Here is a 72,089-nt window from a genome sequence, read left to right as displayed (position 1 = left end):
TAACCGATAGTTCAGCCAATCAACTATCGGTGCCGATTAATCGGCAAAACCGATACATCGGTCGACCTCTAATTTTAAGATCCATCTTTTCACAGTGAGGACAACCGAGAGACTATTACAGAAGGTTCAAACGTTCACTGATGCTCCAGAAGGAAAAACAATGCATTACGAGCCAGGGGTGTAAACTTTTGAACCGAATGACGATGTGTACATCTTTCTTATTTTGCCGAATTATCTTTTTTTTCTTTTATTACTGTCCTTTAGAAGCTACAGAAGATACTTGCATGTTTCCTTGAAGACAAAATAAGTGAAATTTACCCTGATCTTCAAACCCCCACAAATACTGATAGTTTTGAGCAGCAGTGGCACAAACCCTACGTAATTTGTTAAACACCTTACATAAATTTGTTTCATTAATTTGGTTAAGCACTGTATAAAGAGAACAAAGTTTAAATCATCATTAAAAATTGATAGAATAAAAACAAACTCAGCGTTAACCAACATGTGAGAGGAATGTTCTGAAGAACACACGTTTACTTTGATCAAAGTCACGTTTACTGTCATTTCTTTATATAAAAGGCAGCTATGAAGCGTCTGATATTTATATATAAGATAATTACACGCTGTTATCCCTTTAGAGTCCCTACTCTCCATAAATATGTGCACTCTATGTTGTCTTTTAAACCTAAATTTAACATTCAACGACATATTTCAGCACAATTTAAGTTTTTGCGCTGAGTATTAATTGCCCATTCATGCAAACGAATCTGTTGAAGCGCCTCACATGTTGCTTTTTATGCTATTAGCTAAAAGTTTAAAATAAAGAATTCTCATGTTTTTTTCAGCTTGGATCAAGTAACTCTCCTGCAGCATCCCATTCTGTTTCCTCCACTATTTTTAGATGCATTTTGTCCATAGAAATGCGTCATTCAGTGCTGAAATTGGACACAACCCTCTCAAGTTGCATGTGCACTGTGGGCGGACCCGATTAATCCATAATGAGAATAGTTGTAGATGATTTTCATTATCGATAATAAGCAATTTTATCGATTAGTTGTTGCAGCCCTAGTTTGAACCTTCTGTAATAGCTGCACATATGAGTCTCTCAGTTGTCCTCAGTGTGAAAAGATGGATCTCAAAATCACAGTCATTGTTGGAAAGGGTTCAAATGCACAAAAAAGCTGAAAAACCACATATTTTGTGGGACCTGAAGGACTTTTCTAAAGATCAGCAAGCAGTTTAACTCTTCAGGACAAACAAGGGACTTATTCACAAAACAAAAAACACAGCTGTGGATCATTCAGGTAACAACACAGTATTAAAACCAAGTGTATGTAAACTTTTAAAAAGGGACATTTGATATCAATTCAACTATTATTTTCTCTTGTGGACTATAAACGTCTTTCATGTGAAATATCTTACTCAGCTCAGTACTAAATAAAAAATAACATGCATTTTGTACAATCCCTCTTATTTTGGTCAAATAATTAAAATTTTGCACATTTTGCAAGCTGTATGTAAACTGTTGACTTTAACCGTGTTTGTATAGAAAAGGACTTAACCACACAAGGTTTAATACAGAAATGTATGGAAATATCTTATTACATCTCTACACATTTGTTGATGTTCTTCTGGATTGTCCTTGTACCTTATTTAGACAAGGTGAATTTTGTAAGAGTTTCAGTAAATGCATAACATTGATTGTTGCATCAACAAGCATCTCTATATATCCAGCTGGAAGTGTAAAGGCAAACTATAACGTTTTATGTGATTCTGATGCACAGAATGAAAATTGTATATACTGCACTTCGCACTTACCAGAAACAAAAGGCTATTTGTTCAAATGTATGCCTCAAGCAAATGGCATCTAGCACTATTTACACTACACTCGGCATACATTTACTCCACCTTTTTATAATAGACTTAATGCCTAAACTCCACAAAACATGCCAACAACAGCACATTGTTCTTGAGGGAACCTTTCCCTCATGACACACATTCAACAATGGAAACCACGGCAAATTTCGCTGTTAGCTTGATAAACAACTACAAAAACATTCATCAAATGCTTCGCAAACATCCAAACAGCAGCGTTGTTGCACACATTGGTTGTGCTATTGTTAACAGCGCTGTTTATCAACCCCATTCAATAACAACAACATGCTAACAATGCTAGCTGCAGAAGCACAGCTCACCTTACAATAGAACTAGGTTCCAATAGAAAACGTACAGTTTCCTAATGTTTTATAAATGTAGGACAGTTTCGCAGTGAGTCCAGCTGCAAAGTTGTTTTGTGTTTGCATGTATGTTGTTTTGATGCAGAGCTGCTACTTACCAGCTTCTTGCATGATCTTCTGCTCGGAGGAGAGTCGTTGAAGTCAGTGTCGAACGCTCTGATTGGATGAGTGAGTACACGCGCGGCTCTAAACAGCCAATCACGTGTCAGATCTCAGTTTTTTAATGTTCTGTTTTTCAAATTGTTCGAGAGATTCATCAGTCTGAAAAAAAAACAACGATTTTATTAATGAAGTGAAATAAAATAAAACAAAAGTAAATAAAAAATAAAATAGAAATAAAATAAAATAATATAAATATAAATATAATAATATAAATATAAAATAAAATACATTTTTAAATTAAGTAACAAAGTCAAAAATAGCAAAAAGTAACATTAGCTTTAAATATAGTCTTCCTATATATAAAGTTACTTTATTCACCGACATCTCAAATAAAATAAGATTAAATTAAAAAGTAAAAATGAAACAAAATAAAAAATAAAATAAAAAAATATAAAATAAAATTTTTTAAATAAAGTAAAAAAGTAAACATTTTTAAAGTATTAGCTTTAAATATATAAGAAAATATCAGTTACTTTTTTTTACCATTTATTCACTGACATCTCAAGAAAATAAAATAAAATTAAATAAAAATAAATGTAATAAGATTAAATAAAAAATAAAAAAATCAATTAAATAAAAATTAAATGAAATTAAATAGAAATAAAATAAAAAACTAAAATAAAAAGAAAATAAAAAATTATAAAATAAAATTTAAATATATAAAGTAACAAAGTAAAAGAAAAATTAGTAAAGTATTAGCTTTAAATATACAAGAAAATATCAGTTACTCGTTTCAAATAAGTAACGCAAGTTACTTTTCCCATTTATTCACTGACATCTAAAATAAAACTTAATAAAAATAAAATAAAAATATAATTTTAATTCATTTAAATAAAAATTAAATAAAGTAAAACAAAAAAGTAAAAAATAGAAATAAACAAAAACAATTAAATTAAAATATAATACAAAAAAACAAAATAAGAGTACAAAGTAAAACAAAGTAAAAAATATAAAATAATGCATTAGTAATGCATTCTATTTAATTATACAAGAAAAATCTGTTACTTTTTCAAATAAAAAAAGTTGTTTTTGAATTGAATTTATTAAACAAAAAAAATTAATAAAATTTAAAATTAAATTAAAAAATAGAAATAGTAATGAATAAAATAAACAATGAAATAAAATAAAAATTGCATTAAAATTAAAAATACTAATTAAAAAAACTAATTAGTAAATTAAGGCATTACGTGTATTCCCTTTTATTCACTGACATTCCTCTCGCCGTGTTGAAAGAAATTGGGAATGGCTTGAAAAGGCACTTAAGATTTCACTTTTGGTGTGAAAGGCCCTTTATATTTGCCAAAAATATAACTTTTGCTTGTTCTTTTTTGTTATTAACAATTATTAAGCAAGCACAAATAACAAAACGTTAGTTAAAGTTTAAAATCATGTCTATCAATGCTTTAAAATGTATAATTTTTTTAAATTGTCAAATATCATAAAGTGCATGGTGTTTTTCAAAAGCCATTCAAAAAAATAATACAAATGTGAATAATATTTCTGAATCCAATAGCACCAAAAACTCAAAGATATTTAGCAGTTTAGCAGTTAACAAGTATTGAACTACACAGGTCATATAGTATATGCAACAACAACAAAAAATGGTTCATTTCCAAATAAAAAATGATTTATAGAAAAATCAGGACAACAAATAGCAGGTTTCACTGGTTTTTAATCAATCAGGAGTATCTATAAATTCAGCAATCACACAAAAATCTACTAAAAGTCTTATATAATAAGTTTAGTGTCATTGAACTGCAAACATACTATAAATAAACCTTAATCGTCTATAAAACTAAACCGCATTAATATCCATTTACACTCTCAATATACACTGGACAGATGAAGTTGACAGCAGCAACAGATATTCAATCCGTTCCAGAAACCTCAAGAGATCTCTCCAGCTGATTTAGCTCTAAATCCCAACCAATCCTGCAGCGCTTCTCTGGCTTCCTGAAGCACTCTGCCTTCCTGAACCCAGCTGAGACAGACTGGATGCTCTCGAGTTAAGAGCAGAGTACACAGATCCTTTCGCTCTGGAGGACTTTGAGGCTTTGGACTGAAGACTGACGCTACTGACTGAACTGTCTGAGCCAGAGCGAGAGCCTCTGTCGGCCCTCTGGTGGTTTGACGGGGCTGAGGACACTCCGCTCCTCTCAGAGGAGTCAAACTCAAGCGGCTCTTGTAAGAACGGGGACGCACGACACAAGCTGACTGGACTTAGGGGCACTTCCTGTTGGGAAGGAGGCCGGGGAGTTTCTTCAATGTAGGCATTAGGTTCTGAATGAGTCCTTAATTCAGGTTGAAGGATATCTGCCAACTGTGTGGTGATTAGAGAAATAATAATAATGGAATTATTAGGGGACAACGGGGGTTAAAGGCACACCCTAAGAAAAGAAGTATTTGCTTTTCAGTGTGCCCAAAGTGTATGATTGCAGAAAAATATATATGTTTGTATTGAACATTTATGGAGCAGATTTTGTGAAAATAAATCATATAAGCTGTTCATTTTATTTGAAAATCTTATAAATGTATGGGTAAAAGGCACACAGTATTGATACAAATACTTTACCTAAAATAATATATTTTTTAAATATTTGTTAATATTTGTTTAAAACAATCACTTCAGCAAAGTTTGTAATATTTTCTGCTTATTTTCTGATTAATAATTTTTTGTTCAATAAATATACTGTCATTAAAATATGCTAAATAAAACATTTTTTAAATACAGAAACAAAACCTTTAAAAAAATAAACAATAAAATAAAAAGCAAAAAATAAAATACAATTAAATAAAAAATAAAAAATTAACAGAAATACAAAATTTAAAAAAATATATTTTTCTGAGTAAAGATTCTGAAAGCATTGAAGACCCCATAATAATTTATTATAGATTTACAGTAGAAACAACAAATTATATTGAAATATCTGATATGATTAATATTTTTTTATTTTAAACTTGATTGGTTTCATTATAAACATGGTGATAATGTTTTATAATATATGATATTTACCATCTGAATCTAATAATATCATGTCAACAAATAGAAAAGTCATCCTTCTATTAATTATCACGTTAATTATTGTGCCTTTTAGCCCTAACAGCAGGGGTGCTTTTTACCCCAAATATCATACTTTTACTTAATCTTTCATTATTTAAAAGCTGTTACTTTAATTATCTTAAACAAAACTGAAAATCATTAAGAAGACCTTTGTCTCAAGATATATTCAAGAATTTTAGCGATTCTCATTTCCTACTTAAATCTACAGCATTTTTAAAAACATCAATATTAGATCAACTAAGCACTGAATTGGCTTTGCGCTGCTGCCCGCGATCGCATCAAGGATCAGCCAAAATTGCACGTGTATCTTGAAAAGCTGATGTTTTGGAAAGTGCTACGGTATGTTTTTTTGCCCTCTAGTGGTTTAGAGGACAATAATATCAAAGACACCTTTAGCCCTGTCGTACCCTTCTAACAACGTAGTTACGTACTTATAAATGTAAATATTACAAATGTATAAAAACAAATAAATAAATAAGTATGCTACCATTCAAAAGTGTTTTCTATTTTAGTATATTTTTAAATGTCATTTATTCTTGTGATGCAAAGCTTAAGTTTCAGCATCATTACTCAGAAATCATTCTAACATACTTATTTGCTGTTCAAGAAACACTTATTATTATTATTCTTTAAAACAGTTGAGTAAACTTTTCAGGATTTTTTTGATGAATAGAAAGATCCAAATATCAGCATTAATCTGAACTAAAAAGCTTTTGTAACATTTTACACTATACCATTCAAAAGCTTGAAGCTTGTTTTTCCAGATAAATTGTTTTTCTTTTAAAGTTTCTATTCATCAAAGAAACCAAAAAATAAGTCTACTGTTTTCAACATAATAATAAAAAATGTTGTTTGATCATCAAAAATTTGTATGATTTCTGAAGGATCATGTGACTGGAGTAATAATGCAAAAAATTCAGCTTTAAACCACAGGAATAACTTTCATTTTAAAATATATTCAAATAGAAAGCAGTTTTAAATAGTAAACACATTAGCCACATGTTAATAATAAGCAGAAGAGACTTTTATAAAAACATTAAAAATCTTACAGTTCAAAAACTTTTGACTGGTAGTGTATATGTGTGTGTGTGTGTGTGTGTGTGTGTGTGTGTGTGTGTGTGTGTGTGTGTATGTATGTATGTATGTATGTATATGTATATATATATATATATATATATATATATATGTGTGTGTGTGTGTGTGTGTGTGTGTGTGTGTGTGTGTGTGTGTGTGTGTACTGTATGCATAAATGTATATGTATATATAAAAGATTTTTAATGGCTTTAATAGACGTTTCTTATGATCATCTGCATTTATTTGATCAAAAATACAGGAAAAAAAACTGTAATATTGTAAAATATTATTTTAATTTAAATTAACTGTTTTCTATTTTAGTATATTTTAAAATGTCATTTACTTCTGTGATACAAAGCTGAATTTTCTGCATTATTAGTCCAGGCTTCAGTGTCACATGATCATTCAGAAATCATTCTAATATGCTGATTTATTATCAATGTTGGAAACAGTTCTACTGCTTAATATTTTTTTGGAACCTGTGATTTTTTTTCCCCCAGGATTCTCTAAAAAAATAAAAAGTTTAAAAAGAATAGCGTTTATTTAAAATAGAAATCTTTTGTAGTGATACAAACTACCATCTAAAAGTTTGGGGTCAGTAATTTTTTTTTAAGAAATTAATACTTTTATTCAGCAAAGATGTGTTAAATTGATAAAAAAGTGACAGCAAAGACTATTATTGTTAGAAAAGATTTATCTTTTGTACAAATGCTGTATTCATCAAGAATCCTGAAAAAAGTATCACAGATTCCAAAAAAATATTAAGCAGGACAACTGCTTTTCCAACACTGATAATAACAGTAATTAATCAGCATATTAGAATAATTTTTGAAGAATCATGTGACACTGAAGACTGAAAGTAATGGCTGATAAAAATTCAGCTTTGCATCACAGAAATAAATTATATTTTAAAATATATTAATATAGAACACCATTATTTTAAACTGTAATAATACTTCACAATATTAAATTAATAATTTATTATTTAATTAATTATTACTAATTAATAAACATATTAATTTCTTTTTTTTTTTTAATCGAATGGACCCAAAATGTTTAAATGGTAATTAATAAATCATAAAATAAGAACAAAAATAAGAAAACAAAAGTTTTCTTTCTTTTTATATAATATTTGTTGAACGTGTCTTGCTTGTCTTATTTGTACTCACTGCTAAACTCTCCCTCCTCTCCTCATTTCTCTGGTTTTCTTGGCTGGCGTGTGTTCCTGTCCTTTCTGTTGAGGAGAGCTGAGGATGCCCAAGAAGCCCAAAGTCTGACTGGTCTATTCCAGCCATAGATGCAAACTGGCCAAGCCTAACATGCAGCAAGAAATTCATAATAATTCTCAATTACATCTTAAAAGAATAAACTTTTGACAAATACTACTTTCGTATCAAGAAGAAAAAAAGGCACAAAACGTAATGCATAAATCATTCAGTAATTGTAAAACATGAGATCAGACAGACCCAGCATCTTTCAGCAGGTCTAGGAATGCATGGAATTTCTGGAAGGAGGATTCAATGCTTTCCAGCACATGTTCATCCTCCAGAACAGAGGCACTGAGATGGGCTTCAGACAGGGATTGATTCAGACTGCGCAAACGCTCATTCTCCAATTCCAGCTACAGGAAGAGACATACAGCCAGATATCTTACTTTCTGAAATGTTATTATTAATTTAACAAACAGAATAACTGGGGATGCTTGTACCTCCACCAGACGAGAGTTGCTTTTCAGCCTGTTGTTCCTCTCCTCTGCCAGCCTCAGACGACACTCCTCCAGCTCCACCTGTGGGTGAAGAGAGGAATTGCATTACCAGGAGATAAATGATATAGAAGCACCAAAACATTTAAAATCTTGTACATTTAAGCCACACAGGGGAAAAAAGTATGAATGTCATTACATTAGATTACAAAATATCAAAATCTTGTGCCACTGTATGTATAGTAATTAAAATTTGCACATTTTTTTTAATAATCACAATAAAAACTGGAACTTTTTATCATGGCATAATTTATTTTTGCTACTCTTTATGAATTATATTTGTTATTTTACTGCTGTCATAGATTTTTATTAGACATGAGAATTACTATATGTGACCCTGGACCACAAAACCAGTCTTAAGTAAGTTTTTAATAGAAAAAATAATAAGTTTGACCCATACAATGTATTTTTGGCTATTGCTACAAATATACCATATATATTGTTTCTTTTATGCCAAAAATCATTTAAGTAAATGTTCCATGAAGATATTTTGTAAATTTCCTATTGTAATATACAGTCGTGGCCAAAAGTTTTGAGAATTACATAAATATTGGAAATTGGAAAAGTTGCTGCTTAAGTTTTTATAATAGCAATTTGCATATACTCCAGAATGTTATGAAGAGTGATCAGATGAATTGCATAGTCCTTCTTTGCCATGAAAATTAACTTAATCCCGAAAAAAACGTTCCACTGCATTGTTAAGAAGGCTTCAGGGCATCCAAGAAAGTCCAGCAAGCGCCAGGATCGTCTCCTAAAGAGGATTCAGCTGCGGGATCGGAGTGCCACCAGTGCAGAGCTTGCTCAGGAATGGCAGCAGGCAGGTGTGAGCGCATCTGAACGCACAGTGAGGCCAAGACTTTTGGAAGATGGCCTGGTGTCAAGAAGGGCAGCAAAGAAGCCACTTCTCTCCAAAAAAAAACATCAGGGACAGATTGATCTTCTGCAAAAAGTATGGCGAATGGACTGCTGAGGACTGGGGCAAAGTCACATTCTCCGATGGAGCCTCTTTCCGATTGTTTGGGGCATCTGGAAAAAGGCTTGTCCGGAGAAGAAAAGGTGAGCGCTACCATCAGTCCTGTGTCATGCCAACAGTAAAGCATCCTGAGACCATTCATGTGTGGGGTTGCTTCTCATCCAAGGGAGTGGGCTCACTCACAATTTTGCCCAAAAACACAGCCATGAATAAAGAATGGTACCAAAACACCCTCCAACAGCAACTTCTTCCAACAATCCAACAACAGTTTGGTGAAGAACAATGCATTTTCCAGCACGATGGAGCACTGTGCCATAAGGCAAAAGTGATAACTAAGTGGCTCGGGGACCAAAACGTTGATATTTTGGGTCCATGGCCTGGAAACTCCCCAGATCTTAAAACTTGTGGTCAATCCTCAAGAGGCGGGTGGACAAACAAAACCCCACTAATTCTGACAATTCTGATAAAGCGTTTGTCAACAAACACACTTGCAAAACTCTGTTTCTTCCCCCGGAAAAAAAAACTGCATCATCCACTGTTCACATAATTCTGGGTTCTTTGGGAAGCTGAGCAAGGTTATCTTTGCCTTACAACCAAAACGACACTTCTTTAGAGACATTCTTCCCGAGTGATTTCCGTGCAGCCGAATTAAGCGCATTGATGGGTGCACTCTTGCTCTCACTCTGGTCGGCGTGTGCGCGCTCTATCAGACAAAATGCCCATACAAGGAGCCATGATCGAAAAAACTTTCCAAAACAAAAAAACAAAAAACAGATGTGTGTATTCGGCACTAAAAATACTCTATTATACGTCCAAATGGTTTTTTTTTTTAACTTTGGCCATGTTTAGCATGAAAATCCAACTCTTTAACAGTGTAAATAACTTAAAGGAGTAGTTCACTTTCAGAACAAAAATGTACAGATAATGTACTCACCCCCTTGTTATTCAAGATGTTCATGTCTTTCTGTCTTCAGTCGTAAGGAAATTATGTTTTTTGAGAAAACATTTCAGGATTTCTCTCCATATAATGGACTTCTATGGTGCCCCCGAGTTTGAACTTCCAAAATACTGCTTCAAAGGGCTCTAAACGATCCCAGCCGAGGAAAGAAGGGTCTTATCTAGCAAAACGATCGGTTATTTTCTAAAAACATTTACAATTTATATACTTTTTAACCTCAAATGCTCGTCTTGTCTAGCTCTGTGTGCACTCTGTGTAGAGATTAAAAAGTATAGAAATTGTAAATGTTTTTAGAAAATAACCTATCGTTTTGCTAGATAAGACCCTTCTTTCCTCGGTTGGGATCATTTAGAGCACTTTGAAGCTGCATTTAAACTCCATTTTGGAAGTTCAAACTCGGGGGCACCACACCATAGAAGTCCATTATATGGAGAGAAATCCTGAAATGTTTTCCTCAAAAAACATAATTTCTTTACAACTGAAGAAAGAAAGACATGAACATCTTGGATGACAATGGGTGAGTAAATTATCTGTACATTTTTATTCTGAAGTGAACTACTCCTTTAACATGCATGAAACAGCATTGGACCCCCCCCCCCCCCCCCTTACGCTAATATGGTTTAAACACATGATTTCAGCGTGATAGACATGATAATCAAATTCAAACAGATGATTTTTAGCAGAGTATAAATAAACAAACTAAACTGATAACTGACGAGCTGTTGATAATATTGTAAATAATCTTTAGTTTCTTGCACAGACCGATCATTTCGCTTAATAAAACCTCAATATATCATCAAAAACCACACATATTAATTTTGTGTTGCCTGATATGCTTTTTTGACTTGCACCTTATGAATCACCAAGTGCTATAGTTTCAAGCTTAAAATCTTCAGTTCTACTGAATACATTACCTGAATAGTCACTTTTAACTAAAGTCGAAATTTGTTTTATTTTTTCTAGCCCTCTTAACAAGCTTCCTCATTTAACACACACATGACAGAACAAATGGACAGGCTGTTACTGTTGTACCTGTAATCGATTGTTCTCTCTCTGTAGTCGTCTGAACTGGTAGCTTGTGATTTTCTCCTGAGGACTCGGTACACATGCACCATCCACCTCCTCTGATTCTGACTCCGTCTCCACAGTTACCCGCACAGAGGTGGCGTTCTGATGAAGATAGCCATCATCACATCCCCAACACTCCACATTATCACTAAAACTACAGAGCTCAAAATATGCAACTACTTTTTAAGACACTCTGTGACTTAAAAGCACTAAATGAACAAACAGCAATAAAACAGTCCTTACTTGAAAACTCTGGTCTGTCATCCCATCTGCCTGTGATGCACCTCTTTATACACAGACAAAGAGAAACACATTCATGCATCTTATTGTCTTGAACGGAAAAGCAGAAGGATTGAAGTTCTTCTCATACAACTGAATGTATTCTGGAAGAGTTCCTGTCCTACCTTTCTGAAATATATCTTAAGACTTATTTTACCTTTGTAGGCCAGCCCGTGCAGCAGTGCGCCATGGGACGTACCCCACCGAACCAGGCCGAGGATGCCTCCACACAGAGTTTACAGATGAGGACCGGCGAGATCCTGCAGAGAACAACATTACATAGTCCAAAAGAACATAAATAAGAGAAGAGAATAGCCAAAATACTTCACATACCAATTCGATATGTGGCCTTTCCTGCATTCTTCCTTCTTGACTGTCGTGACTGATCAAGAGCGCTTTTGGGAGAAGGAGGTTTAAGCCAAAGATACTGAAACACAACACATCGACAATAAGTTCATGCAGCCAAGAAACAACAGATTCTTTTAATATCTAATAACCTAAAAGATTTAATCATGCAAATGTTTTCATACCTGCGAGTCAAGGCTTTTAGTGTTCATGAGAACTTTTTTGAGCACAGTCTTCACCACATTATTATCTAAGAGACAAATGACAAAACAATGTGAGTGCAAGCGTTGACCTGGTGCCATTAGCATTTTGCCCATTAAAGGATTAGTTCACAATTCATCCCAAAGTCATCCAAGATGTTCATGTCTTCAGTCCAAAAGAAAATAAGGTTTTTGAGGAAAACATTCCAGGATTTTTCTCCATTTAGTGGACTTCAATGGTGATGATCAACGGGTTAAAGATCCAAATTGCAGTTTCAATGCAGCTTCAAAGGGCTCTACAAGATCCCAGCTGAGGAATAAGGGTCTTATCTAGCGAAACGATTGGTAATTTTCTAAAAAATAAATAAATAATAATAATAATAATAATAATAATAATAATAATATTAGGGCTGCCCTCGACTAAAGATGTTTCTGGTCAACTAGTAGTCGTTAATTTTAAGAACTAGAACTAGTCAACTATTATTCGCACATCTAATAAACCATCTACATAGCCAAATAAGCACTTATTTGCATGCAAAATATATAATGATTATGAGTGTTTCAGGGAAAAACAGCAAGGAGACTGCAATAACATTTTAATAACTTACTGATAAACTTCTTTCTTTGTTTTTGGTTTAAGAGATGAAGTCGGTGACACTGACTTGTCATTTCCGCATTACTGTTTCGCTGTATGCATGTTTCATACAGATTATATAATCTGAGAATATTTGTTTTCTATTTAAATTGGTTCAATTAAAAGTAGACATTTCACTCTTAACAGATGCCTATCACAGAGACCAAAACAGCAGAAAGCTTGTCCTGGTAGCTTTTATTATTTTACAAAAGCGCAACGTTTTGTTGTTATTCTGAGTGCACACAAATAAACAGAGTCTTTACAGGATCGAAAAATGTATTACTTTTATCTGTATGACCAAAATGAAAGTATTTTAGGAGCAAGTGACCGCGCCGGCGCCTCCATCTGTCAAGGAGTAAGCACGCTACTGTTCAGCTTCCACACTCCGCACAGACACTTCAATAACGCACATTTTTCTAGGCTAACATTAGTTTGGAGCGGCTATGTAAACTTGCTGCTACATTTTAGATGAAAAGTAGGGATGCACCGAAATGAAAATTCTTGGCCTGAAGCCAAAGCCAAATAAAATTAAACACTGAACACGTTTTTTTGTGATTTTCCCCAATGTATTTTGACAATTTTTTTACAGTTTTGTCTTCCTTTTACGAAAAAAAAAATTTACAATTTAAAAATACTGACTTAACACTGAACATTTTTAACATTCTAGTAGACATTATAGCCAACCAACAAATCACAATTTAACTTAAAATTCACAATACTAACATTTATGAATGTTGACTTTTATTTTGGCGGAAACCCACAGGAAGACCTCAGTACTACTTTTTGCTGACAGCTGCAGATTTCCTTTGCGCTTTGGACTTTGAACCCTGGCTAAGGAGCTCATGCAGAGCTGTCAGAATACATACAATTTGTGCATGTGTTAGACAACATACCATTCTGTAGTTTATTTGCTAATGGTTTAAGGCCATTTCGCGATTTCAGTCAACATACTGTAACCAGCAACAACCAGCCCTTTCTCTTCTCATGGAAGACATGCGATGTGATACTAAACAGTGTCTCGCTGTTGGTGCTACTAATGATTTCTATGTCTTTCTCAGACTCATCTTGGACTAGATCTGTGATGCACGTCCACAACTTTGCAAATTATGTAATCACGTTGGAAAAATCATGCACATTAGTTCTTTGTCTGTGTACTCCAGTTCAAAAAGGCAGGGTAGGGCGAAAAATCTCATTTTCTCTTCCAACTTCAAAATTTCCCAACATCGTTGATTTAACTTTTTTGTGTAAAAGGCGTTTGACTTTCTTTGAGTTGGTACTTCCGCTTACATCATATGTGACCTTTCTAATGTGATTACGTAATGCATCGAGCTATAGCAAAAAAACAGCATTTATGGTTAAAGTATTCTTTTCTTTTTCTTTTTTTTTTTTTTTTTAGAAAATGACAGATCATTTCGCTAGATAAGTCCCTTATTCCTCGGCTGGGATCGTGTAGAGCCCCTTGAAGCTGCACTGAAACTGCAACTTGGTGCTTTAACCTGTTGATCCCCACTGAAGTCCACTATATGGAGAAAAATCCTTTAATGTTTTCCTCAAAACCTAACCCTAACCTTCATTTCTTTCAACTGAAGAAAGAAAGACATGAACATCTTGGATGACATAGGGGTGAGTAAATTATCAGGATATTTTTATTCTGGAAGTGAACTTCTCTAAATATTTTATGTCAACATAAAACGCCATTTTGAACCCATTTTATGTCTGTAATGTACTGTATTTCTATATATTTTTACGGTTCTTCTTTTGAATGATAGTGTAGCGCTGAGTTGGACTAGTTGTTTATCAGTGCTTTTGTAGGGCTGCACGATATTGGGAAAAAATTACATTGCGATATATTTTTTTTTCTTGCGATATATATTGCGATGTGTACAAATTCATTTATGTTCATCAGGTTGTTTTGAACTGCTTAAAAATCAAATAATAATTCAAGAATAATTGGGGTAATTTTGTAAGCATTTTCAAAGAATAAAAAAAATTTAAAAGTACAGTATAATCAAAACCCTGAAATAAAATACTTTTTAAAGCTTATTTTGGGTAGTTTCATAAACAGTTTGACTCACCTTATTCACTGTCAATTCAGGCAAATCAAGGCTCTAATATGAAATTAATAATGAATGTTGCTTTTACCCTGATGAAAGGGAAATCAGCTTCTTCCTTTCACAAAAAACATTAAAAGCATTTTTTAGCAGCAGAGCTACTGCAAGCAATTTTTAGTTTTGGAAATCCATTTATCTTTGTTTATTTATCTTTGCTGAAACTTCCGCGTTGCTTAGCAACGGCAGACGCCACTGGAGCTCAAGTTACAGAGCACTTTGGAAAGAAGGAGAAAGCGGCGTGCCTAGCGTTTTCCACACGTTTTTAGGCGCGACATGTGAACGGTCCCTTAAATTCGTAGTGTTTCCCGCGAGTTGTGGCAACAACTGCCAGGCACTCTCAGACAAAGCACCTGTTTTTGGTCAGCAGCATCCTTTTTGTATCCAAAATACTTCCATATGACCGACGTTGCATTTCTTTTTGCGACCAAATCTTCCATTTCGGCGCTTTTCTCCCGTCCCGCGCTCATTTCGCCATGCTCACGCACAGTGTTGGGGTTAGTTACTCAAAAAAGTAATATATTACATATTACATATTACTCTCAAAAAAAGTAATCCCTTACTTTACTTTATTACTCCCTGGAGAAAGTAACTAGTTATATTACTAGTTACTTTTTTTCTTACACAAACCACTGTTATTCTTAACAAAAAAGCAAACATGACCTACTGCGTGCATCCACGGCAGAATGCAAACAAACAAAGCTCCTTTAAAGCTGACATCTCAGTGCATACGCTATCTCATAAAGCTCTTATAATACAATCATCTTTCATAAATGTCTACACTTTGTGTGTTGTGATTCGTAAGCACGCAGTATTCAGCACTGTTCAAAACTTTTGAGCAGTGAGTGAATTCTATCTTAAACACCATTGGCGATGCGTTCCATAAATCAACAGATGACTACATTTTAAAACATTCGATTTTAAATCGAAACTGCCTATTCTTGGGCTTACTAATCATATATGTTGTTTTTGCTGCTTTTGTGCAATAGATGAATAACATTTTTTTGTTTTTTAGATATTTTATGTTTAGATATTTCTATATTGCGGAAGTCCCGCGAATCATTTTAATTTCCCGCATCCCGCACACACACACACGAGTCTCTACCCGCCAGCACCAGCACACGCACTTGCCCATCAAGTTTTGTCCCGCGCCGCACTCTGTTGCGTTGGGTCCCGCGGGTTTGCAGGTCTCTATTTGCAAGTGCCGCTCTGCTGCTGGCTGCCGGGTGTCGACCAATCGGTGATGGTAATTTAATGATACCTCGTGCCAAACCCAGACCAATCACTGTTCCATTCACGCCCCCCTCCCCTTCCCTTCTGTTCTCTGTGTTGTCGTGTGCCTTGTGTGTGATGAAGGTGCTACTGGCAAATGTAACGCAAGTAACTACCTCGGGAAAACTGTAATAATATTACTTTTTTCAGACGAGTAATGCCTTACACTACTAGTTACTGAAAAAAGTAATATTATTACAGTAACGCGTTACACCCAACACTGCTCACACAGAGACTGCATGCATGAAGTAGGTGAAGCAACATGTGCATTGTAGTTTTTAAAGAACCCTTATACATGAGTTAATTATTTTATTTTAGACAAATATAGATCGTGAATAGAAAGTTTAGAAATATAGAATTATAAATATAGAAAGTAGAATATTTAAAGCAGACACAAATAATTTTTTTTTTGCCCTGCATCGTGACTGCCACGATGTGACTATCGCGCATGCGTACATCGCGATGACGATGCTGAAACGATCTATCGTGCAGCCCTAATGCTTTGGACTGTCAATTACCAACAAGCGGGTTTCTCCTGATGTCAAGCACACACAGAGTGGAATTGGACTGAAGCATCTGCTCTAGAACTTGAGCTCCTTCGTTAGAGATCCCACACCGCTGCAGGTCCACAGCTAGAGGAATATAACATAGAAATTTGAGTGTGTAGGTGCTTCTGAAATATACAATATATGTGTGTGCATTGTGTTAAAGAGTGACTTCTCAAACCTTTGACCCACAGGTCCTCTGTCAGTTCGCGGGATAGTGCCATCACTCCTCTGTCTCCGATCAGGATGTTGTCATTGAGAGTAATTCTGCGCAGTCCGCTCATGGCTTCAAACTCTGCCTTCCTGTAGCGCAAAGTCTCTACCCATGCTGTGCTATGCCGTCTCATTGCCTGGTGCTAAACAACAGATGAGTTTTATGAATTTGAGGAGGTTTTAAGTTTTTATCATGACATTTAAAGCAGATCGTTTTTCAGAGAGAATTTATGTACATTTCCAGGAATTAATAATTCTAACAAATGTTCACTTGTACCTTTATGATGTTGGCCATATGCTCCGCTCCCTGCCAGGTAATATTACAGGAAGTGAAATCCACTGTCTTAATCGTTGAGGAATATTTCACACTCTGACAGATGACTGAATGACGAAACCACATAACAAAAAATGTGTTTGCATTAATAACACACACATAAAATAATGAAATACATTCAAAAATATATGTACATATGCACATGTACAAAAACTCAGTTAAGCTTCTCACATATAATGAATGACTTAAACATCATTGTTTGTATGATGACTTTAACTCACCTTCCAAACCTTGATCTGCGATTGGACAGTGTGCTAAAGACAGATGCTCCAATGACACACTCTTAGCTAAACCCTAAAGGAAAATTATAACGTTTATTCAACAAGTTCCCAAGCAATATACAAAAATATTTTGATAAATACAAATTGTACAATAAAAAAAAATTAAATAATGAAAAAATTAAGAAATGGAAAATAAAACAAAAATAAACAAAAAAATATTTAAACTAAAATAAATTTCACATTAATATAAATTGAAATAAAACAAAAAATAAAATGCATAAAATAAACAACATTAAAAATAATAAAATTAAAAAATTAAAACAATCATAAATAAAACTAGTAAAATAAACAAATAAATAATAAAAACTAAATTTAAATAAAACAAATACATAGAATAAAAAATATGTAAAGCAAAAAAAATTATTATTTAATTTATTCAATTCAAATTTTGAATAAACAATGTTCTTTTTGTATTTATCAAAGAATCCCACAAAAATTTTGAAAATTAACACATGGAAAATAATACAAAAATAAAAATAAACAAATAAATATTAAAACTAAGATAAATTTCACATTAATATAAATTGAAATATAAAAAAATAAAATACATCAAAAATAATAAAATAAAAAAACATTTAAAAAATCGTAAATAAAACTAGTAAAATAAACAAATAAATAAAAAAACTAAATTTGAATGAAACGAACACAGAATAAAAAATATGTAAAGCAATAAAAATTATTATTTAATTTATTTAATTCAAATTTTGAATAAACAATGTTCTTTTTGCATTTATCAAAGAATCCTACAAAAATTTTGAAAATTAACACATGGAAAATAATACAAAAATAAAAATAAACAAATAAATATTAAAACTAAAATAAATTTCACATTAATATAAATTGAAATATAAAATAAAAAAATAAAATACATTTAAAATAATAAAATAAAAAAACATTAAAACAAGCATAAATAAAACTAGTAAATAAACAAATAAATAATACAAACTAAATTTGAATGAAACAAATACATAGAATAAAAAATATGTAAAGCAAAAAAATTCTTAATAATTTATTTAATTCAAAAATAAAAAAAAAATACATACATTCCTTTTCAAAAGTTTGGGATCAGTAAGGTTTTTAATATTTTTTAATGTCACTTATGCTCATCAAAATACATTAAATAACCATCATGAATAAAACCACTAAAATAAATACTTTAAACAAAATGTAAATAAAACAAATAAAATAAAAATTAAGTAAAGCAAAAGTTAAGTCAAATTACTTAATTATTTAATTTAAAAAAAAAATACATACATACACTGTCATTCAAAAGTTTGTGATCGGTAAGATTTTTTAGTCTCTTATGATCGTCAAGGCTTTATTTATTTGATCAAAAATACAGAAAAACAGTAATATAGTGAAATATTATTACAATTTCTGATATTGGTTTCCTATTTTAATACACTTCAAAATATAATTTAATTTATTATTCTATGTATTTGTATTCTGAATTTTCAGTCTTCAGTGTTAAATGATCCTTCAGAAATCATTCTAATATGATGATTTATTTTAAATTTTGAAAGCAGTTGTGCCGCTTAATATTTTTTGGGAACCTGTGATACGTTTGATTCTTTGATTAATAAAGTTAAAAAGAACCGCATTTATTCAAAATAGAAATATTTTCTAACAATATAAGTGTTACTATCACTTTTTAAATAAAAATGAATAAAATTAATGGATAATAGATAGTAAAAATCAAGCAAAAAAAATAAAAGTGTTAAAATAAAGAAAAAAATTACTGACCCTAAACTTTTGAAAAGTAATGTATATTGTAACACAAAATCTTGAATAAACACTGTTCTTTTTACACTTTGTATTTATCAAAGAGTCCTGCAAAACGTGTCACAGGTCCCAAAAAATATTAAGCAGCACAACTGTTTCCAACATTGATAATAAATCAGCATATTAGTATGATTTCTGAAGGACCATGTGACACTGAAGACTAGAGTAATGATGCTAAAAATTCAGCTTTGGTCACAGAAATAAAGTAGATTTTAAAGTATATTAAAAATAAAAAATATATATATATATTTTAAATTGCAATAACATCTCACAAAAAAAAAATCTGTATTTTTGATCAAATAGATACAGCATTGATGGGCATAAGAAACTTCCTTAGAAACATTAAAAATCGTACTGATCCCAAACTTTTGAACAACAGTCTATACCAGGGGTTTTCAAACCTGTCCTGGAGCCTCCCCTGCCCTGCACATTTTGCTTGTCTCTCTCATCTAATACACCTGATTCAAATCATCAGCTCATTAGTAGAGACTGCAAGACCTGAATTGGGTGTGCCTAATAAGGGAGACATACAAAATGTGCAGGGCAGGGGAGGCTCCAGGACAGGTTTGAAAACCCCTGGTCTATACACACAAAGTACTTAATATCTAAAACAGAAGCTAAATATTTCACTTCACCTTTGTGAGAGCTGTGAGGTCTCTTTCTCTCAATGGCAAACCGTGCAACTGAAGGGTCTTTAGGCTGCTTGACTCACACAGGCACTTCTGCACAGCCTTGCACAACTGAAAAGTCATATTCTTGGAGTGAATCACAGGGATCTTCTTCTTACTATGAGACCTGTAAGAACCTAAGAAGATAAAGACACTCCATCATAATAAGATTCACCAAGAACCAGGACAGCTTCCTCAGCTAAAGCATTTAATTGAATTACTTTAATTCAATTATAACTACTTCTGGGCTGTACAGATGTTGTAGATGCCATGCTGTACATTACATAAAACATGTACAGTATAATGCATTTCCAATGGATGCTTTTTGTGCATTAAAATATATTTAAAGCAGATACTGTGTGATTGTCTGTTAACTAACTTTGAGCTCCAGTGCTGGTGAGGTAGCAGCTCTTGATAGCAACATGCTGGAGGTGTTTGTTGATGGCCAAGGCTGACAGGATGGGCGTCCAGTCCGCTGGACTGATGTGATCAGGGTTAAACTCTAACATCCCCCGACTCAGGCTGGCTTTCACCGCACGGACAGGAGCTGATCCCTGAGACGCACACACATGATCATAGTAGCCTTCAAAATCCTGAGCGCCTCTCCGACGGATCTGCGCTGGTTCCAGCATCATGCAACCTAAATCGAGACAAAGCAATAGAAAAATGTAACATTTGGAGTCGTATTTAAAAGCTGTAGGTTCCCACAAGGAATGATCCATGAACTATAACCCTTTTGTGCACTTTGTAATAATGTCAAATGAAACGTTTTAGGTTTAAGTAGACTACAAGTCAGAAGTTTTTGAACAATAAAGTTTTTTATGTTTTTTTTTAAAGTCTCTTCTGTGCACCAAGCCTGCATTTATTTGATCCAAAATACAGCAAAAACTGTAAAATTCTGAAATATTTTTACTATTTAAAATAAATGTTTTTTATTTAAATATATTTTAAAATGTAATTTATTCCTGTGATCAAAGCATCATTACTCGAGTCTTCAGTGTCACATGATCCTTTAGAAATTATTCTAATATGCTGATTTGCTGCTCAAGAAAGTTTTTTATTATTAATATTATTATCAATATTTAAAACAGTTGAGTAAATTTTTTTCAGGATTCTTTCATGAATAGAAAGATCCAAAGATCAGCATTTACCTGAAATAAAAAGCTTTTGTAACATTATACTATACCGTTCAAAAGCTTGGAGTCAGTATAATTTTTTTCTTTTTTGGGAAAAAAATGAAAGAAATTAATACTTTAATTTAGCAAGGATGCTTTAAATTGATCAAAAGTGATGATAAAGACATTTATAATGTTACATGTTGATTTCTATTTCAGATAAATGCTGTTTTTATGAATTTTCTATTTATCAAAGAAACCTAAACAAATTCTACTCAGCTGTTTTTTTTTTACATTATAATAATAATAATAATAATAATAAATCAGCAAATCAGAATATTAGAATGATTTCTGAAGGATCATGTGACTGAATTAATGATGCTAAAATTTCAGCTTTGAAATCGCAGGAATAAATTACACTTTAAAATATATTAAAATAGTAAACAGTTGTTTTCAATTGTAAAACTATTTCAGAATGTTACTGTTTTTGCTGTACTTTAGATCAAATAAATGCAGGCTTGAGCAGAAGAGATTTCTTTTAAAAAAAACATTAAGAAATCTTAATGTTCAAAAACTTTTGACTGCTAGTGTACATTTAAAATTATTATGTTTTAATAATCTTTTGTTATGCTTTAAAGACATACACTTATACTGATGTGTTTGCATATGTAAAGTATAACTGCAATGTGTTATTCAATATTACATTTAAAATTAATATATTTCATTGTAATAAATGGCATCAACATAATTATTACAAATGTGTAATTACACATAATATAGTTAAGCACATGACAAAATTTTCAATAGAAATGACATTACTATATATTTTAGTTTAGCATTAACACTTGTCAGTGCATTCAGCAGTTACACTTTAACCATATTTCAAATGCAACCGAATTAATAAATTACATTTACAGATATACAGTGGTTCATGAAAAGCACTGCTAAGCAACTAACTGTATTTAATATAAATGTGAAGTATACATTTACAGTTACAGTAACACAAACAGAATGACAGTCAACAATTATTATGTAAAATTAAAACAGAATTAAATAAACTACGTGCAGAAAACGTCCAGACTAACCTCAGATTAAACCAGGTGGACTTCTATTGTAATAAATCTACTGTAAATCACTTCAAGTATGAAACCATCAGCTAAACGAAACATTAGTTATACAGAAGAACTGTCTCTGTTGACAAAAAAACAATTCTCACTTACTCTTTAGATCCTATTAGCTGAAGGCTTAAAATCTATATACAAATACACGCCAAAATAAGACGTATATTGCTAATTTGCTCAGAATATTGGTCAAATCTCTACTTGTGACTGGTTTATATACATGTGTGTCTGTAAAAAACAGTCCTGAAATCTGTGTTGTCTAAGCTACAGCAAGCGGTTTAAAGCTGGTTTGGTCTTTTTCTTCTACGTGTTAAACGCTTGTTACCTGTTTGTTAGCGCTGTTGTCGTGGTTTCCACTCTAGAGACTGATAACCCACTCAGCGTGTCAAAACAAACCGCGGCGGTTTGAAAGAGAAACAGCGTCTCATTCTGCGTGTCAAACTCCATCTGCACTACTGCACTCAGCGCCTCCTGCTGGCGGGAGTTACAACAGCGCTTCTTAAAGGGGCCACATCATGGAAAAAAGATTCCCCTTGCTTTTTACCATGGTTTTAACATCACACAAACAGTGCTATATAATAATTAAATAAGTCACGGCTGAAGGATGTTGTTAATGAACGCAAATAAATTGACTGTTTGTGGCACAAAAAGCCTTGACTATCATTTTAATTGAATACAATTAGAAATAATAACATTCAACTCAATTTGTATTTTTAAGTTGGCTTATCTTTTCTTACTGATTCGGTTTATGGTTTTCGTCAACCAGACTATCAAAAGCACTATAATTCCTATAGAGATCCATTGAGGGGGTGAAAACTTTTGTACAATGGGTCTTATGGTGTATTAAAATTATTGCTGTAAAAAAAAAAAAAAAACAGCCGAAGCTGGTTGGCTGGTCTCCCAGGCTGGTTTTAAAGTGGTTTTGACCACTTTTTAGCTGGTCAGGCTGGTCTTAGCTGGTCAAGCCGGGAGACCTGCTAAAAGACCAACCAAGCTAAAACCAGTTGGGATGACGATTAATCGCATCCGAAACAAAAGTTTGTTTACATGCTTTATGAGTGTGTGTGTTTATATTATATTATATTAAATTATATTATCCTAAAATAAAAGTCTCTGTTTTTTAGGTCCCTTATTCTCACCAAGGCTGTATTTATTTATTTTTAAATTTGTTTAAAGTAAAAATGTATAATAACTATCTTCTATTTTAATATATTTTAAAATGGAATTGTATTCCAGTGATGCAAAGCTAAAATTTTTAGTATCACTACTCCAGTCTATATTAGTATATTAGATTATATAATATTTAGGGATGTCAAACAATTATTTGCAATAATTAATTGCATCCAAAATCAAAGTTTATGTTTTATTTTGGATGCAAGTAACCACGATTAATCATTTGACAGCCCTAATTATACTGTATTATCTACTATTATATTATATACTATTATATTATATTATATTATTAGAGGCTCTATTTATTTGTTTAAAAATACAGTAAAAACTGTAATATTTCGAAAAATGATTACAATTTAAAAATACTATATACTATACTATAAATACTATATTTTAATATACTATAAAATGTAATTTATTCCTGTGATGCAAAGCTGAATTTTTTGTATCATAACTCCATTCTATATTATTATATTATATTATATTATATTATATTGTTATGTTATGTTATGTTATGTTACATTGCGTTACATTATATTTAGTGCTGTCAAACGATTATTCCACGATTAATCGCATGCAAAATAAAAGTTTATGTTTATATTTTATTTTGGATGCAATTAATCATGATTAATCGTTTCACAGCCCGAATTATATTTTATTATGAAAAATGCTGTATGGATAAATATATATTTGTGACAACTTGTCCCAGTACAGACAACTCAGGTTAGCCCTGACCTGACATTTATGAAAACACCTGAACTGTGGTTCGACTATGAATATATGCCAGTAACCTATACTGTGTTCAATAAATCAATAAGTAAAATACAATAGATAAATCGGTATAACATCATAAATGAACACAGTAAATTGCTGGAGTGTGTAAAAAACTCACATCATTTTGGTAGATAACATATTTATATTATACATTACGTACAACAGGAAAACAAAACATGGATGAAGAAATACAGCTGGTCATGTAAAATTAGTTTTATGTGTGAGAGGACAGTTTTGGATATAGTCGTAATCATTATCAATCATTTCAGACTAGTGTTCATCCTCAATCCTGAATTTAGTTCTTTGCGTTGGAGTCTAATGTCTTTTTTCAATATTATTTTATACATTTTTCATTGATTTATGACGGTAAGCTCAGTTCAGTTTGCATTACTGCGAGACCTAATCCAGTTATAGCTTTAATGATGGAACCCTAATTTCTATTCTACCATAGATTATATTTAAATGTAAACTGACCCAACTCACATCTCCACATATTGTAATATGAGTGGAAATGACATGGGTTCTCCATGAGCAGAGAGGGAAGATTTGTTACTGATTCTGAGATTATTAGAATATCCCAAATGAAAAAACTCCCATTTACTTGGAAGTGCTAAAAGGGCAAACCATGCTGGACACAATTAAGAGAGGTTTTTGCGTTGAAAGATCTGGATTTAGGCAAAACTTTGTCCTTTTTGTTGCCTGTATTCAAAGTAAGCAAGGAAAACATTTGCAACTACTTTCCAAGTAAAAAAAGAAATGACTCAGAATACATGGAGAGAGTCAGGAATATGGCATCTTATTTCCATGCTTTTAAATCAGCACATTCTCCACAAGAAAACAATGAAGAACTTTTTTTTTTTTTGATCAGAAATCAAATGTTCGAAGTTGCTGTTCCCTTAAGAAAGCCTTTCAGTAGAAGACAGAGAGCAATAAAAACTAGATAGTAAAGATCGTATACAAATTTTAAATTGGCTTGAAAAAGCCTAGCCAGAAAGTTTTAAAAGTTTGATGGTTTTCAGTTTGAAATAATTTGAAAGATTAAAGTCTAAATGTTCTGAAGGCAAGATAGCATATTAGAGAAACAGACAGATAGATTCTAGGGTTGCAAGGTGTTGCCATGTGGTTGCTAGGGTGTTACTAGCATGTTGTTGGCATGATTAACAAGTTACTTGCATGATTAGCAAGTGACTAGCATGTAGTTAGTATGATTATCAAGTTACTAGCATGTTGTTAATATGGTTAGTAAGTTACTAGAATGTTGCTAGCATGATTAGCGAGTTATTAGCATGTTGCTAGCATGATTGGCAAATTACTAGCATGCTGTTAGCATTGTTAGGAAGTTACTAGCATGTTTCCAGCATTAATAACAAGTTTCTAGCATGATTAGCAAGTTATTAGCATGTTGATAGCATGGATAGCAAGTTACTAGCATGTTTCTAACATGTTGCTAGCATGATTAGCAAGTTATAAGCATTATTTTAACATGTTGTTAGCATTATTAGCTAGTTGCTAACATTTTGCTAGGATGGTTAGCAAGTTACTCGCATGTTTATAACATGATTAGCACGTTATTAGCCTGTTTCTAGCATGATTAGTAAGTTACTAGCATGTTTCTAGCATTATTGGCAAGTTACTAGCATGTTGATAGCATGGATAGCAAGTTACTAGCATGTTTCTAACAAGTTGCTAGCATAATTAGCAAGTTATAAGCATTATTTTAGCATGTTGTTAGCATTGTTAGCTAGTTACTAGCATTTTGCTAGGATGGTTAGCAAAGTTACTAGCATGTTTCTAGCATGATTAGCAAGTTACTAGCATGTTGATAGCATGGATAGCAAGTTACTAGCATGTTTCTAACATGTTGCTAGCGTGATTAGCAAGTTATAAGCATTATTTTAACATGTTGTTAGCATTATTAGCTAGTTACTAGCATTTTGCTAGGATGGTTAGCAAGTTACTAGCATGTTTATAACATGATTAGCACGTTATTAGCCTGTTTCTAGCATGATTAGTAAGTTACTAGCATGTTTCTAGCATTATTGGCAAGTTACTAGCATGTTGACAGCATGGATAGCAAGTTACTAGCACTTTTCTAACATGTTGCTAGCATGATTAGCAAGTTATAAGCATTATTTTAGCATGTTGTTACCATTGTTAGCTAGTTACTAGCATTTTGCTAGGATGTAGTTAGTATGATTATCAAGTTACTAGCATGTTGTTAATATGGTTAGTAAGTTACTAGAATGTTGCTAGCATGATTAGCAAGTTATTAGCATGTTGCTAGCATGATTGGCAAATTACTAGCATGCTGTTAGCATTGTTAGGAAGTTACTAGCATGATTAGCAAGTTACTAGCATGTTGATAGCATGGATAGCATGGATAGCAAGTTACTAGCACTTTTCTAACATGTTGCTAGCATGATTAGCAAGTTATAAGCATTATTTTAGGATGTTGTTACTATTGTTAGCTAGTTACTAGCATTTTGCTAGGATGTAGTTAGTATGATTATCAAGTTACTAGCATGTTGTTAATATGGTTAGTAAGTTACTAGAATGTAGCTAGCATGATTAGCAAGTTATTAGCATGTTGATAGCATGGATAGCAAGTTACTAGCATGTTTCTAACATGTTGCTAGTATGATTAGCAAGTTATAAGCATTATTTTAACATGTTGTTAGCATTATTAGCTAGTTGCTAACATTTTGCTAGGATGGTTAGTAAGTTACTCGCATGTTTATAACATGATTAACACGTTATTAGCCTGTTTCTAGCATGATTAGTAAGTTACTAGCATGTTTCTAGCATTATTGTCAAGTTACTAGCATGTTGATAGCATGGATAGCAAGTTACTAGCATGTTTCTAACAAGTTGCTAGCATAATTAGCAAGTTATAAGCATTATTTTAGCATGTTGTTAGCATTGTTAGCTAGTTACTAGCATTTTGCTAGGATGGTTAGCAAAGTTACTAGAATGTTTCTAGCATGATTAGCAAGTTACTAGCATGTTGATAGCATGGATAGCAAGTTACTAGCATGTTTCTAACATGTTGCTAGCGTGATTAGCAAGTTATAAGCATTATTTTAACATGTTGTTAGCATTATTAGCTAGTTACTAGCATTTTGCTAGGATGGTTAACAAGTTACTAGCATGTTTATAACATGATTAGCACGTTATTAGCCTGTTTCTAGCATGATTAGTAAGTTACTAGCATGTTTCTAGCATTATTGGCAAGTTACTAGCATGTTGACAGCATGGATAGCAAGTTACTAGCACTTTTCTAACATGTTGCTAGCATAATTAGCAAGGTATAAGCATTATTTTAACATGTTGTTACCATTGTTAGCTAGTTACTAGCATTTTGCTAGGATGGTTAGTAAGTTACTCACATGTTTATAACATGATTAACACGTTATTAGCCTGTTTCTAGCATGATTAGTAAGTTACTAGCATGTTTCTAGCATTATTGTCAAGTTACTAGCATGTTGATAGCATGGATAGCAAGTTACTAGCACTTTTCTAACATGTTGCTAGCATGATTAGCAAGTTATAAGCATTATTTTAGCATGTTGTTAGCATTGTTAGCTAGTTACTAGCATTTTGCTAGGATGGTTAGCAAAGTTACTAGCATGTTTCCAGCATGATTAGCAAGTTACTAGCATGTTGATAGCATGGATAGCAAGTTACTAGCATGTTTCTAACATGTTGCTAGCATTATTAGCAAGTTATAAGCATTATTTTAACATGCTGTTAGCATTGTTAAATAGTTACTAGCATTTTGCTAGGATGGTTAGTAAGTTACTCGCATGTTTATAACATGATTACCACGTTATTAGCCTGTTTCTAGCATGATTAGTAAGTTACTAGCATGTTTCTAGCATTATTGTCAAGTTACTAGCATGTTGATAGCATGGATAGCAAGTTACTAGCATGTTTCTAACAAGTTGCTAGCATAATTAGCAAGTTATAAGCATTATTTTAGCATGTTGTTAGCATTGTTAGCTAGTTACTAGCATTTTGCTAGGATGGTTAGCAAAGTTACTAGCATGTTTCTAGCATGATTAGCAAGTTACTAGCATGTTGATAGCATGGATAGCAAGTTACTAGCATGTTTCTAACATGTTGCTAGCGTGATTAGCAAGTTATAAGCATTATTTTAACATGTTGTTAGCATTATTAGCTAGTTACTAGCATTTTGCTAGGATGGTTAACAAGTTACTAGCATGTTTATAACATGATTAGCACGTTATAAGCATTATTTTAGCATGTTGTTAGCATTATTAGCTAGTTACTAGCATTTTGCTAGGATGGTTATCAAGTTACTAGCATGTTTATAACATGATTAGCACTTTATAAGCATTATTTTAGCATGTTGTTAGCATTGTTAGCTAGTTACTAGCATTTTGCTAGGATGGTTAGCATGTTACTAGCATGTTTATAACATGATTAGCACGTTATTAGCCTGTTTCTAGCATGATTAGTAAGTTACTAGCATGTTGATAGCATGGATAGCAAGTTACTAGCATGTTTCTAATATGTTGCTAGCATGATTAGCAAGTTATAAGCATTATTTTAGCATGTTGTTAGCATTGTAAGCTAGTTATTAGCATTTTGCTAGGATGGTTAGCAAGTTACTAGCATGTTTCTAGCATGATTAGCAAGTTACTAGCATGTTGATAGCATGGATAGCAAGTTACTAACATGTTTCTAACATGTTGCTAGCGTGATTAGCAAGTTATAAGCATTATTTTAGCATGTTGTTAGCATTGTTAGCTAGTCACTAGCATTTTGCTAGGATGGTTAGCAAGTTACTAGCATGTTTATAACATGATTAGCATGAATATTTTAAAACATAATCATCACCTGATGACATGAGCGTATGTCTGGCTGTTTAAACTCAAACACAGCAGCCAAACAAGACATAATATTGAAGATTTAAGGGTCAAGAGCCCAACTAATGCAAACACTGACCACTATAATGGTTGCTTAAAACTTTTGGTTTTCTCCTTTGGAGATTCTGCTTATTAACATCAGGTGTCTTCAGTAATGATCAATCATCACTTCGTTAATCACCTAATTATCTCGTTAACTTTAACACTGCTTCAGTGTCTATATGTGTCCACACTCAGAGTGTTAAATAAACACTGGGGATTTTGCTGTGTACACAAACATATATTATGTACACAAATACTTTTATTTCGGATGTGATTAATCGCGATTAGACATCGCAAGGAACTGCAATTTCTTATCTCTCTATCTCTGTATCTATATGTGACCCTGGACCACAAAACCAGTCTTAAGTCGCTGGGGTATGTTTGTAGTAACAGCCAAAAATACATTGTATGGGTCAAAATGATTGATTTTTCTTTTATGCCAAAAATCATTAGGAAATTCAGTAAAGATCATGTTCCATGAAGATTTTTTGTAAAATACCTACTGTAAATATATCAAAATGTAATTTTTGATTAGTAATTTGCTTAATTTGGACAACTTTAAAGGTGATTTTCTCAGTATTTTGATTTTTTTTGCACCCTCAGATTCCTGATTTTCAAATAGATGTATCTCAGACAAATATTGTCCTATCATAACAAACCATATATCAATAGAAAGCTTATTTATTGAGCTTTCATGTGATGTATATCTCAGTTTTGTAAAATTTAACCTTATGACTGGTTTTGTGGTCCAGGGTCACATATATCTCTGAAGCGATTACCTGTAAAATACCTGGACATCCTACTTCCCTATTGGTGCAGGTGCAGGTGTGGCGGTAGGCCCCGCCCTGCCCGAGTGACAGCCGCACAGATGGCCATCACTGACACGAGGAGGATGTTCTGCTGCTGTCGCGTCGCCTGAGAGTCCAGCTCTGCTATTCCTCCGCCAGCACTGATAAAACACCACTTCTGTTGCCGCTGGACTCCAAGACAGAAGTTCTGCTAAATAGCTGGAGATTATGTTCACTGGACTTTTAAAGGAGGAGCCCATTCATGAACTCTCAGACTGTGGTGTGGAGCAGAGGAGAACAAAATACATTTAACCAGAGCTATTCTAGCGTGCTCAAGATCGTGCTCTTTTAAACGGGAGAGAGAAAGAGAGAGAGAGAGAGACAGATCATGGCTGGATGTTGCATGTCTGCGGAGGAGAAGGAACGGCAGAGGATAAATCAGGAGATAGACAAACAACTGAGGAAAGACAAGAAAGACTCGCGGAGAGAACTCAAACTACTGCTGCTAGGTAAGACATGTGCCTCACATACTGTCATAAAGATCTCAAAAAGACGTTATAAAACGCTCTACTAATAGATAGATGTTTGATTAGTTCGTTAAGGGTTTAAAATGACAGAACAATATATATACTGTTCAAAGTATGGTTTAAGACTAAGTTGTATTGTTTACATGTTTATAGCTAAACTTGTTACTCTTTTAAGAAACTGTACTTCAGGTAATATTGCTAAATAAAAGGCACTTTTAAGTGAAAATAGACTTTCATGACTGTTTCTTGAGCAAACCTTACAAAAGTGCACTTTGTAAAAACGTTAAAGTAGAAGTTTTACTTTCAAGTACATTTATTTTGATGTGTTGATTATCATTTTTTATCATTTTAAGGTAATATATTTACTAAATTGTAACTTACAAATAGATTTAAATACATCACACACAAGGTTTATAAGAAATGCATTGAAGTATTTTAGATAACTAAAAAATGCTTGTCAGTACATTGAGCAAGATTTTTAATTTTATTTTTCACATTTAATCATACTAATTGTGAAATTAGATTTAAAGATGTACTTAAGTGGGTCAAAAAAAATCTAAAGTTCAATTGCATTTAATATTTTAAACTACTTTTAAAATACATTTAATTTAATTTAATTAAGATAACATGCAATTAAGTTTTTTGAAAACATTACATTCAGTTCATACATAAGTATATAATTTTTAAAGGTAAATTATTTTTAAATGAATGTGTACTTCATTTTTACAAAGTGCTGTCAAACGATTAATCGCGACTAATCATATCCAAAATAAAAGTTTTTGTTTACATAAAATGTTTGTGCGTGTACTGTGTATATTTGTTGTTTATATATTACAAATATTTATATATAATATCAATTAGATTAATATAAATTTTAGTGCTGTCAAACGAATAATCGCATTTAATTAATTAATTACATCCAAAATAAAAGATTTTGATTGCATATATTGTTTACATAATTTATATATATATATATATATATATATATATATATATATATATAAACATAACATTTTTATTATATATATATACATTTGTGTATTAACACACATATATTATGTAAACAAAAACGTTTATTTAGGATGCGATTAATCATTTGACAGCACTAATATACATCGATATTTTTTTCAAAATATATTCTGTATGTGTGTAGTTATATATACATAATAAATATACACAGTCTACACACATAAACCGTAAACAAAAACTTGTTTTGGATGTGATTAATTGCGATTAATCATTTGACAGCACTAATATACGTCTAAATATTTTCAAAATGTATACTGTATGTGTGTGTAGCTATATATGCATAATAAATATACGTTTTTGTTTACATTATATCTGTGTATACTATAGTATACACAGATATAATGTAAACAAAAACGTATTTTGGATCCGATTAATCGTGAATAATCATTTGACAGCACTAGAACGGATATAATACATCCACTGAAATAACTCTAAAGATTTGTTAATGTTTTGGAGGGTCCGTACTTGTATGCATTCATAGAAAGAAATGATTGTGTGGTTTCGCTGCTGTGGCACCGTTTTATACAGCAGTTCCTGGCCACACAGCCACTGTCCCTGTCTTTGCTATGCAAAAGCATGCAAAGCACAACCTGCATTGAACTCTAAACAAACTTTCCTCAACAGCACTCCCATCACAGCAGATACACACGCAGGAGAAAAGGCCTTGTCATATGTCATATGCGTGGTGCGTGTGTGCTTTGAGTGTGATAGTCTAGTGGTTCATACACACGTGTGCAGAGTGTGTGAACTGAATGAGTCTCCCAGTAGATTCATTATTAAACTGACCGCATTAAGAGCTCGACCCTCGAGACAGGCCGAACGGAAAGGTCAAAATAAGCATCACGTTTACAATACACCTTTATAACTGACTTGGTTCTTTATAAATGTCAAACGTGAAAATTATATCACGACGTGTTTTACAGTATGTAAAACGAAATATTTGCATTGTGTGCGTCAATAAGTGCGTGCTCAATAAGTTTAGCAATTTCAGGTGTGACCAGTGCAAAACAATTACAGCCTTTATAAACATGGTATATTTTAAAAAAGGCTTTGTTTTTGTTGAATGAGAGTATAGTGATATAAAACAGATTATGTTCATATGTTTGTGACAAAATATTGTCATTAATAGACACTGCTTTCTAAAAACTATTGTTTAGAAAGTTGAAAAATTAGATTTAATAGAAATACACTTCTAGTCAAAGGTTTTAAATATTTTTTTTAATGTTTACCAAGTCTGAAGTGAGTTTTTGTGATCAAAAATATGTATTTACTACCTAATTAATTCTCCGTTTTTATTGGTACAGTACACAGTTAATAATAATGCTTTCTATTAAAATAATAATCAGAAATCAGCATATTAGAATGATTTTTGAAGAATCGTGCGACACTGAAGACTAAGGGTGCTGAAAATTCAGTTTTAGATCACAGAAATAAATTACATGGTAAAATATATTACAATAGAATTTTACATTTTTTATTATACACATTATTACTGTTTTTACTCTATCTAATAAATTTAATGCAATAAATGCAGCCTTGGTGAGAATAAGGGACCTAAAAGTTTAATATAGGATGTATTTTAGGATAATATAATAATATAATATAATATTCCAAATGTTTAACCATTAATGTGTTTATTCTATTTATTCTAATTATTCTAATTGTATTTAGTTTTGTTTAATAACTAACTAATACAATTTATTTACTATTTATGTTAATACATTTTGGGTGATGGTGGAGGGAACAATGCTAATGCCATCTACTATTTATGTTTATAAAGGGGGCAGATAAATATAAGAAAATTATTCTTCCATCTGCTCCTTTCTGATCATGGAAATGTAAAGGAAAACTTAAATTAATTGTATGTGCTTTGTACAAATAATGCATTTACATGAAAGGAATAAATAATAATGAAAAAAAATTATAAATAATTATTTTACATATGTGACCCTGGACCACAAAACCAGTCATAAGGTTAAATTTTACAAAACTGAGATGTACACATCACATGAAAGCTCAATAAATAAGCTTTCTATTGATATATGGTTTGTTAGGATAGGACAATATTTGGCCGAGATACATCTATTCGAAAATTTGGAATCTAAGGGTGCAAAAAATTCAAAATACTGAGAAAATCAACTTTAAAGTTGTCCAAATTAAGTTATTAACAATGCATATTACTAATCAAAAATTACATTTTGATATATTTACAGTAGGAATTTTACAAAAAATCTTAATGGAACATGATCTTTACTTAATTTCCTAATGATTTTTGGCATAAAAGAAAAATCAATAATTTTGACCCATACAATGTATTTTTGGCTATTGCTACAAATATACCCCAGCGACTTAAGACTGGTTTTGTGGTCCAGGGTCACATATAATATCCAGTTGTGAAAGTGACTGACATTACATTTGACATTATTCACTGTGGCTTTTATGTAAAACTGATGTATTATTATTAAAGGTTTCAAAATCAGTATAATCTGTAATAAGTTGAATAGACATGCATTTCTGAGACTTTCAATTGAACTTGAAAGGCTGTTACATAAATCTCAGGACTCTTGGTTTCGGGTCGAACTCATTCAAATCTAGTCATTTTCATTTGTGTAAAAAATTGCAATGTCGCTAGGACATTCTCAAGATGCTAATTCATGCAAAGTGAAGGATGGTTGAATGGAAAATGACCCACAGAAGAAATTTTCATTTCAAATTTGAAATCCCATAAGATAGACCCAAAAGGAACTTTTTTTTGCCACACCTGCTGATGGCGAGTGAACTCTAGAGTGAATTTATTGGAATTTATTTAAATATTTGTAATAGTTTAATGTATTTAACTGAAAAAAGTACAAATGATAAAAATAATATTGCATAAATAATTAGTTTTGCCTTTATTACTCTATTCCTCAGTTCCAGAACATTAAAATTTCTTTGCATTTTTTTGCAATTCAAATGTATATTTAAATGTATTGTTGTTTAAACATTATAAATATAATTGCTTCAAAAATTTCCCTCCAGCAGCAGTCAACAAGAACAATTTTACTAAGTGTTAATTTTGAAACCCCTGTCATAATTTTTCTGAATGGCAAGTAAATAATTCAAGATGTATTTTTGCTCTAAAAATGGAATCATCTTTGAATAAAATTGTACTGACGCTGATAGAACTGAAGGAAATGAGGAAATAAGAGTGATTACTGAGCTTTATGTAATGCGTACTGTCTGAGCACTGTCTGATTGATGTACTCATTACACTACAGCAATACACACTAACCAACAGTGAGCCATCCAGAAAGTGAACTACTTTCAGACAGCAGTAAAAGTGTCAAAACAGGGGCCAGCGTGTCTGTCGTTCACTTCCAGTACAAAACACACACCGTATTCATTTATATCACGCCTCATTGTCTGACTGCAGAAGGCATTATTGTGAACTCTTAGTATGTTCACAAAGTATGTGGCTATAGGGCATTACCTCAAGAGTTAATGCTCTGCCAAAGTCAGTAAATCAGCCTAAGAAGTCTCAATTTACTCTACATCTGACTTGAAGTATACATACAAAGTCTGCGTTGTGTCACATCATGATGCCACAGCGCTGTAAAATGAATTATGATTTGTAAGTGAGTGTCTAGTGAAGCTGTGCATTTGCTTTAACACATGAAGTGGGCTTGAATAATGGCTTTAGTGTGGAGACTCTCACTCCACTCTGGGAGTGTTTATTGGCCGAGGGCAAGACAGATATTCTGCCACAAGGCACTTTAAACAAAACTCACTGAAACACATACCCCTCCTCAACCATTCGCTCCTCTCCGTCTCTATCTTTCACCCCTCTATCTGCTCTGATTTTTGTGTCTCTCTGCAGTAAGAACCACAACTGCAAGTACATGTATAATTTTTCATGTTTTTTATGTTTTGTCAAATCGATTACTTGCAATTAATTGCATCCGAAGCAAAAGTTTTTGTTAGGGTTATATATACATGTATGTGTGTATTTATAAACAGGGGTCCATGATCAAGTGATCAAAATCAGAAATGCGCTGTGTAGATAAATTCAGAGTGCGCATTTGTGTGTACCGACATGGTTGACAGCTCTTAATGCACAAATATCATTTTAGATCGACAAGCTGTAATAGTGTATAAGATTTATATTTAAACTGAAAGCATAATTTTAGGCTATTCACTGCCCTTTTTAAAGCATAACACAGAAATGTGACTTTTCATTCACTGACTGTCTTCAGTCAGCATGAGTGTGTATGCTTACTTGCCAGCAACCCGCCAAAATAAAAGCTTGTTCATTTAGGTAAAAAAAAAAAAAATCATATTTAAAAAGTAAATATTTTATTTTGAAGTTTATAATAAAATATTTGTATTTTTTTATTTCAAACTCCCTTTTTATTTTAAAGTATAATAGTATTACCACACACAAATTTTAGTTTTGAATGCGATTATTCGCAATTAATCGAAATGGCCGCACTATATATATATATAGATGATAGATAGATAGATAGATAGATATTTTAGTATATCTTCTCAAAGGACAATACTATAGAAATGTATGAAACTTGGTTATATTTTAGAGTAGTCAATGTGCAACTTGTATAGCAGTATAGATTTACTGTCTCCTGAAAATTACTCAACCTACAGCCATTATTGTCAAAATTGCTGGCAACAAAAGTGAGTACACCCTAAGTGATTACAGCAGTATGTTGTTTAACTATACCAAGCTTGTTTGCTTGACAGGACCATACAAAGTTGTGTATCTTGTATTAGAGCAGTTAAAATTAGGTGCTTTATGTAAAATTCTCTCATACTGACCACTGGATCATACTGATTTTTAACATGGTGCCTCATGGCAAAGATGGCCAAGGCTATTAGAGGTTCAGTAACAACCTGAAACCGAGTTACACTACAGTGGTCAGGGTCATACAGAGGTTTTCCAAGAGGGGTTCCATTCAGAACAGGCCTTGCAAGGGTCGATCAACGAAGTTGAGCACTCGTTCTGTGTGTCAGGTGCTGAACCTGGCTTCAAAAAACAGATGCATGAGTGCTGCCAGCATTGCTTTAAAGGTTGTAGAAGCAGAAGGTCAGCTTGTCAGTGCTCAGACCATACGCAGCGCACTGCAAAAAGTTGGTTTGCATAGGCGTCGTCCCAGAATGAAGCCTCATCTGAAGCTGGCTCACAAGAAAGCCTGCAAACAGTTTGCTGAAGACAATCTGTCCAAGAGCTTGAATTACTGGAACCATGTCCTGTGGTCTGATCAGACTATAAGATAAACTTGTTTGGCTCAGATGGTGTCCAGCATGTGTGGAGATACCCTGGTGAGGAGTACCAAGAAAATGGCTGCATGAGTGCTGCTGGTACTGGAGAGCTGCAGTTCATTGAGGGAAACATGGAGTCCATTACATTCTGTACATTCTGAAGCAGAACATGATGCCCTCCTGCCAGAAAATAGGCCGAATGGCAGTTTTCCAACATGATAATGATCCCAAACACAAGATGACAACTGCCTTGCTGAGGAAGCTGAAGGTAAAGGTGATGTGGTGGCCAAGTATGTCTCTAGACCAGGGGCCGGTTGCACCAGCTGTGCGTAAGTTACAACTTAGTTTAGTTGCGACGTAAATGGACACTAAGTTACAACTTACGCACTACTAAATATTTTTGCGTTGCACCATTAAACTTAGTTTCAACGTAACTCTACGTATAAACTAAATATTTACGGAAGCGTCTGGTCAGGAGTAACGGTTGGAATAAAATAGCAGACTGAATGAACTGCATCAATATGCTCTTTTTTTTTCAACCGACAAGCTTCAATCATTTAGGCATATATGATGCTGCTGTCATTTACACTCACATACATATTAAGAGAGAGAACAATATGTGAATAAACGTACTTGTTTCTTTTTTAGCGCGTCTTCAACACCCCATCTTGTTGCACATGTCAGATGAAGTAATAAATAAATGTCATTTCTTTTTTCATTTTTATTTATCCTTTTTTATTTCAGTTAGTCTCTGAATGTTATTTACAAATGTGACCCTGGACAAAAAAAATAGCTTACATATAAACTAATGTTTTTAATGGAAACTTGTTTTTACCGTTAGTATATGTGAGGCAAAAGAAGATAGAATGAAGGATAAATTACAACTCATAGCATTTAAACAAGTTCTGCTGGCGTATTTTGAAGGTTTCTATTGCGTGATTTAGTGTAAACGTCATATCATGCGACTACGCATTACTTTACGGAGAGCTTACAAACTACTAGCTAAGTCCTGCCTTACGAACAACTGGTGCAACCAAATAATGTATAGATTTAGTTACAAACTAGCTAGTAGTTACTAAGCCTCTAGTGTGGACTTTACGCTCTAATTTAAGTAAGAACTTACGTATGGCTGGTGCAACCCTACCCTGAACCCTATTAAGCACCTGTGGGGCATCCTCAAGCGTAAAATGTAGAAGCACCATCTAACATCCAGCAGCTCTGTGACGTCATTATAGAGGAGTGGAACAGGATCCCAGCAACAATCTGTGCAGCTCTGGTCAATTCCATGTACAGGATGATTAAGGCAGTGCCAGATAACAATGGTGCAAACACAATATGTTGACAATTTGGACAAGTTCACTTAGTACTAGGGCTGGGCGGTATGACCAAAATTTTATTTCACGGTAACGATATCTTTCACGATATATTTTTTTTTTATATAGGTAGTTATTTCAGAAAATGTACAAAAGGGCTTTATATAATAAATAAGCTTGAATATTTAAGAAAAGAAAAGGACTAGATCTTATTTGATTATTTTGTATTTTATTTTTAACCTTATAAATATAGTAAACAAAATATCACTTTATATGAACAACAATTCCACTGTATGTCACATTTCACAGCTCGATGTGGACAGAACTTATTATTGTAAACTTTTCTCAAGTAACATCTCACAGATATAAAATATATCTCAAGTAAATAACAGGAAAAGAAAACTTAAATATGAAAATATAAATATGTGAACACTTTAAGGTTTCTCATTTTCCATGTTTTTACAACATCCCAGCGTATCCTTCAGTCTTTGACCAGTCTCAGCCTCACGAGTGCTGCACGTGAGTTGGCCACGCCCACTTATTTACATTTTGCGGTATACACGGAATAAAAAATTATTTTACCGTACACATTTCATTCCGCGGTAACGATATATACCGTCATACCCCCTAGCCCTAGTGTGTACTCACTTTTGTTGCCTTTTTATAACCCAATCAAAATCACCTTTTGCTATTAATATAAATCTAGAGTTTGTAATTTCATCAAACAGTCACAGTATTTACACTTTTCATAGAATCAACCAACAATAACATGAACTATTAGAAAATATAAATACATAAAATGACACACATTATAACAGAATGAAAAAATACAGTAGTTCAGAATGGTTCCAGATCATGTAGGGCTGTCATTAATGTTTTTTTTTAGTAATCGGTCGATTATTCTGACAATTAATAGAGTAAGCGAATAATTATAATTTGTTTTTTTAACAATAGCCTTTAAAATTACTTAAAATACATATATAACAGCAATGAGGCAATAATAATTAGTTCAAATAAAGTATCAAAAGCAAGTAATCAAATGGTTTTATAGCATAGTTACCGTGTGATCTAATCCTTGTTTAATATTGAATAAACAACATTAATTCTAATGTCCACTTAATCTTTAATATTTAGCCATTTCTTTATGACAGAAATGCTACAGCCACTGTAATTTCTTGAATATGTGGACATCAAAATGTGTAAACGTGTAAAGTGAGGGTTTGAGCTTTTATTTCGAAATCACAATGAACAGTTAAAGTAATGAGAAAGATAATCATGTATTCTCCTGTGTTTGCGTAGGTTTATAAATGACTTTACCTTACAAATTTGATGAAATTGCACATATTGCATTCCCAGATGAATGTTATAATAAACTCAGACTCACAGTGATATGCAAAGATGGAGTTTAAGACGCTCCACACATGTAAATGTAAACTGTCTGTGTGGAGCAGCGTTTACTGTTCTAAAATGCACATGCATATATTTAACCTGCATTGCATATACTTATTTAATTTAATTGTAGCGTTTGTGAATATAAAATAGCATTATGCTTTATTATGATTTCTAAATTGGTTTAATTTATCGTGCACCACTTCCTGTCTTATACTGGTTACTCGACACAATCAAAATGCAATTGAGGATTTTTAATATCTAGTTCTCGAATTGATGTGAAGCTGATGTGAATGTGAAGCTGTAGGCCTGCACATATGTTCCCCTCTCCTCGCTATATTCCATTCAAAATTATCCTCAGCCATGTACATCTTACAGCTGTCCTGAGTAAAGACACAGCAGCTGGAGAATATAAACACAGCTCTGGCAAGCCGCACGTTCAGTCTGTCAAACATAATTGTCTCAGTCTTGTCTTGCTACAGTAGCCAAACACTAAACAGATTTACTTTTTGTTCATCTCTGGGGGAAAAATATACAAATGAAAAGTGGCCAGATTCACCCAACCATTTGAGATATTTAATCAAAGCCATAAAACCAGATATTTTCTCATTCATTTCAAAGAATGTTTTGAAGCATGAAGGTAAGGTATTATAATAGTATATAATAATAATTCCTGGATTTTGGAGTTGATATGGTATCATCGGTACTGATAACGGTTATCAATTGATAGTAATGATTTCAAAGTGGGCTTTTTTTTGTAATGTTTTTGTCTCTTATGTTCACTAGTGCACCATTTATTTGATCAAAAATGCAGTAAAAGCTGTAATATTGTGAAATATTCTTAAAAGTTAATGTAATTTAATTCTGTGATGCAAAGCTAAATCTTCAGCTTCATTTCTCCATTCTTAAGTGCCACATGATCCTTCAGAAATCATGCCATGTCAAAAAAAAACCTAAAATATTTCAAAAATAAAGTTGAAATGTTTTGAGAACAAAGTTGAAATGTTTTGAGGATAAAGTCGAAATGTTTCGAGAATGAAGTCGAAATGTTTCGAGTATAAAATCAAAATGTTTCGAGAATAATGTTGAAATGTTTTAATAATAAAGTCAAAATGCTTCAAGAATAAAGTCAGAATGTTTTAAGAATAAAGTCGAAATGTTTTAAGAATAAAGTCAAAATGTTTTGAGAATAAAGTCAAAATGTTTTGAGAAAAAAGTCTAAATGTTTCAAGAATAAAGTCAAAATATTTCAAGAATTAAATCATAGCAATTAAAGTTATAATATTTTGAGAGTATAGCTTGCACATGCAAATGGCCCAGATTGTGAGCACCAGGAGAAGTTGCCAAGCCACCTGAATATATGTGGGATTATTAGTAGAAACCATACCATGTGTCATACTTGCAAGGGCCAGCAACTCAATAATAGCAATAAGCTTTGTGCTTTTGGTCCTTTTAATATAAACCAAAGTCTCAGCTTTCAAAATATGTCTGTTTTATAGAGAAATACAAACAATGTGTCTTACAATAATGTGTTTTTCATGCTCTTTAATGTGGCGAGACAGATCGCTGTATTCATGTGAATCAATAGTCTTTTTGATTACACTGAGACATTCGTTTCATTAAATTATACTGTTTTCTTTGTAAAAAATTCTGGCGTCTGATCTTTCATTCCTCACTTGTATTTGATTAAAAACAATAATAAAACATTCCAAAGGTTGAAGTGGACTCCTAACTCAATACATACGTTATATGTATATTTTTTTGTTGTTGTTGAGGTATTTAAGTGACTATTCACAAGCTGTTTTATTCATGGTATAATACAGTAAATGATTGGAAATAATATTTAACATCTGTCTTCCCTTTATTATTTGTAGAGTGCCAGACACACAGTGATCGTAATAATTTTGCTTTGTTGCTTTTAATATAACTCTGCTTTCAAATTCTGTCAGTTTTATCACAAAATACAAATTATAAATGTGTTTTCACTCTTTATTTCAAGTTTTTGTGGGGCAGCCGTGGCCTAATGGTGAGAGAGTTGGGTGCACTTGTATGGGTTAAATGCAGAGGGCCAATTTCGAGTATGGGTCATCATACTTGACAATATGTCACGACTTTTCTTTTCACTTTCACTTTATAGCACAATATAAACATGAAGGAACATCAGAATAAAAAAAACAGCATAGCCTAATGTAATGAAACGAATGTCTCATTGTAATTGGAAAGATGACTGATTCACATGATTTACATATGATTACAATTTTGACTTTATTCTCAATGTATTTTGACTTTTTGATTTTATTGTTGAAACCTGTCTTAATATTTTAAGTCTCTAACTTTTTTCTCATAATTTCTACTTTATTCACAAAATATTTATACTTTATTCTTGTAATATTTATACTTTATTCTTGTAATTTTGACTTTTCATTCTTGAAATATTTAAACATTAATATTGTAAGATTTAAAAAAAAAATTTAACATGGCACTAAAATGCCAAAATGTCCAAAAACGTGGTAATAAAATTGTTGGGTTTTTTAATGCAGCAACTGAAGGATGTTTTGTCTTTTCTCTCTTGCAGGCACAGGTGAGAGCGGCAAGAGTACGTTCATTAAACAGATGAGAATCATTCATGGCTCGGGTTATACTGATGAAGATAAGAAGGGCTTCATTAAGCTCGTCCACCAGAACACGATCAGTGCCATGCAGTCCATGGTCAGAGCTATGGACATGCTCAAGATTGCTTATGCCAACTCAGACAACCAGGTACCACTCGCACACATACAAAATTTGGATGATTTTTGTTAAGTTTCAACTTTCATTTTCAGCCGGAAACATTCTGGGGTTACAAAAATGCAAATGTATTTAATGTCTATTATACCGCCACCTAGTGTTAAAAGAATGAGCCTAAAATAAATAGTGAGTCGAATTTGACACCATACCATAATTGTGGTTTTTATGTCACCTGTTTATTTCCTTCCAGAAGGTTTTATGTCCTGTTTATACGCTCGGCTTCACTTACATTAATTGGCTGTTTTCTGCACTCTGGCTCTTGACCGCACACTCTCATTGGCCCCCTGGGGAGATGCTGGTCAGTCCTGATTGGCTGTGCTTGTCTCTGCAGGCTAATGGTGCACTGGTGAATGATATTGAGGTGGATAAGATCATGAGTTTGGAAGAGCCCCAAATCAACGCCATCCGGAGTCTATGGAACGACACCGGGATTCAGGAATGCTATGACCGTCGCCGAGAATACCAGCTAACTGACTCTGCCAAATAGTCAGTCCTGTCATTTTCACCCAATTAAAACTATAATGCAGTGCAGAACAATTATTCCAATAATATTAAATTTGACCCTGGACCACTAAACCAGTCGTAAGGGTCAATTTTTTTAAATCGAGATGTATACATTATCTGAAAACAATAAATTTGAACAGTTTTCCATTGATGTATGGTTTATTAGGATAGGACAATATTTGCCCAGTATACAACTACAAAATAAATTTAAAAATCTGGAATCTGAAGTGCTATCTAAATATTGAGAAAATCCCCGTTAAAGTTGTCCAAATGAAGTTCTTAGCAGTGCATATTATATCAGAAATTAAGTTTGATATATTTACAGTAGGAAATATACAACATTTCTTCATGGAAGATGAAGATGATCTTTACTTAATATCCTAATGATTTTGGCATAGAAGAAAAATTAATCATTTTGATCCATACAATGTATTTTTGGCTATTGCTACAAATATACCTGTGTTACTTAAGACTGGTTTTGTGGTCCAGGGTCACATATTAGCCAGCATTGTTTTTAAAAATACACTTTTTAGGATTTTAAGAATGCAATACGATTAAGTGCACTTATTTTTCACAAGGGGAGGTCCAGTATTAGAAGTGTGTTTTCTCTAATCATATTTCACTTATTAAATGTGTGGTATTGTGGTGCAGAACTCTCTGTGTGCCTCATTTATGTCCTTATAACTGCTGTAAAACCCGTTTCAGCAGCTCTTGTCATGACTTAACCACAGTATTTGTTTCTACCCATAACAGCTACCTGAGTGATCTGGATCGGATTTCAGACGCAGCGTACGTCCCCACAGAGCAGGACATTCTGAGAGTCAGGGTCCCCACCACAGGTATCATCGAGTACCCCTTTGACCTGGAGAATGTCATCTTCAGGTGAGTCCAGTGGTGTTTCATCATGCATCAGCACACACACTGAGCTGAAAGTGTTTCCAAGAGTGACAGTTTTTTTAAAATGTGTGCGCCAAATTCTTAGAATGTACTATTTGTACTTAAAGGATAACTGTTGCCAAAATGCTACCTGGGCTGTTTTTTTTACTGTAAACGAGACAAACTTATATCTAAAATCATAATTACGACAAACGAGCCGTTTTTTTGAGATTGACCGTGATTTCGTTTCGTGGTCAATGGCCGGTGTTCTGAAATATTCGGTGCCTGAGATTTTCTGTGACACAGGGCGGAGCTAACATGAATATTCATGAGTTTCCTGTTTCATGTTAAAGCGGCACTAAAATTTTCTAAAAGTCGTAATTTTCACTAAAAGTCGTAATACTACGAAAGTAAAGTCGAAATATTACGAGAATAAAGTCGAAATACTACAAAAATAAAGTCGAAATATTACGAGAATAACGTCCAAGTACTACAAAAATAAAGTCGAAATATTACGAGAATAAAGTCGAAATACTACAAAAGTAAAATCGAAATATTACGAGAATAAAGTCGAAATACTACAAAAATAAAGTCAAAATATTACGAGAATAAAGTCGAAATACTACGAAAGTAAAGTCGAAATATTACGAGAATAAAGTCGAAATACTACAAAAATAAAGTTCAAATATTACAAGAATAAAGTCGAAATATTACGAGAATAAAGTCGAAATACTACTAAAAAAAAAGTCTAAATATTACAAGAATAAAGTCGAAATATTACGAGAATAACGTCCAAATACTACAAAAATAAAGTCAAAATATTACAAGAATAAAGTCGAAATATTACGAGAATAAAGTCCAAATATTACAAAAATAAAGTCTAAGTATTACGAGAATAAAGTCGAAATTCTACAAAAATAAAGTCGAAGTATTACGAGAATAAAGTCGAAATTCTACAAAAATAAAGTCGAAATATTACGAGAATAAAGTCGAAATACTACAAAAATAAAGTCGAAATACTACGAGAATAAAGTCCAAATACTACAAAAATAAAGTTGAAATATTACGAGAATAAAGTCGAAATATTACGAGAATAAAGTCGAAATACTACAAAAATAAAGTCGAAATATTACGAGAATAAAGTCGAAATATTACGAGAATAACATCCAAATACTACAAAAATAAAGTCCAAATATTACGAGAATAAAGTCGAAATACTACGAAAGTAAAGTCGAAATATTACGAGAATAAAGTCGAAATACTACAAAAATAAAGTCGAAATATTACGAGAATAAAGTCGAAATATTACGAGAATAACGTCCAAATACTACAAAAATAAAGTTCAAATATTACAAGAATAAAGTCGAAATATTACGAGAATAAATCCAAATGCTACAAAAATAAAGTCCAAATATTACGAGAATAAAGTCGAAATACTACGAAAGTAAAGTCGAAATATTACGAGAATAAAGTCAAAATACTACAAAAATAAAGTCGAAATATTACGAGAATAAAGTCCAAATATTACAAAAATAAAGTCGAAGTATTACGAGAATAAAGTCGAAATTCTACAAAAATAAAGTCGAAATATTACGAGAATAAAGTCGAAATACTACAAAAATAAAGTCGAAATACTACGAGAATAAAGTCGAAATACTACAAAAATAAAGTTGAAATATTACGAGAATAAAGTCGAAATATTACGAGAATAAAGTCGAAATACTACAAAAATAAAGTTGAAATATTACGAGAATAAAGTCGAAATATTACGAGAATAAAGTCGAAATATTACGAGAATAACATCCAAATACTACAAAAATAAAGTCCAAATATTACGAGAATAAAGTCGAAATACTACGAAAGTAAAGTCGAAATATTACGAGAATAAAGTCGAAATACTACAAAAATAAAGTTGAAATATTACGAGAATAAAGTCGAAATATTACGAGAATAACGTCCAAATACTACAAAAATAAAGTTAAAATATTACAAGAATAAAGTCGAAATATTACGAGAATAAATCCAAATGCTACAAAAATAAAGTCAAAATATTACGAGAATAAAGTCAAAATACTACGAAAGTAAAGTCGAAATATTACGAGAATAAAGTCAAAATACTACAAAAATAAAGTCGAAATATTACGAGAATAACGTCCAAATACTACAAAAATAAAGTCCAAATATTACGAGAATAAAGTCGAAATACTACGAAAGTAAAGTCAAAATATTACGAGAATAAAGTCGAAATACTACAAAAATAAAGTCGAAATATTAGGAGAATAAAGTCCAAATACTACAAAAATAAAGTCGAAATATTACGAGAATAAAGTCGAAGTATTACAAGAATAAAGTCGAAATACTACGAAAGTAAAGTCGAAATATTACGAGAATAAAGTCGAAATACTACAAAAATAAAGTCGAAATATTAAGAGAATAAAGTCGAAATATTAGGAGAATGAAGTCCAAATACTACAAAAATAAAGTCGAAATATTACGAGAATAAAGTCGAAATACTACAAAAATAAAGTTGAAATATTACGAGAATAAAGTCGAAATATTACAAGAATAAAGTCCAAATACTACAAAAATAAAGTTGAAATATTATGAGAATAAAGTCAAAATATTACGAGAAAAAAGTCGAAATATTACGAGAATAACGTCTAAATACTACAAAAATAAAGTCCAAATATTACGAGAATAAAGTCGAAATATTACGAGAATAAAGTCGAAATATTACGAGAATAAAGTCGAAATATTACGAGAATAACGTCTAAATACTACAAAAATAAAGTCCAAATATTACGAGAATAAAGTCGAAATATTACGAGAATAACGTCCAAATACTACAAAAATAAAGTTCAAATATTACAAGAATAAAGTCGAAATATTACGAGAATAAAGTCCAAATGCTACAAAAATAAAGTCCAAATATTACGAGAATAAAGTCGCAATACTACGAAAGTAAAGTCGAAATATTACGAGAATAAAGTCGAAATACTACAAAAATAAAGTCGAAATATTACGAGAATAAAGTCGAAATATTACGAGAATAACGTCCAAATACTACAAAAATAAAGTCCAAATATTACGAGAATAAAGTCGAAATACTACGAAAATAAAGTCGAAATATTACGAGAATAAAGTCGAAATACTACAAAAATAAAGTCGAAATATTACGAGAATAAAGTCGAAATATTACGAGAATAACGTCCAAATACTACAAAAATAAAGTTCAAATATTACAAGAATAAAGTCGAAATATTACGAGAATAAAGTCCAAATACTACAAAAATAAAGTCCAAATATTACGAGAATAAAGTCAAAATACTACGAAAGTAAAGTCGAAATATTACGAGAATAAAGTCAAAATATTACAAAAATAAAGTCGAAATATTACGAGAATAACGTCCAAATACTACAAAAATAAAGTCCAAATATTACGAGAATAAAGTCGAAATACTACGAAAGTAAAGTCAAAATATTACGAGAATAAAGTCGAAATACTACAAAAATAAAGTCGAAATATTAGGAGAATAAAGTCCAAATACTACAAAAATAAAGTCGAAATATTACGAGAATAAAGTCGAAATACTACGAAAGTAAAGTCGAAATATTACGAGAATAAAGTCGAAATACTACAAAAATAAAGTCGAAATATTAAGAGAATAAAGTCGAAATATTAGGAGAATAAAGTCCAAATACTACAAAAATAAAGTCGAAATATTACGAGAATAAAGTCAAAATACTACAAAAGTAAAGTCGAAATATTACGAGAATAAAGTCGAAGTATTACAAGAATAAAGTCGAAATACTACAAAAATAAAGTCGAAATATTACGAGAATAAAGTCCATACTACAAAAATAAAGTCGAAATATTACGAGAATAAAGTCGAAATATTAGGAGAATAAAGTCCAAATACTACAAAAATAAAGTCGAAATATTACGAGAATAAAGTCAAAATACTACAAAAGTAAAGTCGAAATATTACGAGAATAAAGTCGAAGTATTACAAGAATAAAGTCGAAATACTACAAAAATAAAGTCCAAATATTACGAGAATAAAGTCCAAATACTACAAAAATAAAGTTGAAATATTACGAGAATAAAGTCGAAATACTACAAAAGTAAAGTCGAAATACTACAAAAATAAAGTCGAAATATTACGAGAATAAAGTCGAAATACTACAAAAGTAAAGTCGAAATATTACGAGAATAAAGTCAAAATGTTTCGAGAATTTAAATCGTAGAAATTAAAGTTATAATATATTGAGAGTATATTCTGAAAGCCTTTTTTATATTTATTTTATGCCTAAAGCAAGGGACAAGAATAAATGAAAATATGAGTACACAAACAAGATGTTTATTTTCTCTATTATAGGTACAGCCATTTAAATTAGAGACAACCACTGCATTTTTAAAGAATCAATAGTATAAATAAAAAATAACCGACACAGTTCTTTCTTAATCGTGTAGACCAGGGGTTCTCAACCTTTTTTAGGCCGGGCCCCCCTCCTGCTCCGGTCAATTTTGCAAGGCCCCCCATACAGCTTTAATTCAGACATTCTTTACAACTTCAGATTACTTTTTCTTAAGTAAGTGCACCTGCCATTTAAACTGGACTGACTGAATATCTACTGTTTGTATCCATTATAAAATAAACATACAAATAAAAAATACAGCAAATACATTTTAAGTCTTTTGATGCTGGTGCTCATATGTGCATAAACACCACTGACACTCACAAGATCCTCCTCTATGGGTGAACATCTATTATAAAACACTCACAGGGTATTCATTTTGACAACTATACAAATATTTTGAAATTTCACGCAAAAATGTGGCCTAATGTACAACTCCGATATACAAGAGTGGTATTGTAACCTTATCAAAGAACTTAATAAAAAATAAAAATAGATATACCCAAATATTTAATATAGGCTATAGGGAATTGCACGCAGCATACATAGATTTTTTTTATTTTATTTTGTTTTAATGACCCGCCCCAACCCGCCCCGCAAATAAAGTGACAATTTCTGAAAAAATGACCTCGGTATTTGAAAAATCCTGGCTACGGCCCTGTCCACAGGATGAAATATTAGGCTTATATGAGGCTCTTTTTACAACTAGAAGGTTAATATTGTTTTTCACTTGCGACAAAACAACGAATTAGCCGTGCATTTATATGGAAAAATGCTTTAGGAGCTATCCATCTTTACTCTCCTCGCACTCGGAGATCGACACTTCTTGACTGGCAAGACGGCCGCGAGCGGAAACTCAAACAAAAGTGAGTTGTTCAAAACCTTTGTTTTTAGTAAACTCTGTGTACACAAACAATGTTCTCAATGCTGGAGTTCATGTGTAGAGACCCAGGCGATACTTCGAGCAAAGTTGCATGGAGTGTTGAGCCTTCTTAGTGTTGTAAAAATATCAATTTTGATGCCCTCAAAGTTATGCCCCTAGTACTCCCATTGACCGGCCACTGACCACAAAACGAAATCACGGTCAATCTCAAAAACGGCTCGTTTGTCGTAATTATGCTTTTAGATACATGTTTGCCTCGTTTACATATAAAAAAAAAAAAAAAAAAACAGCCCAGGTTGCATTTTGGCAGTAGTTATCCTTTAAGTTTTAAATAATTTTCAACAAAAGTTTAAATGTAATGAAAAGGTTGTGGTGGGTAAGATCAGGTAAAAAGTGAGATAACACCATCACATCTTAATCATTATTTTTTGTACAAGTTTGTAAAAATACACTACAAGTCAAATGTTTTTTTTTAAAGAAGGCACTTCTGCTCACCAAGCCAGCATTTATTTGATTCATTGTACAGCAAAAACAGTACAATTTAGAATTTTTTTTACTATTTAAAATAACTGCTTACTATTTCTAATTTATTTCTGTGATCAGAGCTAAATTTTCGCATCATTACTCCAGTCTTCAGTGTCACATGATCCTTCAGAAATCATTCTAATATGCTGACCTTTTGATGAATAGAAAAATCCAAAGATCAGTCACTACAATTTTCTTTTTTTTTAATTACAGTAATTAATATTTAGCAAGGTTTATTTAGTTTATTTAGCAAGGATGCTTTAAATTGATCAAAAGTGATAATAATATGATAATGATAATAATAATAATAATAATAATAATAAATGTTTCAACATAATAACAATATGATAATGATAATAATAATGATAAATGTTTTGAGCAGCAAATCAGAATATTAGAATGATCTCTGAAGGATCATGTGACACTGAAGACTGGAGTAATGATGCGAAAATTTAGCTTTGAAATCACAGGAATAAATTACATTTTAAAATATATTCAAATAGAAAGCAGTTATTTTAAATACTAAAAATATTTCAGAATTGTACTGTTTTTTTTCTGTACTTTGGATCAAATAATGCTGGTTGGTGAGCAAAAGAGACTTCTTTAAAAAAAAATAAAAAAAAACTTTTGACTGGTAGTGTGTATTCAAATGAAAAAATATTGTACATATAAATTATCAATTTATAAATATAGTTACGTTTACAATACACCATATCTGATATTTGAACAGACTTATTGACCGTTATGATTTTAATTTGTTAATGACAGATGTTTTTGAAATATGAAAATATTTTAACAAAACAGTTTCAGTACTGGATTTAATAATAATAATTCTGATAATTATTTTCAAGAATTTCATTTTAAAGAGCCTTTTTTTTCATTATGATATCAGGACACTTGCATCACATTAATTTTACTTCAGCCAAAACGGTTTTACAAAGGTTGTTTCAGTTGAAAAATTAAAAACTTTTTAATTTTAATTTTCTTAATACTTTCATAATACTTAAAGATGCTTTGATGTTTTGTTTTTAAATAAATTTAATAAACACATCTCAAACCCACAAAACACATCTAAGAGCTATATTTGAGATTTTCATTATTTAAATGTATTATACATTGCTGTGTTAAGTAGATATTTCATGTTGCATTTATTTCCTTTGTTCCTATTTTGCTCCAAAAATAATCATAATTGAAACTGCAGTTTATGAATAGTCATGAGAAGTTGTTGTAACACAAGTGGATTACACTTTTAAAAGACAGTGAAAGAAATGTTAAAACTTTGGGTCCACACTTTAGTTTGGGGACTTACTCTCACAACTAACTATTAACTAGACTTTTGCCTTAATAAACTCCTAATTTGATAAAACTCCCCTGATATCGAATGAAATCCGCGCTGAGAAACTCCTTCAGTGGCTGTGGCGTCATGAAAAGCGTCGACGTGTTTACATCCTGCCAGGATGGCATCTAGCGTTTCTTGTCTCTGCCGTTTGCAAGCTCTTTCAATAGCTGGCATCAGGGCTAAAGTGGAGAGAACAAAGACGCAGGTCTTTAGGAAGTTTTATTTATCCACAGGCATCTTCCCATTCTTTTCTCCTCTTCTTATTGCTAGGAAAGCAGTGTAGACTTACATCTTCGTTTTATTTTCCAAGTTCCGAGTTGTGTTGCTGTAAAAATAGCAACAGATACTGGCAGTAGCTCACAAAGTACAACCGTTTTACGTAATCGAAATAATGGTGCCCCCCATAGTTCAAAATATGTATAAAACGTGAATTTAAAAAAAAAAACGTGAATCTTTCATAGGTTTTTTACTACATATTTTAGTAAGAGACATCATTTGAGTTATATTGAGCCATTCTCAATACCAAGGGTTCCCTTTAAGACAAATTCATCAGCCTTCTGAGTTGGCCTACAAATTGTTGTCATACATGAACAGCTCTGTATTTGTCATGTTTAATTGATGTCATCAGGATGGTGGACGTCGGGGGTCAGCGATCCGAGCGCAGGAAGTGGATCCACTGCTTTGAGAATGTCACCTCCATCATCTTCCTGGTGGCTCTGAGCGAGTACGACCAGGTCCTGGCTGAATGTGACAATGAAGTGAGTGTACTTTGAGTTCATCTTCATCCAGGCTGTTCCTCTGTGAGGAAAAAATGTATTTGATCCATTTGCTGATTTTGTATGTTTACCCACTGACAAAGAAATGATCAGTCTATAATTTTAAAGTGCCCCTATTATGCCTTTTCAAATATGATATTTCATGTAGTGTGTCATGTAGCTGTATGTGAACATAAACTATCTGCAAAGTTGTGACGCCGACAGTGCACTATAAATGAAGTTTTTGTCTAACAAAAAAAAGAGTCGGCTCACATTCGCCTAAACGAGTCGTCAGCAATTCGAATCTTTTTTCTGTAACGGCCACACGTCACGAGCTACACATTTGCGTAATGTCCGCCCACGTTCAATTTCGCGAACAACTTGCCCGCCTACAAACAGTAGGCCTACCATTTTCACGTGGATTAACGTTACATCATGTCAAGAAGACGCCCTGCGAGTGAATTTGTTTTATATGCCCTTCCGAAAGATGAAACTACCAAGGATGAGTGGTTAACATTAATTTTTTCAACACCTCAGCAGTCCAATGCCAATCTTGTGTTGTGTTCGCATCATTTTACTGATGACTGTTTTTCCAATCTTGGGGAGTAACGTTACAACGCGAGATTCACCAAACGCTTGGTTTTAAAAAATGGATCAGTGCCCAGTTTATTTGGACCGGCTTGCTCCTCTGAACTTCTACCTGTAAGTATGATTAATAATTGATGATTGTATTTTCTAGCGATCGTTCAAAATACGTCTTTGTGTACGTTATGGTGTTTAACAACCCCGCACATGTCTTGGTAAGTGGCTAACTTGCGTTTCTGTAGTTCTGTTGTTCAGCTGTGAGTGCAATGTAGTCTAAAAATTGTGATTGATGCAGCTTGACTGTCTGTCTGCCTTATTAGTTTAAGTAATGATAATGATAAACGATGGCTTAACGCAGTGTTATGGGTTGTACGTTACAGTGTTGAAGTTCACAACGTAGAGGTGTGCCCGGTTCGCTTACAAAAGCAAATTGCAAGCACTTCCCACAGTTATAATATGACACCCACTGAGAAACGTCCTGCTCCAGTCGTGCTTGCAAAACAGTTTCTTGTCTATGTGCCACTTCAACCGTTTCATCGTCAGACTCCGGCTCGAATTGATAGGGTAAAATCGAGGCTATCTTTTCTACGCATTAACAGGTCTCCACAGCTGTCATTCAGTTATGCCAATGGGCGTTTCGTTTTGCGCTGAAGCGGTAGACCAATCCAAAAGGACTGCACCATCTGACCAATCACAGCGGTGAGGGCTCACTGAAAGGAGGGGTTTAGAGAGACTGATTCTTCGAACTGCTTCACACGAGTCGTTTACGAATCATTTAGAAACGGGGTAAAATTAAATCTAATTTTTGAGAAAACTAAAGTGTTTTTTGAACTTGCATACATGTAAACCTGTTTTAAGAGACTATTACAACAATATTAACTACCTTTAACATGGCATAATAGGGGCACTTTAATGGTAGGTTTATTTGAACAGTGAGAGACAGCATAACAACAAAAACAACAACAACAAATCCAGAAAAACGCATTTTCAAAAAGTTATAAAATGATTTGCATTGTAATGTGTGAAATAAGTATTGACCTCTTCGCAAAACATGACTTAATACTTGGTGGCAAAACCCTTGTTGGCAGTCACAGAGGTCAGATGTTTCTTGTAGTTGGCCACCAGGTTTGCACACATCTCAGGAGGGATTTTGTCCCACTCCTCTTTGCAGATCCTCTCCAAGTCATTAAGGTTTCGAGGCTGACATTTGACAACTCGGACCTTCAGCTCCCTCCACAGATTTTCAATGGGATTAAGGTCTGGAGACTGGCTAGGCCACTCCAGGACCTTAAAGTGCTGCTTCTTGAGCCACTCCTTTGTTGCCTTGGCCGTGTGTTTTGGGTCATTGTCATGCTGGAATACCCATCCACGACCCATTTTCTATGAGGGAAAGAGGTTCTCACCCAAGATTTGATGGTACACAGTCCATCATCCCTGTGATTCAGTGCAGTTTTCCTGTCCCCTTAGCAAAAAAAACACCCTCAAAGCATAATATTTCCACCTCCATGTTTGACGGTGGGATGGTGTTCTTGGGGTCAGAGGCAGCATTCCTCCTCCTCCAAACACGAGTTGAGTTGATGCCAAAGAGCTGGATTTTGGTCTCATCTGACCACAACACTTTCACCCAGTTCTCCTCTGAATCATTCAGATGTTCATTGGCAAACTTCAGACGGGCCTGTACATGTGCTTTCTTGAGCAGGGGGACCTTGCGGGCTCTGCAGGATTTCAGTCCTTCACGGCGTAGTGTGTTACCAATTGTTTTCTTGGTGGCTATGGTCCCAGCTGCCTTGAGATCATTGACAAGATCCTCCTGTGTAGCTCTGATTCCTCACCGTTCTCATGATTATTGAAACTCCACAAGGTAAGATCTTGCATGGAGCCCCAGACCGAGAGAGATTGACGGTTATTTTGTGTTTCTTCCATTTGCGAATAATTGCACCAACTGTTTTAACCTTTTTGTAGCCCATTCCAGCCTTGTGTAGATCTACAATCTCGTCCCTGACATCATTGGACAACTCTTTGGTCTTGGCCATAGTGGAGAGTTTGGAATCGGATTGATTGATTCCTTCTGTGGACAGGTGTCTTTTATACAGCACTCCCTTTGAGAGAGTGCTCCTAATCTCAGCTCATTACCTTTATAAAAGACACCTGGGAGCCAGAAATCTAGCTGATTAAAATGTCATAGTCATTAAAATGCAAATCAATTTATAACTTTTTTTTTAAATGCGTTTTTCTGGATTTTTCTGTTGTTATGTTGTCTCACTGTTGAAATAAACCTACCATTAAAATTATAGACTGATCTTTTTTTTTGTCAGTGGGCAAACGTACAAAATCAGCAGGGGATCAAAAAAAAAATTTCCCTCGCTGTAGTGTCTGTTAACCAGACTTTTTTCTGTCTCTCGTGTTTCAGAATCGTATGGAGGAGAGTAAAGCCTTGTTTAAAACCATCATCACGTATCCATGGTTCCAGCAGTCATCTGTGATTCTCTTTCTTAACAAGACAGACATCCTCAAGGAGAAGATTGTGCACTCTCACCTGGCCACCTACTTCCCAGAATTCACTGGTGAGTCATTCACAGCAGCTTCTTCCACCGATTGCTCACATAGCAGGAATGAGTCACTTTCCCAATGATTTATTCTTTTTCAGGCCCCAAAAATGATACCAAGTCAGCCCAGGAGTTTATTCTTAAGATGTACCAAGAGCAAAACGACGACAAAGACAAAACCATCTACTCTCACTTCACTTGTGCCACGGACACGGAGAACATCCGCTTGATCTTCGCCGCTGTGAAAGACACCATCCTCAGACACAATCTCAAAGAGTTCAACCTGGTTTAAAATCAAACCTGGTTGAGTAGATTTAGCTCTCACGCTAGCTTAACATTGTTCTATCGTTGACTAAGGACTTATCCAGTCAAGTTTAGATCCTCTAATAGATGGATAGGTTTTATCGACAACAGATGTTGGCATTTTGTTCTTTATGTGAGTAGAGTTTACAAAGGATGCTATAGGAGATTTTAAGGCACATGTAAAAATGTTTTTTCTGATGTAATAGATCAAAGTCTTCAAGACTCCTTGAAGAGTTTAAAAGCAAAAAATATGAAGTTTACAGATTAACTTTAAAAATTTATTCTGGATTTGAAACAAACAAACATGCTCTTATGTAGTTTTAACGCAATTTGTAGAAACTAAAGGTATGAATTTAATTCAGATATTTTTATTTTAATATTATTTCTCAATGTAAAAATTATTTACTAGACATTTTAAACATTCATGTGGTGTTGTAGTGTCAATTTGTACATTGTAAATTATATTTATCATTTTAAACATGCTTTTTCTATTAAGAAAATTCAGTCACAAGGCAAGTTTTCACCCTGAATTCAGTCAGTTTCATTATTTTACCTCAGTTGGTTACAGGTTCAAGCTGTAGTGAATACCTGAAGTGCCTTTAAACTGTAATGTCTGTATCTGCTTTGATAATATTTATTAAACATGGATATATAGCTATTTGTTGTCACTCATTCAAATTTGAATAAAACCAAAATTCAAATTACACTTATTAAATGTTCATAATTGAACATAAGTAATTGATGCAATACATGTTCATGCTTTTCTTTGCCATGAAATGAATGGGAGTATGCAGTTGCATGTAGGGAAAAATGCACATTTTTTTCCCAGCAATCATATTTGTTTGAGTCAACTTGATTAGTTTTTATTCCTTTAAGTTAACGATGAAGGAATAATTCACCCAAAAATTAAAATCTGCTGTAAATTAACTCACCCTTACAGGGATAGTTCACCCAAAAATTCATATTTGATGTGTATCTGCTTACCCCCAGGGCATCCAAGATGTAGGTGACTTTTCTTCAGTAGAACACAAACGAAGCATAACGGCAGTCAATGGGATCCACGGCTTTGAGAGTCAAAAAAAAAAAAAAAAACATTCACAGACAAACCCAATTTAAACCCTGTGGCTCTTGGTGATACACTGAGGTCTTAAGACACCATTGGTCTGTGCAAGAAACTGAACAGTATTTAGATCATTTTTTAACTCTGGTCGATGGCAACATCCAGCTGTCAGCCAGTGCTTGACAAAGAGCAAAAAACCATAACTTCAGTGACTCAAAAGTCGGGACTCCTGGATGAGGAGTTTTTAATAGGTTGCAACAATCAGGATAAACACAAGGAATTACCATTTTGAGTAGCCATAGTACCCACAATCTCTCTGCACTGTGTAAACAATGAGCAACAGTTTGGCAAGGCAAAACGCGTAAAGGCAGATAAGGCATCATTGAGGTATTTTCGCGTGTTTTTTTACGGCGTTTGTAATCACAACAGTGTATTTTGCGGCGCCAATAGGGGTTATGCCCAACAGGCTTCCGTTTTCTGCTAAACAGGTCTCGTTGCTTCCGGTTCACGCGTTTTGCATATCCCTCTTTAAATATGAACATGATTTACTCAAGATTCATTCAAAGTAGACACTAAAAATGATCATAACCAATGTCCATCACATATGTGGATTGATATATAAAAGTTTTAAATTTTTATTCTTTTCACTAACATTTATATATAAATATCGAATGAAACGTCCACAATAAACAGCTGGCTTGTTTAACTGATTACCTTAAAAGTCCGTCGATATCGCCATTATTTATTACGGCTATTAACACGTTCTCCGACAAGCAGAAGCAATGAGACCTGTTTTCCGGGGTTGGTCAGGTGACGTTCGACATATAGCCTATACTGTGTATTTAACGCGTTAAATACGTATTTATTAATCTATAGCGTAAATCTTACCCTTTTGGCTTGCCATAAGTGACAAACAATTTGGCTGTCCACACCTGACGCGACGCAACAGCGAGACGTGACAGAATCACACCTGCGTAAGTGCACTGCACTCCTACAGACAAGTTTATAATCTAATTCATAAATATTAAACATTTTTAACATTATTTAAACTACATACTGTGACTGATACCATCTTTGTTCTGGAATATGCTCGTTGGTCTCCAGTTTTAACGTACATGTATTTTCAAGATCTAAGGTAAGCTATCTACTTTTAGCACGGCTATAAATGTAACACAGTCTGATATTTAAACTCTCATTAGACATCTTTAACATTGAATAAAACACATAATAAGCACCTGAGATGTATCGTCACGAGCCACAGGGTGTAATTTGGATTTGTCTGTGCATGTTTTGTTTTACTTTTAAGAGTTTGGTGCCCATCCACTCCCATTATAGGACTAACAGACTGGACCGCTTTGAGTTAAAAATCTTCGTTTGTGTTCTGCTGAAGAAACAAAGTCACCTACATCTTGGATGCCCTGGGGGTAAGCAGATAAACATCACATTTTCATTTTTGGGTGAACTATCCCTTTAACCCTTGGAAAAACACATGCATCATTTTCATGTCCACAGTAAACATAAGTGTAAGATATTTAGGCCACTTTGCCATTGCAATCACTTAAATAAAATGAATGAATTTATCCTCCTCACTACCAGGAAAAAATGTTTTTTGAGATTTTAGTATTTTTTTCATGACATTACATTGTTTAGAGTGTAAAAAAATAAATGCAAAAATACAATTTTTGAAAAATTATATTTTATTCATGTAATGCTATGTCCGCTGTAGAGGACATCGGGACTTTCAAAAATCTCTTTTTTTTTTTTTTTTTAAATAAAAAGACATGAATAGACATAAAAGGCAAAAACAGTCCAATTTTTTTTATCACAAATCAATTTTTATTTTTCATACCAAACTATATAAAGATGATTCTCAACATTTTTAAGATATATGCAAAATGTGTGTAAAATGGCCATGAACAAGTTTTCCCATTATAAACAATGTATCTATAAACTGTGTATAATTTGCATATTAATGTGTTGTTGGGGCAACATATAATGAACAAATAAGTGTAATAATGAGAGCAATGATTGGCAAGATTTTCATAGTAATATCTAATATTTCATATTAATATTGAAATATAATTTCTTTCCCTATTCACTTGATGTGTTTCCCAAAATTTGTAATAAACATGCACCAAGTCCTGGGGCCTCATTTATAAAGACTTGCGTAGAAACCATCCTTGATTTTATCTAAGAACTTTTCTGATTTGATCGTAAGAGCGATTCAGAGAAACGAACGTACACACGAAATCCATGCGTATGCCAGTCATTCGGTTATAAATCACAAATGATCGTGGAATTGTGTGCAGCTGAATGTTCCGCCGTCGAAACGCCCCTGCTTAATTAATTAACATATAAAATGAGCTCATTCCTAAAGCAAAAACTCTGTGACAATGGCAAGTAAAAAGGTGCGCAAGAAATCAAATTATAGTAAGGCTGAACTATCTGCAATACCAGGCATTACCACAAGGAAACGGTCGTACGCCAAGCTGGAATCTGACGTGGAGATAAGTACTTTTCCACGTCAAAGACGGTTTTTATAAATCTGTACTTTGACGTGGATTTGATCGTACGAACACTCTAAGATCAAATCAGTGCGTAAGAAAGCTTTATAAATGAGGCCCCTGGTGTCCTCTACAGTGGACGTGCATGAAATTAAAGTCCTGTTTCATAACAGAAAGTTCTATTTTAATTTGAAACCCCATAACATTTTCATGAGATGTTGTTTTATGAGAAACAATGTGACAGTTATTCAGATTTAAATGATCATTACAAAATATTACCATATTATGACATTATAATTAATATCAGCCAATTTAAAGACCAAGGAGAGGGAGTGGTCATGGTGAAACGTCCAATCATTTGATATCTCTGAAAAGCCCTGAATGTGCTCTGTACAGAACATCCAGACTTAAAACTCTGACATGTAAGTTCTCAGAGAAATCGCTAATAACTTTTGTCCTCTACAGACGACAAAACTCCATTGCTGGTAGTCAGGAGGATATAGCTGCACATTCAAAATTTTGCCCGTTATAGCGCCAAAACCCCTTCACTCACAAGTCATCACATCTCACCAACATAAAAAAATGGTAAATTGATTGACAGGTCTCTGTTGTTAAGGAAGAATGAGTTGACTGCACTACACATTATTTTACTGTGATATTTTGAACTCTATACGCCTTATTCAGCCAGCCGCCATTTTGAATCGAAAACGAGGCTGTGAGGGATAGCAGTCCAGCAGCGCCCACTGTGGCGTATTGTTGCGTACCGGGATGTAGATTGTATAACCGTAAAATAATACGTCATTTCACATTTTTCCACAGGACAAAGAACTCCAGAAAACGTGGATTGTTCGACAGGACATATAACCTAACTTTCAGGTAACAATATTGCATTTATTTAAGAAAATGACTGTGGAAAGACTGCTAATTTCTAATGTGAGCATGTTTATCTTCCTTTAAACGCTTATACAGAGTTTTTCAAATGATGTTATATAGATTAAAATGCTTAATGGTTTGTGTTAAGAGTCTGCAGCTAGGTCATAAGCGTCTTCCCGACCTTTATTATGAAATTACGTTAAACATGACGTTTTCCTTGTCTAAAGCAAAACAGAAACAAAAAATAATGTTCTGAATATCATTTTGCGATTTTAAAAGGGGTTGACCTCAAACTCTACACGGCAAACTAATTAATAAATGTTATCTTTTGATCGCTTTGCATAAAAATAAACTTCCTACCCACTGTTTTTTGTATGACTTAACATGTTGTCTGAAAGAGGCTTACGATCTAACTGCAGGCTCTTAACACAAACTATTAAGCATGTTAATTTTTAAAACATCATTTAAAAATAATATCTTTTTCATTTACGATCGCAAGGTTTTCTTTTCGTGAGGTCTTTGAGTTCAGGTAAACACAGACGGAGCTGAACCCTCCTTAAGCTTCCTAATTCCAGTCAGTGTTTTTGAAAAACAATCCTTAGTAAAACGTTGAGCCACACTGTTGTGTTCTTTGTAATCTATACAAAATGTAGATATTTAGTTTAGTTGTTGTAGTAAAACATAACATTTTAGCTCTGCGTAAACTTTTAAAGGAAGATAAACATGCTCACGTTATAAATTAGCAATTAGCCAACCGGCTAGTTTCCACAGTCATTTTCTTAAATAAATGCAATATTGTTACCTGAAAGTTAGGTCCTATGTCCTGTCGAACTTTAATAATACACATTTTCTGAAGTTCTTTCTCCTGTGGAAATTAGTGAAATTATATTTTCTCTTTATTTTTATGACTAAACAATCTACATCCCGGTACGCAACAATATGCCACAGTGGGCGCTGCTGGACTGCTATCCCTCACAGCCTCGTTTTCGATTCAAAATGGCGGCGGGCTGAATAAGGCGTATTATATTAAAATAGACTGAGATAAAAGCGAAGACAAAAAGCAGCTGATTGGGCGACTTTTAATTTTTTAAAAGCAGCCCAAATTTTGTCGACCCACCCAATGCGTTATTCTCCGGTCCAAGCCAATCAAAAGAAGCCCAATTGAGCGCCAACCCGCCCAACCTGGCAACACTGGTTCCAGCCGCGACTTTGCGGAAATAGAAACCATTTCTAAAATCCGGATCCGAGGTAAAAAAGATCTAAATACTGTTCAGTTTCTTGCACAGACCGATTGTTTTGGTGTCTTAAGACCCTCAATGTATCGTCACAAGCCGCAGGGTTTAATTTGGTCTTGTCTGTGTGGTTTTTTTACTCTCAAAGATTTGGTAACCATTGACTGCCATTATATGACTGACAGACTGCAACAGTTTGAGTTAAAAATCATTGTTTGTGTTCTACTGAAGAAACAAAGTCACCTACATCTTGGATGCTCTGGGGGTAAGCAGATAAACTTAACTTAAACTTTCATTTTTGGGTGAACTATGCTTTTTATTGCATCCAAAAGTAAAAACATCATGATGGATTTGTTTCTTACAAACATACAGCTTTTCAGCTTCACAAGATGTTAACTGATGGACTGAAGTGCTGTGGATTATTGTGATGTTTTTATCAGCTGTTTGGACTCTCATTGTGACGGCACCCATTCCATTGAACAAGTGGTGCAATGGTACCCTGGAAATCCCGAAGTCTCGCGAGAGCACAATTTGAATCGTCTCTGCAAGACACTCTGGCATCGAGCAATGATGCAGGTTACTGCATTACGTAAGCAGTTGTGGGAACCAATCAAATCGGTGTATCTGATGTAGGCGGGCCAGAGGCGAGCTAAGCTGATGACGACAGCGCTGCGACGTCCGGAATCATTTAGTAAACAGATGAGCACTAGTTGTTTGAAACTGCTTTGGCCGCTACAATGAACGAGTTAGACTTGGCTTTTCATATAAAAGAGGAACAGAAAACCGCGCTCGAATCGTTCCTTTGCAAGAAGGACGTTTTTGCTGTTTTGCCGACTGGATACGGCAAGAGTTTAATCTATCAGTTAGCTCCGCTGGTAGCTAGCTAAGCGTATGGGGTTTAGTGAAAACTTAATGATTGGTCGTGGTGTTATCCAATTGCGTGCATTGAGAGTACCAAATGCATGCTTGGTGCCGCCCCTCAAGTTAGACACTTTTCATTGCTCGATGCCAGACCCTTAATCTTAATAGATTAGGGTCTGGATTCTTCCAGGCTAGTGCACTGGTACATTAATCCAAAACTTGTTCCTCTGAAGAAACAAACTCATCTTAATCTTGGATGAGCTAAGAGTAAGTACATTTTCCAGGTTGCCCAAGAGTGACATCAGGGTCAATAAAAGAGGTCATTTTTGATTTCACACATCTTTAATGTCAATTCATTGACATTCATTAAGAAAACGGACATGTGTAGCTTTACTGAAAAGCTAAATAATAAACATTTGCATATTTGTGTTACAGTATGTTACAGTTTTTCAATAACGCAGTGTGGCTGCATAGAGACATAAAGCAGTCAAAAAGCATTAACTGTTGAGTATTAAGACGAGCTATAATTAATTAAATAGACATTTCATGCAAAGCCACTTATTAAAAAAATATCCCTGCTCTCCTATACATACAATACCAGATTCCCATTTTCAAACAGTCCTGGTCACTTGTGTTTAAATGCAACACGCATTCCCACATGTAAAGACAAATAAAATACATACAGTGTATTGGTCTTTATTACGGTGATTTGTTTATAAAATGACACCTTGATTTACACTTTAGTGTGGCTTTAGTTAGGAGACATGTTTCGAGTCGTTGTTCTGCATGTAGAGGCACATTGTAAAGACTTGAGATCTAAATGAGACGGCGAGAGGGGAAAGAAAGGTACAGTGTCATGTAAACCAAACACAAACACAGTCTAACAGTCACTACCGGCGTGGTATTCAGTGTTCAGTGAATGACTGTTGCATTGTGGGTATAATGTGAAGTGGCACACTGCAAAAGCAGCATAAAGGCACACAGCAGCATGTCGTTTTAACTATCCTTACTTCGGCAGACTTTCCCTGGCATCTTCAAGCTTGGCAAGAACCCACTGAGAACGACAGAAATGCATGATTAGGTACAAACCTTTACAGGCTATTTTATCGACACTTAAATGTGGTAAACTAAACATCTAACTCTCAAAGAGATATTTTATGCAAAAATGAAAATTACCCCATGATTTACTCATCCTAGGTGTATATGACTTTCTTTTTTCATACGTATACAATCAGAGTTATATTAAAAAAGGCCTGGCTCTTCCAAGCTTTAGAATGGCAGTGAATGGCTGTTGAGATTTGAAGTCCAATGAAGTGCGTCCATTCAACATAAAAAGTGCTCCGCATCAGCTCCAGGGAGTTCATAAAAGCCTTCTGAAGTGAATCAATGTGTTTGTGTGAGAAAAATGCCTACTCTCTTATGAATGCACGTAAAACAGTTGGCGAAAGCTAGAGATTATAGTTGGTAAAGTTTTAAATATAGATATTTTTCTTGCACAAACACATCGATTCACTTCAGAAGGCCTTTATTAAGCACTTTTTATGACGGATAGATGCACTTTACTGGACTTCAAAATCTCAACAGCCATTCACCGCCATTATAAATCTTGGTGAAGCCAGGACATTTTTATTATAACTCTGACTATGTTTGTCTAAAAAAAGGAAAGTCATATACACCTAGAACGGGTTGATGAATTCATCCATTTTTGGCCTAAACAATCATTGTGCTCCTTGTTACAAAACGTTAAGATAACAGTTCAAGAATTTGTTTCCAGCAGCAAAAACGTGCGACTGTACCTTTGCTAGTTCTGGAGTTTTGAAATTGATGATCTTCCCAAACTCTTTGGCATGAAATACTGATTTGACTCGCTCCTGTCAAAATCAGAAGAACATAAAGATATTTTCATGATAAGAAAAGGAATCCTTGTTCAAGAGGAATTTTTATTTGGATCAAACATGTCAGGAAATGTTATTATTAGGAATTCAAGCATGTAGTGCTGAAACTCTATTGTAATTGTTAGAATAGCCAAGAATCAGCAATCTCCATGTAAAACTGATCATGCAGACCAAACTGTAAGTCGTAGAGACTTCAAACTTGGAGGGATGGTAGTACTCACACTGTCTACAAAGTCACCAAGACTCACCCCAATTGGCCTGACGGGGGCACTTCAGCGATCAAAAGTATGAAATTGCTCATAACTCAAGTCCCTTATGTCGTTGGAATCCCTGGCGAAATGTTTTAGTATTTAGCATTTTTGAAAAACCTACTTTTGCAAACTAGTCCTAGGTTCTTTGCCTGATTGGAACCAAACCAGTGGTTCCAATCTCTATAAGGAGATTTGCGTATCTCAAAACACCATGGTCGTCACAGGCCAATGAAGTCTGAGCACCTATTAGACAAGGATAATGAAGGTGGATTGGAAAGAAACTCGGTGGGCCTGCTTGACTCATGACCCTGAGAGTTTGTGACAAATTTGAAAGGAATCAACCACTGGGGAATGATATAGTACTTTTCAAGGGCATAAACGATTGTATATTGCACTGCTTTTCACATATACGCACAATATTCATATCATATGATAGACCTCATCATTTCGAACAACTTTGCCTCTAGAACCACTGCTGTCAATCAAATAATTTGTTAAATGATTAAGAAAATGTATAAAACCTACATCTGCAAACTAGTTTTAGATTTTTCACTCAATCTGAAAAAAAAAAAAAAAAAAACACTGCTGTACAATTCTCTGTACTCTCTAGGTCAATAATTATCAAAAATGTTGAAACTGACCCTTTGGGAATCTATAACAGGGTTGTTTAAAGAAGGTGCCTGTCCAAAAATACGCAAAAGCCTATAAAGCTTTAACGAAAGCTCAAAACTTCACAAAACCTTGTAAGCACATGCGACAGGTGATTCTAAGCAAGCATGCAAACTTTTAGGGAGACTGGACCACAGCTGGTCTTAGCTTGACTTAGGTGGTTACAGGCTTGCTAAATAATATGTAAATGTATTTTTTCATATGTGATCCTGGACCACAAAACTAGTCATAAGGGTTTTTTTTTTTTTTGAAAACCATACATCCATTGATAGGACAGTATTTAGCTGAGATACAACTATTTCAAAATCTGAATTCAGAGGGTGCCAAAGAAATATTGAGAAAATCGCCTTTGAAGTTGTCCAAATGAAGTTATCATCAATGCATATTACTAATCAAAAATTAGGTTTTGATACATTTATGATAGGAAATTTACAAAATATCTTTATGGACCATGAAAACAGTCTTTACTTACTTTACCTAACCCTAACAATGATTTATGGCATTAAAGAAAGATTATTTTGACCCATACAATGTATTTTTGGCTATTGCTACAAATATTCTCAAGCTGCTTCAGACTGGTTTTGTGGTTCAAGGTCACATATGTGCTTAAATGCCTTAAAGCCCTTGAACCCTTGTAATCGCTGCTTGAATATTTGGTTTACATTGTTAATGCTCAGTCCTCACCTACATGGCCTTGCTTATATCATTAGAAATAAAAGTCCTTTCAGATGTGAAGAAACAGTTAATGAATGATTATGTAAGAACAAACAGTAATGCAAGTTAACTACTTGGGTTAAGTTTTAGGGTTAGGTTTAGTACTTAATTATAGTGTAAGTACATACTATATACATGAACAACAGGACTATAAAAATACAGTGCTAAACATAAACATTTAGCGTAACAGACACAAGAGTAGTAGTGACATTTATTAAGTAAATAAACCAGTTGGATTTAGATTTAATGTTGTTGATAAATGCACATAAAATGACGTACCTTTGCTTCTATGCGCAGTCTCCTGCCCTCCACAATCATGGGTGCTTTAGTAAACTCATCAAACAGATACTGCCACTCGCACGTCAGCTGCCCAAATGTGCCCTTAGTCACAAAAAATATCCCCCTGAAAGAGGAAAAAAATAAAAAATAAATAAAATCCCACAAACATTGAAAGCTGTAAAGCTTTAATTAAATAAAAAGGGCGGTAAATACTGTAGCACATAACTTGAATTAATAGAGTAGGACAAATATGGGCCATTCAACAGATATGATGCAAACTGCTGTCCCACAACCAAAAAAAAACACATTTAAAACATTTAAGTATTCAAATCTTACACTAGGATCACTAAGATCCTTCTATTATCTATTGAAACCCACAATAATATAAAAAATATCAGTAAGCTTAATATATATACAGTGCCTTGCAAAAGTATTCATACCCCTTCATTTTTTTCCACATTTTTGTTTTGTTGCAGCATTATGTTAAACTGCTTTAAATTACTTTTTTCCCACATCGATCTACATCTCATACACCATAATGACAAAGCACAAAACAGGTTTGTAACATCTTTGCAAATTTATTAGAAATAAAAAAACTGAAAAGATCTCATTGCATAAGTATTCATACCAAATTTCCAACTTTAGCTCAGGAGCATTCATATTGCTTAAAACAGTTAAACTGTGGCAAATTCATTTGAATGACTATGATTTAGAAAGGCACACACCTCTCAGAAAAAGGTCTAACAGCAAAGAATGGCAGATAATTGCCAAATGCAGATGTGCAAAGCTTGTCACATCAGACCCAAAAAGACTTGAGGCTGTAAAGGTGCTTCAACTATGTACTGAGTTAAGGGTATGAATACTTATGCAATGTACTTATTTCAGTGTTTTATTTTTAATAAATTTGTAAAATTTGCAAATCTGGTTTTTGCTTTGTCATTATTATGGTGTATGGAGTGTAGATTGATGTGGGGTAAACTAATTTAAAGCTGTTTAACATAATGCTGCAACAAAACAAAATGTGGGGGAAAAAATGAAGGGGTATGAATACTTTTGCAAGGCACTGTAAAATCATCATGTAGTAGGCACTTTCAATTGGGAGGTGGCTGTCCCGAACCCTAATCCCTAAATTTAAAAAATGATAGGTAATGATAAGTGATAATGATAAGTAATTTTTATATTTAAAAAAAATATTTATTGTTTCTAATCTTTTTAAATTATGAAACTTTACATTATGTAAAAAATGTGTCCTGCTTTTTCATGTCACTACTGAAACAGTGTATGTTTTAGTCCATTGGCTAAGACTGATTTTAAGCACACCCCTATATTTATGATCAGGAAATATTCATGTGTCCCTATCTCTGATAGCTACATGGTGAGTAGATAGGCCCCATCATTTTGAGGTAAATGTGCTCAAAATTATGAAAAACCTGTGTGTAAATTTAAGGAACGTCACTAGAAAACACCTTTATTTATGTTTTAGTAGTGTTTTAGTAGGTGGGTTCAAATTCTGTAATGTGATGGGGTCGCTACCAAAACATTACTGTCACCACCGAAAATGTGCAGTCATCACCAAAAATTGGATGTTTTGTCAAAAATAAAGTATACTTAATTAATGTTATGATTTTGGTTTGTATGTTGTATGTTCAATGAATCCTTAACTTTGAAACCAGTATGATTTAAATTTTTGCCTTTTACAAAGAAAAATTGGATTCAAAATACAACAAATCTAAAAAATTACATTTGAAATATTGTTACAAATGTAATTATGTATTTACCTCTAAAAAAACCAGCAAAAGCATATATTTACAATGCAGAAGCAAAATCTTAGGTCAATATAACCCTTATAATTAAATGATACATTACTGTATTTCAGTAGTGACAAATTTAGAGAAAGGACAAATATTCCAAAACTTTCTGAAAATACAGTGAGAATTAACTGCACAATTACAAGAAATGTGTACCTTGGATATTATACAATTTGCATACATACACATTTTTTGGAAGATATTTTTTTTTTCAAGACATTTCCAACTCTGACTTTGGACCAACTCTGTAGAATGGCTATTAGAAATGACATGCATTTTTACATGTATTTGCTGTATTATCACTAGCCAAAACTGTTTGCTTAAGTAATCCTGAAACAGACACAAAATTTGGTGCAATATGAGAAAAATGTATGTTACTAAAAACTAAAAAAAACACCCTGATTTCTGGCCCAATTTACACTCTGGATGAGCTGACACTAGCTCCCAGAAGTGGTGTATGATCGGCAGAGATTTTCAGCTTCAACTTCAAACAAGTTTGATACACTGATTTGATTTTAAACTACATTTTTTAATTTGTCATGTCTCCTAGCAATGAATCACTTGAAAGTCTGTTATAGTTTGTTATATAGTGTACAATATATGTATATTCTGTACAAACAATGTATGTTTTTCTGTAACATTTATAAAGTCAGAAAAGCTGCTTAGTCATTAAAAGTCATGTATGTATAGTTTAGCCTTTAATAAGTTTAATAAATGGGTATAGGGAAAGTTTTATGTGCCTAAGTTTAATATATGGGTTTAGGGGCGCATTGACATTCCCCAATAAGCAATGCTTGTTTAAGCAGTCACAATTTTTTGTTAAGTAAAATAATTTTTTTTTACTAAAAACTGTATGCTTGCGTGTACTGAATTTAGCTCATAAGATGCAAATAAACATGGCTATTTTTTATTATTTAAAGGTTTAAATGGCTAAAATATTAAGATATACACCACCCCTTCAAACAAATTCATCGGCCAAAAGGTTTGAAGCAAATCAGCAGTGACATGCTTAATGCTACTGTACTTGTAAATGCTTACAACCAAAATTTCCCTTCATCTAAATGCGCTCATGTGGCATTGCCCATGCAAAATGACTGGTTTATATAATTCACCTACCTTTTAGTGATCATCAGGAAATCTGATTCGTTCACCTTAGCATGAGCAAAGTATCTGTACTTGGCAAACCGTCCGTTTTCAATATTCTACAAACCAAATGGAGAAACCCATTAATATTAACGAAAACATCAATTTAGCGAACTTCTACGATCAAATCTTTTCTGGCCTAAAATATGGATCTGAAAATGGTGATGGAGTGAGTATAATGACACAAACTGATGACAAAAGACACAGCGGCAACAGAACTTCAAAATCAACTACTTATCTACATATACGTTGCACTAGTTTAAGCTAATTTAAACAATTTTAACAAAATGTAAAGTTACAAAATAGTAGTTCTAAAGCACTTTCACATTGCCTATAGATCTGACTGGTGTGTCTAAACGTGCTCCGGATGCAAGAATGCAAATTTCTCAAATTTCCCTAGTAAAAAGACGAGGGAAGAAAAGAATTTAATGCAAAACTTAAGCAAAGATTTAGTCACGACGTTTTTTAAAGAGGCTGAAGTCACCGTACACACCCCAGCTCCTTTGCAAAGTCTACCGTGTGTCTATAAATCAATGAAACGCGATGTCATTTGCAATGCATTGTTAGACTGATGGATGTGGAATGGGTTAATGATGAGAAAATGCACTTGGAAACAGACTTTATTGGGGGAAAATGACAAATGATGGGGTGAAACAAGAAATCAGAAGGGATAAAACCAAAATTAGATTCCTAATCATTTACATTTTAAATATATTCATTCCTTTATCAACTAGACCTGAAATACCTAATCATTGTAAATTATTATGGTTTTAGATGTCAATTACACAATCAACCTGAGCATTTATTGATAACCCTGAGAAAAGCACTTAAAAAGACAAATCATCCTCATCAGAGTCACTGCTATTCATCTGAGAGAGGGCCATTCTGATCTGTGAACATGACAAGAGAGGAGAGCTGCAGTCAGGGTGATGTTAATCTGAACACCAGGAAGGCCTGTGTACTACTCCAGAAATACTAAAACTACCAATAATAGTACATCTAAGCATCTGAACTAATGCTCGTAACTCCTGTAGTCACAAGCTACACACCACACCACAAAACCATGCATTTGTTAGGTGAATGTTGGGAATTACATAATTAGTCGTTTTACATAGTAAATTGCATAATAGTACTATGCGGACAACATATTTAGTTTAGTTTAATTTGATTAGATTTTAATGTAATATTTTATTGTTTTATATGACTGTTTTCACATTTTAGTTTACTAATATATATAATATTAGTAAACTAAATGATTTACTCACCCTCAAGCCATCCTAGGTGTGTATGACTTTCTTCATTTGGACAAATATTATCAGAGTTATATTACAAATTTTCTGGCTCTTTCACGCTTTATAATGGCAGTGAATGGCTGCTAAGATTTTGTAGTCCAAAAAAGTGCGTCCATCCATCATAAAAAGTGCTCCACACGGTTCCAAGGGCTTAATAAAGACCTTCTAAAGTGAATCGATGAGTTTAAGAAATATATATATATAAATAGAATATCCATATTTACAACTTTATAAACTGTAATCTCTAGCTTTCGCTTACTGTTGTATACACGTTCACAAGCAGAGGTGGGTAGTAACGAATTACATTTACTTCGTTACATTTACTTGAGTAAATTTTTGGTGTAACTAGTACTTTTAGAGTATATTTAAAGATGGGTACTTTTACTCTTACTCAAGTACATTTATAGTGAAAAAACTTTACTTTTACTTCGCCAAATTTGATGCCGTTCCTCCGTTACTGTCCTCAGAAACGTGTCGTTGGAATTTTCATTTCATGTCTGATAAAACTGCATTAATGCTGCTTTGTATACAGCTGTTACTATGGAAACTGTGATATTTCAGCGCTCCTAGAGCGCCCCCTCGTGACAGAGAATTAATTTTTCATTTCCAATACATTTTTTTTCAGCTGTTTATGGTCAAATGATTGCAATTATCGACCCATGTTTTTATGCAGCAAACACAGAGTTGTAAATGTAAAAAGTTAAGGTGCCTTCTAAAAATCTAAACAAGTACAGTAATATTTTAAATAAATATAATAAATTATATACTCAATTTATCCCTTTTAATGTTATAAAGGATGAAATGCATTGTGTAACATATTTTGTTTTTGTGTGAAACTGTATATGAATTTTAAATCATGCCATTTTATGGCTTAATATTCCACTTCACATTGTCCAATCCCATTACTGTTTATTTTAGTTTCGCAGATCTTAAAAAGGGTTATGAATTGCTTTAAATTAATATAAAAATTTTTTTACAGATACACTAAATGAAATAAATATAATGAAATAAAATTACTTCCTTGATATTTGTTTACATTTGTGTATTAAAAACATTTTTAATTAGACTCCTATCTGATTTTCTATATTTAAAAAAAGTTTTTTTTTTATTTAGGCTAGTTAAATTAATTTTCGGCTACCAAAATCTGAAGAGTACCTGTCCGAAGGGCTACCAGAAATTTTGGGAGCCCTGTATATATATATATATATAAACACCTTACTTCAGCCTATGTTTTCAAGGAGAGGTGTGCGGAAGCTTTCCAAACAGTTTGAAATTCAGGGTCTTCACTTCATATCAAGAAATAACTAGTAACTAGCTACTTGAGTACTTTTTCCATCGGATACTTTTTTACTCTTACTCAAGTAACTATTAAGATTGTTACTTTTACTCTTACTTGAGTAAATATTTCCATAAGTACTTGTACTTTTACTTGAGTACAGATTTTGGGTACTCTACCCACCTCTGTTCACAAGAGAGAGGTGTTCCAGCAGATGAAGTAGGATGTAGGCATAGTGTAAGCTCCTATGAGAATATGCTAGTCTTGCAAGAACCAAGTTTTGATTACAGCAAAGAAAAAACAGTGTCCTCTTAGCTTATATCGAAATCCTCAAACTTTTTTCTTCACAAATCCTCATTTTGTACCAACATCGTCCACTAGAACGCCACTCTCTGCGTGTACGACAGTTAGCGGTAGAGATTACAGTTTATAAAGTTTTAATTTTGCATATTTTTCTTACACAAATGCATCAGTTCACTTCAGAAGGTCTTTATTAACCCTCTGGAGCCGTGTGGAGTACTGTTTATGATGGATGGATGCACTTTTTTGGACTTCAAAATCTCAGCAGCCATTCACTGCCATTTTAAAGCTTGAAAGAGACAGAACATTTTTAATGTAACGCTGATTATTTTCGTCTGAATGAAGAAAGTCATATACACCTAGGATGGCTTAAGGGTGAGTAAATCATGAAGTAATTTTTATTTTTGGGTGAACTATTCCTTTAATTATATTTTTATGATGGATGGATGCACTTAATTGGATCCCATTTACTGCCATTACAAAGCCTGGAAGAGCTGGGCCATTTTTTTTTAATATAGGGTATGATGGGGCTAAAGGTGCCCTGAGGTGAAAGGCGTCTTTGATATTATTTTTCTCTAAACCACTAGATGGCAAAAAACGTGCCGTAGCACTTTCCAAAACATCTGCTTTTCAAGAAACACGTGATATTGTTTGATCCTTGATGTGATCGCGGGCAGCAGCGCAAAGTCGATTCTGTGCTTACTTGATCTAACATTTGATGTTTTTAAAAATGCTGTAGATTTAAGTAGCAAATGAGAATTGCTAAAATTCTTGAACATATCTTGAGACAAATGTCTTCTTAATGATTTTTTTAAGATAATTAAAGCAACAGTTTTTAAATAACAAAAGAATGTAAAAGTATGTCATTTGGGGTAAAAAGCACCCCTGCTGTTGGGGCTAAAAGGCACAAAAATTAACATGGTAATTAATAGAAAGCTGACTTTTCTATTTGTTGACATGATATTGTTAGATTCAGATGGTAAACATCATATATTATGTTGGGTGACCATCTTAAAGTTAATCATGTTTAGAATGAAATCA

General features: G+C 33.3%; 3 protein-coding genes across 4 annotated transcripts in view; 1 reads left to right on the top strand and 2 right to left on the bottom strand.

Annotated features, from left to right (window-relative positions):
- Positions 1 to 4,069: 4,069 nt before the first annotated feature.
- cep78 (centrosomal protein 78) lies at positions 4,070 to 20,591 on the bottom strand. The gene is made up of 15 exons (XM_073819595.1): positions 20,336 to 20,591; positions 19,924 to 20,093; positions 17,447 to 17,519; positions 17,169 to 17,272; positions 16,860 to 17,034; positions 16,652 to 16,765; positions 12,105 to 12,169; positions 11,908 to 12,001; positions 11,732 to 11,834; positions 11,539 to 11,581; positions 11,260 to 11,397; positions 8,243 to 8,320; positions 8,001 to 8,155; positions 7,704 to 7,848; positions 4,070 to 4,719 (listed from the first exon to the last, which is right to left on the bottom strand). The coding sequence occupies exons 1-15, from the start codon at positions 20,589 to 20,591 to the stop codon at positions 4,315 to 4,317; spliced, it is 2,118 nt and encodes a 705-aa protein (XP_073675696.1). The 3' UTR covers positions 4,070 to 4,314.
- Positions 20,592 to 24,499: 3,908 nt separating this feature from the next.
- Positions 24,500 to 55,386, top strand: gna14a (guanine nucleotide binding protein (G protein), alpha 14a). Of its 2 annotated transcripts, XM_073819613.1 has the most exons (8): positions 24,500 to 24,514; positions 30,244 to 30,367; positions 41,945 to 42,129; positions 42,488 to 42,642; positions 43,414 to 43,542; positions 51,331 to 51,460; positions 54,453 to 54,606; positions 54,690 to 55,386. In XM_073819613.1, exons 1-8 carry the CDS (start codon positions 24,500 to 24,502, stop codon positions 54,878 to 54,880), a joined length of 1,083 nt encoding a protein of 360 aa, XP_073675714.1. In that variant the 3' UTR covers positions 54,881 to 55,386. The 2 variants fall into 2 exon arrangements, with proteins under 2 accessions (XP_073675714.1, XP_073675715.1); XM_073819614.1 differs by lacking the exon at positions 24,500 to 24,514 and having other exon boundaries at positions 30,262 to 30,367; positions 41,951 to 42,129.
- A 6,364-nt stretch (positions 55,387 to 61,750) lies between these two features.
- LOC141287013 (intermembrane lipid transfer protein VPS13A-like) overlaps positions 61,751 to 72,089 on the bottom strand; it is a 53,270-nt gene continuing 42,931 nt past the window's right edge. The window contains exons 35-39 of the mRNA XM_073819142.1: positions 68,154 to 68,239; positions 65,230 to 65,353; positions 63,218 to 63,292; positions 62,432 to 62,475; positions 61,751 to 62,237 (exon numbers count right to left, since the gene is read on the bottom strand). Coding sequence (XP_073675243.1) covers positions 62,177 to 62,237; positions 62,432 to 62,475; positions 63,218 to 63,292; positions 65,230 to 65,353; positions 68,154 to 68,239 — 390 coding nt within the window. The 3' untranslated portion in view covers positions 61,751 to 62,176. The remainder of the gene's footprint in view (positions 62,238 to 62,431; positions 62,476 to 63,217; positions 63,293 to 65,229; positions 65,354 to 68,153; positions 68,240 to 72,089) is intronic.

Source organism: Garra rufa, chromosome 15, assembly GCF_049309525.1.
Source record: "Garra rufa chromosome 15, GarRuf1.0, whole genome shotgun sequence".
NCBI classification, from domain to species: Eukaryota; Metazoa; Chordata; class Actinopteri; order Cypriniformes; family Cyprinidae; genus Garra; species Garra rufa.
Note: the sequence above shows the minus strand (reverse complement) of the source record. Positions and strands in the feature narration are given on the sequence as shown.

Coding starts and splice junctions, on each gene's coding strand:
- cep78 (XM_073819595.1), bottom strand. CDS start 20,591: ATGATGCTGGAACCAGCGCAGATCCGTCGGAGAGGCGCTCAGGATTTT. Junction 8,321..11,259: donor GAGAGAACAATCGATTACAG/GTACAACAGTAA, acceptor CTTCACCCACAG/GTGGAGCTGGAGGAGTGTCG. Junction 7,849..8,000: donor GACCTGCTGAAAGATGCTGG/GTCTGTCTGATC, acceptor GCTGCATGTTAG/GCTTGGCCAGTTTGCATCTA.
- gna14a (XM_073819613.1), top strand. Junction 42,643..43,413: donor CTAACTGACTCTGCCAAATA/GTCAGTCCTGTC, acceptor TACCCATAACAG/CTACCTGAGTGATCTGGATC. Junction 43,543..51,330: donor CTGGAGAATGTCATCTTCAG/GTGAGTCCAGTG, acceptor TGATGTCATCAG/GATGGTGGACGTCGGGGGTC.